Source organism: Hydra vulgaris, chromosome 08 (genome assembly GCF_038396675.1).
Source record: "Hydra vulgaris chromosome 08, alternate assembly HydraT2T_AEP".
Lineage (NCBI taxonomy): Eukaryota > Metazoa > Cnidaria > Hydrozoa > Anthoathecata > Hydridae > Hydra > Hydra vulgaris.
Window position 1 is genome coordinate 46,572,775 of NC_088927.1, and position 72,089 is coordinate 46,644,863.

General features: G+C 26.9%; 2 protein-coding genes and 1 long non-coding RNA gene across 7 annotated transcripts; 1 reads left to right on the plus strand and 2 right to left on the minus strand.

Annotated features, from left to right (window-relative positions):
- Window positions 1-9,737: 9,737 nt before the first annotated feature.
- Window positions 9,738-11,090, minus strand: LOC136084339 (uncharacterized). The gene is made up of 2 exons (XR_010640495.1): window positions 10,558-11,090; window positions 9,738-9,929 (listed from the first exon to the last, which is right to left on the minus strand). It is a non-coding gene; the product is annotated as an uncharacterized LOC136084339 (long non-coding RNA).
- Window positions 11,091-17,645: 6,555 nt separating this feature from the next.
- LOC136083901 (sugar phosphate exchanger 3-like) lies at window positions 17,646-46,843 on the plus strand. 5 transcript variants are annotated; one of them, XM_065803820.1, is made up of 4 exons: window positions 18,155-18,299; window positions 26,776-27,684; window positions 39,430-39,520; window positions 46,309-46,452. In XM_065803820.1, exons 2-4 carry the CDS (start codon window positions 26,778-26,780, stop codon window positions 46,316-46,318), a joined length of 1,008 nt encoding a protein of 335 aa, XP_065659892.1. In that variant the 5' UTR covers window positions 18,155-18,299; window positions 26,776-26,777; the 3' UTR covers window positions 46,319-46,452. The 5 variants fall into 5 exon arrangements, with proteins under 5 accessions (XP_065659890.1, XP_065659891.1, XP_065659893.1 ...); XM_065803818.1 differs by lacking the exons at window positions 18,155-18,299; window positions 39,430-39,520 and adding an exon at window positions 17,646-17,851 and having other exon boundaries at window positions 46,309-46,843; XM_065803819.1 differs by lacking the exon at window positions 39,430-39,520 and having other exon boundaries at window positions 17,651-18,299; window positions 46,309-46,843.
- Window positions 46,844-52,302: 5,459 nt separating this feature from the next.
- Window positions 52,303-52,974, minus strand: LOC136083360 (uncharacterized). The gene has a single exon (XM_065802756.1). The coding sequence runs from the start codon at window positions 52,972-52,974 to the stop codon at window positions 52,303-52,305; it is 672 nt and encodes a 223-aa protein (XP_065658828.1).
- Between the last annotated feature and the right edge of the window lie 19,115 nt (window positions 52,975-72,089).

Below are 72,089 nucleotides of genomic sequence, written 5' to 3' on the forward strand. Positions count from 1 at the left end.
TCTACTCCTAATAATTTTAATATAAATTTTATCTAAAATTTATAATAAAGTTATTAAGAAAAAAAAAACTTATTTTATCTTTCATCTATAATTAAGATTTACTTTTATTTAAATTTTTTAAATATTAGTAAATCTTAATTATAGATGAAATTTTCGGAATATTTTGCCGGTGTTTTTGGAAAACTAAGGCTATAAAAAAATATAACCTTTCTCATTTAGATAATATTAACTTAAAAAGCAAAAGAGGATTCAAATATGGGTCATGAAACCGAGACAAATATATTAGCTCCATCTATTTGATATTTCTTTAAGGAACTTTTCTGTAACAAACTCCTTTTAAATTAAAAGGATTTGTTTATAATACTAGCTGCTGTTTGGGACGATCATCGCCACAAAAACTGTACGTAATGAAATTATCTAGATCGTAATCATTAGGGTGACAAAAGTAAAAATGGTTTTCATTGATTTATAAAAATAAAACGAACATATAAAAAATCAAAAATGGCTAATTTACCCTTACAAAGTAACGATTTCAAAGAGAAATATAAAAATTAAAAAAAGTCATACAATTTTATGTGAAAAACAAAAAAACAACTTGAGGTTACAATAAAATATTTTATTAATTAACTATTTTAAGCTTTCTTATTAAGATTTAGTTAAAAAGCAAAAGAGGACACAGAAAACGAGTCACTGATCCTAGCTTTGTCAAATAAGTCAGCTTTATATGTGTGACATTTTTGTTATAAATTTTTCTATAAAGAATTCTTAACAAAAGTTTACAACTAAGCTGTTTTTTATATTGGTTATTGCATTTAAATTGATATTATAGCTGTTGTTTGTGCTGAATATTAAAACTTAACGCAAACGGAAACCATCTGGATTGTAATCACTAACGTTGAAAAAAGAATAAACGGTTTCCATTCACATAAAAAATTTTAACGGAAATAAAAAAACAAAACAAAAATGGACAATATATCCACAGAAAATGATAATTCCAAAAAGAAGAAATACAAAAATTTACAAGAAATACAAAAATTTATTTGATAAACAAAAAAACATTTTTCTTGCAATAAAAATTCTAAAGTCTTTTCGTAAAAAAAAAAAAATACAAAAAAATATGTTTAACAAAAAAAATGTATCAAAAGTAGGGGCTAGTTGGCCGCAGGGGTAAGTTGACGAACTGCGTTTATCTTAAGAGTCTTTCATCAGAAAGTGACAAAAGTTACTCAGAAACTTCCTTATTGACCATTTCATCATTCACTGTAGTATTGTCAGGATTCGCGCATGCGCATGGGAAATATTGAGATTTATGCGTTTTTTGGACAAAAACGTAACTTTTAGAACATCGCTTCCTTTTTACTTTACAATGAAAATATTTAGTCGTATGGAAAAAAAATTATTGCAAAAGTTCTAGTCACAATTGGTTTACTAAATCCAGTCAGACCTTTTTTTCAAAGCTGCCTTTTTTCAGGATCTATAGACTGTTTATTAAAAAAAAAGCTTTTGGGGTAAGTTGACAAATTTTTAACGGGGTAAGTTTGCTCATAGCATTTACTATGGGAAAAAAATATTTATTTTTATAAAATTATTTTTTTATTTTTAAAATTTTTAACAATATTGAAGCATAAAAATTAAAAAAAATATTTTTTTAGTTTTTTTTTTTAATTTTTATGTAAGAATAAATATTTTCAACAGATAAAAGGTGGACTACTGTTATGCTTTTATACGGACTAATATTTGGTACCAGCTAAATGTAATATTAAATTTTTGGATAAAAATTGTTGCAAAAATTAATTTAAAATTTTTTTTTATTAATTATGCACTTAATAGAGCATTAATGATTATTTTTATAGTTTGCGCCGACTTACCCCGTGGTGGGGTAAGTTGGCGCAAATTTTTTTTTTTTTTTTGAGGGTTCGGAAAGGCCCCAAGAATTTTTTTTTGTAAATGAATGCAAATTTTATAAGATACCCTAATCCATACTCTTTAAGACAACACTTTAATATTTTTAAAAAAATGTACTGTTAGGGCTACAGAGCTCATAGAGTAAAAACAGAGCCCCGGTCTCCCCTACTTATAAAAATTTTTGAATTAATTTAAACATTGTAAAACATTGTAAAACATTGTAAAACATTGTAAAACATTGTAAAACATTGTTTCATTTTTGAATTATAACATTGTTTCATTTTTGTGTAGCTTTTAGTAAATGGTTGAAAATTAAGGAAACTTTGTTAAAGCTGTCTAATTAAAAACGATTTACACTCAGAACATTTCTTAAATTCTGATATGTAGGAGCTCTCAAAAATCAGTTATATGAGAAGGAATTCGACCTAAAAATGCAACAAAATTGTTATTGAACTCACTTATTACAAATTAATTATACATTAATTTGTTATGCACTCTATTTATTTATTTGAAAACTCATACAATGTGTCTACATAGATAACAAATAAAAAAAATACCTTTAAAAATTTTGCTTATTTTTTTTTTTTTTTTTTTTTTTTTTTTCCGTAAGTTTTTGTTTACATTTGACGTAATATATATAAATTACATATTTTTTTTTTCAAATACAAACAAGGCTTCTAAAAGAAGATCAAATGATCTTATCGTCAGAAGCCTTTTACAAAACAGAGTACATAAAGTATTATAAAAACGCCTTTTTACAATAAGAGAACGTAAAAAATTAACATTAAAATATTAAAATAGTACTTAAATAAATAGAAACAAATTGTCAACAAGTATAAAACAAAGATTGAACATACATTTCAAAATTATTATATATCATAAGACAAATTAAAAATATTCTAAGATATTTCCAATAGAGAGAATGAGATCTTTTAATTTAATTTTAAAAACAGAATAAGTTAGGGGTAAGCCGAAGTTAGGCAAAATAATTTTGTTCCAAAGATGAGCTGTACGATAAGTGATACAGAATTAATTGAACTTTGTTCGACAGAGTGGTTTATTTAAATAGTTATTATTCCTCATGTTAAACTTGCTTAAAGGTTTCAAAATAAAAAGGTCTTTAAAAATTAAAGGAGATAAATCATACTTCCACATATAAACAAAAGATAAATTTTTATATACGTTTAGTTTATAAACATTGAGGATTTTCATTTGATTGAAAAATATTGAGGAATTTGAGAACCGATCCTCAAAATTAATTACACGGATCGCATGTTTCTGACGGCGATGGAGACATTGTAACTTGCTTTGATCAGTACTACCCCAGGCAATAATTCCATAACTTATATAACTATGAATAAAAGAATAATAAAGTTTAGTTAAATTATTTTTATCTAAATGAGTACGCGCCTTATATAGAATTCCAATACTTTTTGAAACTTTCTCTTTCAAAAAAGTTTAAGATATATTGCTGCAAGTTTGGATGATAAACTCTCTTTTAAAAAGCAACACATAAAATTAATTAAAATTTCATTAAGATAAACCATGATGTTTTTATTTGAAAACTGAATCCTTGGCTTTTAGTAAATGATTGTATGTAATTAATTTTAGTAATAAAACTTCCTAGTAATACCATTTTTAATATTAGGTAAGCGAATTCGTCTATAAATGCATGATTATTATACACCTCAAATCTTACGGACCAAAAATAAATATTGAAATTACATACCTGCATGGGGCAGAAATCTTTTTTCCAGATCTTTTATCTTTATTAAAGAAATCTTGAACACTTTAAACCATCAATGCATTTAATCCAAGCCTTGCAGTTGCCTATATATCTTTTCTTTAATGGCTTTCATAGCCATTTTTTATTTAAGAAATGTTTTAAAAATTTCTAATCAAAACATTTCAATCAAAGTTTTGCTAACAATTTTTTCATAAATTAATAAAAAAAAATAATTAAAAGGAGAAGTTTAAAAAGTTTTTCAAAAAGTAAGACGGTTGCAATGCGCTACACCACAGTGTGGTAACCTTTATCCACACTGCACTTATGACATTTTTTGTTGCTGAAAAAAGCCTCTTTTCGATAAAATAGAATGGCATTAAAAAACAAAGAATTATCAGGGAATTTCAATGTCTTTAAAATCTGCTAAATTTTAACCTAATCACTTAACAGCCAAATCGTATACATCTTAAAAAAGTAATGTTACCAACATAGAATTTTTAACATAGAAAACGTAAATTAATTAAGAAGGTATTTGATTTGAGATTTATTTGAAAAAAAAGGTTTGTTGCATATAATAATCCAAAAATTTCAATTACATTTTCATCAAAATATGTTTTAATTTGAAGTTTTAATTCCTCTACATCAAACTCTTCTATCAATGACATAGACTGGATGATATCTACTCTAACTCTTGTATCCCGTTCAATACTATCGATCAGAGATGCTAATAAATTTAAGATCCTGGTTTGGTTATATCTAATATTTTTATTTCAAACAAACATAATACTTTAGAGTCCAAAAAATGATTAAAGGATTAAAATGTTTACGCTTATAATTAATTTGATTATTGCCAGGTTTATCTATTTTTGCCGGTTGCAAATTATAAGGCCAGTTATTAAGTAAAAACACTATGATTACTTAAAATTTTCTTTAAAATTTAACTTACAGTATTTGAAACACAACAACTGAACAGGAATTGGAAACAAAAAATTGAAATAGAACTATATACGAAAAATCAAATTAAAAAAAAATTAGCCTACGCTTATTTGTTTACCAGCTTTTGCTAGCAGAGCATGGGAGAGGAGGGTCTATTGAAAAAATCTCTTTTCTAAGTACACTGGGTGAAGACGATGATGTAGTTTTGCTTTTGGTTAACATATAAAAAAAAGTCTACGAGTAATTTGGTTTTTTCTTTATCTTGTTTTAACTATCTATACCCTTCGGTATTTAAGAAACAGACTGTATATTTTAAACGTCCATAACGACGATAAGCGGATGTCTTATGGACGATTGTTTTCATGCATTTAAATTTTTATGGCGTGAAATTTATGGCGTATTGGTATTTTTATAAATGGTAAAGAGGCAACATTTAGTTCGAAATTTTTTTTTTTCAATGGTGTTAATATTTCATGAAAAATTAAAAGGCCTAAAAATGATAAAAGTTTTAATTAAAGAATTTACCATGGCTAATAATGGTATATCCCCATGGCTAATGGTAATAAAAGTTTTCTTGTTCATAAGACTTATGTTGCCTTTAAAAATGTTTTTCTAGATTTATACCTTTCGACTCCAGTAGCAAATTTTGACTCTTTTGAAGAATATCATTATGCAGAGGTTTTAAATATTGTTTTAAAATATAATTGTTTCTTTTAGACATAGTTGCTGGAACCTTATCAAATTTGATTGGGATGCAATCACCAGCGATTCTTACAATGCTTTTTTTATCCGTCTCTACAATATGTTTATTTTAAAATTTAGTTTAAAATAAACATATTTTAAAAATCCATTAAAAAAAAAGATTACAGCGCTGTCCCACCAGCGCTGTAATCTTTTTTTTTAATGGATTTTTGGTTGGAGGAATTTTTAATATTATTAGCAATGATATCCCAATTTATATCAACAAACATGATCAGATAACAAACAAAGTGCAGGCTGTAGCTACTGTTACAGGCATTATTGATGGTACTAGGCGCTAAGTAATAGCAATTGCTCGTTATGAGATCCTTATATTAAACAAAAATTTGACAATAAATGAAGCTTTTTACTTTTTAATAATTGTTTCTGGATCCAATTGCATCTTAAGTTTTTTTGTTTTATACAAAGATATACTACATAAAAAAAAAAAAAAACTACAATATGCTTATTGAACAATCTAGTTAACGGTCGCACCAGTATTGGAATCATTTTTTTAAATGGATTTTTAGCAAGATGTTAAAATTGCGCATCTCATCCCTTTACAGCGTGGCGTTATATATTGCCTGAAGAAATTTAAGAATGATAAATACACGTTATTACCGTTAAAAACGCATTAGTGAACTTTATTCTTCAAAGTCTATATATCGGAATAGTTTTTATCAGTTGTGAAAGTTTCTTTTGCTCATATCTGAAAATTAGATTATCTTATCGTTTTTCCATGGACCCTTCATTTATACTTTTTATATTTGTTTTCGTTTTCAATAGTTCTATTTTTAGAGTTTTTGTTTTTTTCTTCAACATTTTACTAGAGTTAGGTTCATCCAAGGGTTAGTGTTTTTGTTTTAAATATTTCGTAAGGAAACGTTTCTTTAAATATATTTAAAAATTTATTGAAAAAGGCATTGTATGCTTTGTTAGTATTTTGACATAAATAGACTTCTTTCCATTTCTCTTCGTATAGCGTTTGCGAGAAGTTATTGTTATTTCACGTAGATAGATTGCGTTTTTTTTAAATAATTGTTTTTGGACGAGTAGTCAAATTTATATCAAGGTTATTAGTTTTAATGTAAATAGGAAAGTGGTCACTTATGTCTGTTTTAAATATTCCTGTTTCAAATGACCTTTCTAAAAACTGATTTAAAAGGTTGTTGTCAACCGCAGTTGCTGAACTTTTAGTTACCCTAGTTGGTTTATTAATAAGTGGGTATATATAATATTTAAAAAACATATCAAAAAATGATTTTTGTATTTAGATTTTTTTGATAAGTTACTGAATTTAAATCTATATCCCGATAACGCAGAGTTTTTTATTATTATTATTATTAATTATTTTATTTCTTATCAATCTTCAAAGGTTTGACGGTACCACTCGGGAGACGGTATACGCATACAATGACAATGTTTTTAGCTTTTTCACTAATGATTTCTATTGTTAAACACTCATAATCATTTTTGGTTTGGAACAATTGCTTTTTAATCCTGCATTAGCTCCTCTAAATTGTAAAAAACAAAGTCCTCCGCCTTTTTTACTATTTCCTCGTTATTGACTAATAATGCGGTAATTTGGTAAGATGAAATAAGAATTAGATTCAACTAAAGTTTCTGAGTCATGCCAAGTTTCTGAAATAGCTATGATATCAAATATGTATTTTAAGATATTTAAAAACTCTTTAAGTTTATCAAAATTATGCTGCATGCTTCGTACATTGATGTGCAATATAGAACTGAATTAAAATCCATTTGATATATTTTGAAATTATAAGGATCAATATATGATATTGCAATACATTTAGTAAATTCATTTGAGTTTCATAAAGAATATTTAGATTTTCTTTAGAAAAACTATTTAACAAGTTGTTATGAAAAAGATCAGACATCCTTCTTTCAAAACCTTTGTCGTTTAAAGCATCCATTATAATTTCGATAAGTATTTCAAATAAAATAAAAAATTGATAAATAAGAAATAAATAAGTAATCGTTTTAAACAGTGAAATATTCAAACATAAAATGACATTAAAACTCTTACTTATCTCCGCGAATTGCTTTAACGTCTCCAGCATAATTGTTCTCATTTGTTTTCCAATCGCGAATGACCATAATATCATAATTATATAACATATAATTATATAATTATTATAAGTGATAAAAGTAAATTTACCAGATTGTCGGACAACTTTCATTTCTTCTCTTAAAGTTTTTCTTATTTAATTTGTTGCAGCAAAAAGTCCTCATTAATATACATATTTTTACCATTACACATAACAGATTTTCCCAAGATTTCAACTTTGTCTTTATAATCCAAAAGTTATAAAACTATTGTCCTAGGTTTTTTTTATCCTCAAATCCATTCCGGTGCGCTCGTTCAATTTTTATACTCTTTAAATCTAAACACTCTTCGAATATTTTGTTAACCTTTATTTTACTTACATTCCAGTTTTCATTTTCTCATTCCTTTATTCCATTTGCACGTAAACTGTTCCTTCTGGACATGTCTTCCATCTCTCTTAGCTTTTCTTTATATCCATATACTCATTGTTGCCTTTATTGATTCGGTTGCGAAAATTTTGTCTTTGCTATAAGAAAAAAAATTATGCTTTATTTTTTTATCAATAAGTTCTTCGTGAAAGTTCAAGCTTTCTTTCATTTCCGTTATCTCAAATTAAATCGATTTGATTTTTTGACTATTGTCAATTATAACTTATTGAACTCTATCCAGTCGCTGGTTTGTCATCTTTGCATTTGCACTTATTATGCTGGTGAAATTTATTTCCTGTTTTTTCATCATCGCCTCGGTTATTTTTTCAAATTCATCAAACATTTTCTTTACACGCTTTTTTATTTCCATTAATGTAACTGCCATATTTAGTAAATCTTGTTGCTTTTTATTAGAATTTTTTTTTATTAGAATTTTTTTTTTTTTTTTTTATCTCACCACGCTGCAAAAACTCGAAGAGTGTCCGTTTATTACAACAGCCACAATTCAAAAAACCTGATTATAAAATAACTGATACTGAACTGATATCTAAATCTGATAACTGAACTGATTATGGAATGATACCTGATCATCACTATTACAACTACACTTTCACTTTTTTTAAACTTTAAAATTAAATATAAAATAAAAAAGTACTATGGTATATTGTTTCATATTTAACTCCCCGAAATAAACTTTAATTCACGTCGTGAATATTAAAACTTAATAGTTTCCATTACTTTAACAGGACATTGTTTACATTCACATTATATTTATAATATAATTTCCAAAATATTAAATACACAGAGTTATATGTTAAAGAAAGTTATATACTATAAAAAGATAATTAGGTTGTTTAAGGTTTATAAACTTTCAATAAAATCTTTTTCAAATGGATATACCGCATTTAGCAAATTGTCTGTAAATGGATATCCAGTTGTTTGAAAGAAAATGCGGATATATAAACAAAAATTATATAAATTTATTTTGTTTACCAATTCAATTATTAACAATCTAATATAGGGTAAACAGTACAGTTATTGGACACTTAAGGTTTTACTCAACTTCGTGTGGGTCTTTAATGCATCATAAATAAACACGCTTTGAAAATCAATGACATATCTAATGATATTTCTTTATTAATTTAACAACTGTGGTTATTTTATAAACAATCTCACCGTTTTATGAACAATCTCACCGTTTTACAAAAAATTATTTTTAACGAAAAACATGCTGAAAAGTATAGTTATTGGACACACGAACGATTAGAACCATGGATTATGATTTTTTGAAATACATATTTTATAACTATGTTTTGGACATATCCCAGTAAAAATTGAACAGTTGGTTAGTAGTTGGCCCGATCCTTATAACCAACTATTATACAACTATTATAACAAACTATAGTTGGGCCAACAGTCCAACAGCTATTTAGTTGGTACCGTGAAAAAAACATAACGCTTTTAACAAAACTTAGCCAACTGTTTTATAAACTGTTGGTACCATTAACGATCCAACAGTAATAAAACAGTTGGCTAACAGTTGGTACCATTACTGGCCCAACTATATAATTTTTTTCCCCAATTTTTTTTAAATTCGCTTTTGCACTTTAATTGAAAGTGCAAATGATATAAATGCTTACAACTATCTTTACAACTTGACGTGATGGTGAAATATGAGTTGCACATTTGAAATCAAAATGAGAAATGCTATACAAAAAACAAATTGTTTGCTCGGCACCAAGAAAAAATTTTTTTTGTTGGTCTGTATAATAATATAGTAATAATCATTGTGATAATAGCAGTAGTAATAACAATGACAACTAAAATTATAATAATAACAGTAGAAATTTACAACAGCGACAAAAATAAAAAAACTAGCAGTAAGCAACCCCTAATACGGGTTATGAGTAATTAAATCATTAACAACAAAAACACATTAATAACTTGATATATATTCTAAAAAATTAAAAACAAATTCGTCGATAAATAATATTTTAACTTTAACTCCCTAGCAATGTTATTGCTTATAGTTATCGTCATAAAGATCGCATTAGCACCAGTTAAGTTCTTTTTAAAATCTGTCAAAACTCAGGTACCAGTAAAAAAGTCAAGAAAAGCCTGCAAATACCTAATAAAAGAAATGAAAAATAAATTTGTAAATAAAAAAGTATTGTTTGCATTTTATTGTTAGTAGAATTAGGATAAAAATATAACAGAAAATATAAAGAATAAAAAAATAGCTATAACAGCCAAGGTCTATCAACACAAAACACAGTAGCATTAGCGCATAGCATAAAATATTTGTAAGCACAATTACTGTGTCTCCAGAGTAATTAAAAAAGAAAAAATTATAAAAAGGCTAGACAACACAATGTAGTAACACTGGTGAATAACACCACGACTTAAAATATTTTAACAAATAAAATACTTAGACTAAAAAGATTTTATTTATTACAATTTTTGAACAATTGAGTAATAATTATAGTTAAATAATTTAAATCCATATCTTTTTATGTTTATATGCATAAGCTGTTTATCAAAAATATTTAAAAATATTTATTTACATCAATTGTTTTTAATTTAACAAAGAATCTAGATCACAATGCACAAAGTTATTTAAATAAGTAATCACTTTCGTGATAAGTTGATGACTTTCGTGTCAACAAATTACCGTCAGTTTTCTATGTTAAATACATAAATTATATATCTAATATAAAATGAATCGAATAACAAATAAAAAAAAATAGTAAACTTACTCAAATCAGTACCAGTTATACTGTGTGAAGTGACTAAAAAACACTTCAGTTCTCTCCAATTGCACTAAAAAAGAGCTTTAAGCTCTTTCCAATTGCGCTAAAAAATAAAAAAAAACTTGCTTAGTTAAGTTGCCAAGTTCTTAAGAACCTGAAAACAAATAAGTAAAAAACCTAGAACAAACAAACATTTATTTATTAAACCTACTATATTTAAACAAATTAAATTAAACAAAGAACAACATCAAATCTTCTTAAAGGCTAAGAAAAATTTTTCAGCTCAAATTTGCTTGCAGGTCTTGCTTGTAAAACGATGTGAATAAAAAACACATTTAGAAATGCCTAGAAAATACTTTAAAATGGGCAATATTGAAGTTTAGACGTTGACTGGATTAATTATTAGTAGACGTTATTAAAAAATTCATGCAAATTTACAATACTTTGTTCTTCTATATCGCATAAATCCATCATACGATAAATCTGAAATGAGAAAATGTAATGAATAAGTAAATACAGAGAAAAACATCATTTATAAATCGAAAATCAATGTATCGATAGATTATTGTCAATAAAAATGAGGCCATAGAAGTAGTCGTTTTTGGAAGTGTTAAATATAACACCATATAAAATACATCTACCTTTATAGATTCAGCCACTCTCAAGCAAAAACGCATACATATAAATTATTTTATTATAACATATATATATATATATATATATATATATATATATATATATATATATATATATTTACATATATATATATATATATATATATATATATATATATTTATATATATATATATGTATTTTTTTTTTTTTTTTGTTCTTTATTACTATTATTACTTACTATTTTTACTTTATTTTTACTTACTATTATAATATCTTTATTACTATTATTACTTTATTATTATTAATATATATATATATATATATATATATGTTTTTTTTTTTTTTTTTTTTTTTTTTTTTGTTCTTTATTACAATATTTATTACAATTGAAATAAATAAAACTTTGTTACAATAATAAAAGTTAACAAGTCAAAATATCGTTAAGAAAATAAATATTAAAAATAAATATAAAGAACGCTGATTACTCAAAGAAGACCATCAGGTCTTGTCACAGAGAAACCGCTAATTGCTTGTGGATAAAAAAAAAAAAAAAAAAGTAAATAAAAAAAGAATATACATTAAATATATACATATACTAATATAGATAAGGGATTTTCAAAAAATTTTAAAATTTAAAAGTAGATTAGTATATAATCAGTTGAAAAAATAAGTTTTTTTAAGATTTTGTTTAAAAGATTCAAAATTACATTCTTGAGAAAAGTCTTTAGAAGTATTTAGAACTATACTATTCCATAAAAATGGTCCGCGAAATGAAATAAAAAATTTTCTAAAATTGGTTTGAGAAAATGGTTGTTGAATTAAATTATCGTTGCTTAAAATATATTTATTTCTATCTCTTTGTAAATACAAGTTACGAAAAGAAACGGGTGATAGCTGGGTCTTGCATTTATACATAAAACAAAGAATAATAAAAACATTTAACTCATATATATTGAGTGCTTTCATATCATATAAAAGAGGCTTGGCGTGAGCAAAACGGTTTTTGAAATTTATAAGGCGTGCTACATGTTTCTGTTGCCAATAGAGAGGTTTAAGTTTACTTTTATAAGTGCTACTCCAAGCAATGTTTGCATAATTAATATGGCAATGAATTAACAAATAATATAACTGAATTAAGGTATGTTTATCTAGAAAGTTTCTTATTTTGTATAAATGCCTATACTCTTTGAAATTTTATTGCACAAGTTAGCAATGTGGTTTTTCCAACTAAGATTTTCATCAATATATACACCTAAAAATCTTGTCAATAGAACTCTTTTAATAATTACGTTATCAATAAAAAGAAAGGGTAAGTTGCTATGCACCTGGTGCTTTTTACCATAAGGATGAAAAAGAACCCATTTAGTTTTATCAGTATTTAATGATAGTTTGTTTAATCTAAACCATTCGGAAATTTTGGCTAGTTCAATGTTCGTGTTGCTAAAAAATGTAAAAATGTTTTTATGAGAAAGAAATAAGTTAGAATCATCAGCAAACATAATTTTCATTAGGTTAGAAGCTTTTGGTAGATCATTAATATATATTAGAAATAGGAGGTGTTCTAATATGGATTCTTGAGGAACTCCACATGAAATATTCAACAAATTAGATGATACGTTATCATCTGCACAAACAAATTGTTTCCGATTATTTAGGTAAGCCAAATTAATATATTTTCAGTAATTCCGTACCACTCCAACTTTTTAAAAAGAATTTTGTGATCAATAGTATCAAAAGCTTTTTCCAAGTCAATGAAAACACCTAAAGTAAATTGAGAATTTTCAAATGAGTCAAATATATTTCTTGTAAATTGTAAAATGGCATGTTCAGTGGAATTGTTTTTTTGGAATCCATATTGATTGCTGTATAATAAATTGTTTATAGTAAATTAAAAATTTTATTGTACAAAATTCTTTCTAAAACTTTAGAGAATACAGAAAGTTGTGAAATTGGACGATGGTAACTTATATTCTCAACGTCACCACCTTTTAATTTTGGTATGACTTTTGCTAATTCAGAAATAATTTAAGAGAGCTTGTGGAAAAATTCCCTGTTTAATTGATAGCGAAAAAATCTTAAAGAGTAGGGGATCATGGGGTAATATGACGAATGGGGCAAGATGTCGACCTACAGTTATCTCTTAAGCAAAACTAAATATAACAGTTGACTTTAGCTGAAAGGGAAGTATATTAATTTTAATAGATTTATCAATGGTTTCTTTTTAAATATTATTTTTGTGACGAAAGTTAAGTATTAAAAAGTTTTCCAACATTGAGAAAAAAACTTTTTATCCTCGTTTTACTTGATTTATAACATCGTTACATCACCAGCTAAAGGTAAGCGAGAAATTTTTATTTTATTTGATTTAACTGGAAGCCATATAAGAAGTATTAGGCTATGATAATTTGATTATGTACTGATTCTGATTCATTTTAAAGATTGTATTAGCCTGGGGCAAGATGACCGGGGCAAGATGGCTTGTCCGTAATCTATATTTAACGGAAGTTTACTTGTACTGTTTGCTATTCTTGTATTGTTCAGTCATTATTTTGTTACGAAATACAATATTTGTTTGACAATAGTTTTATTTTGTTGCGTTGGAGTTTGCTACAAACTGATTACTAAATTAATACTGTTTTTTTTTTGCATTGACCGATATAAATGTATAATTTATTAGTTTTAAAAGTTACACCTTTATTTGTATTACTTTTTTTAATAAAAAAGATATTGTTATGATGGCATTTATAGCTTCATAGAGTTTTCTTTTCTTATAGTTTTAAACTTTGTTAACTCAAATCGTCATCTTGCCCCGTATGCGGGGCAAGATGACGATTTGAGTTAACATCGTTTAATGAGTTTTTCTTAACTATTTTCTACTTTTAGAGTGGTGTTTTGATACATCAGCGACGCGGAATGATTTTTTATCACTTTTAAATCAAGTTTTAATTTTTGGGACAGATATTGACTATGATACAGGCGCTTTTCGAAACATTCGTCATCTTGCCCCATGTTCCCCTGTATCTTTTAAAACATCAAAAGAACTCCGTAATTTGTCTTTAATCATATAAAAATTCATTATTATGTTTAACCATGTTAGGCAAAGGGTGAGATGCACTTTTTTTGCTGCCGGTAATTTCTCTTATTATAAACCAAGTGCGCTTAAAATTTAATTTATATTTATCTAGTAAATTTAAATAATATTTTTTTTTTTTTTAAGGCTTCCAAAAAGTTTAGTGTAATTTTTATATACAATTTTATTTTCATTTGTTTAACATTATTTATTAACATTTGTTTAACATAATTTTTGTTTAATTTTTGAAGACTTACACAAACTCTTTGTAATCCAAGGCGATTTAATACTTTTAGCTTTAAGATTTAAATTAAATTCAGAGAAATTTGTGTCGTAAATATTATAGAAAGTTTTAAAAGAGGAGTTATAAACTAAGTTTGTATTATCAGAGGCGTTTATAAAGCTCCAATCAATTAAAGATAATTGTTCTTTAAAAGATTCAAGGTTTTTATTTGTAAAAATTCGCTTTTTGAAAACTCGTTTTTCATTAGAAAGTAAATTATTATTTATATTTATAGAAAAGAAAACAGGAAAATGATCAGATATGTCATTTTTAATTATGCCTTTTTTTTAAGGATACCTTAAAAACATCAGTGGTTAAAATTTAATCAATTAAAGAAACACTTGATTGAGTAATTCTTGTCGGTTTGCTAATCAAAGGAATCGCACCATTTTCGAGAATGCCATTATAAAACTTTTTAATGTTATTATTGACGTGGTATTGAAAAAAATCTAAATTCAGATCACCGAATAAGTAGATAAATTTGTTTTCGCGGTTACTTTTTTTAATAACGTCATTACATAAAAACGAATTAAAATTTTTAATTTCACTTGAAGGTGGGCGATAACAGCAACTTAGAATTTTATTTTTTAATTTGTTGGTTAAAATTTCAATCGTTAAAACCTCTTTATCAGCATCAGTGATGCTCATGTCATGCCGGGTAAAATATTGTAAATTATTTTTAACATAAATAAGAACGCCTCCGCCATTCTTATTTGTTTTTCGTGCCAATGAAATTACATTAAAACCCGGCAGTTCAAAATTGGTAAAAGAATTTACGTCATTGGAACTGCACCATGTTTCTGTTAAGCAGATTATATTAAAAAGATTACTAGTTTCTTCAATGAAATTACTAAAGATTTTAAAATTTTTTTTAAACTTCGAATAATAATGTGAATTGTGTTAATATTATTTTGATCAAGAAATCCTTTAATTTCATGGGTATAAAAGTAGTTGCATTTATTTTGCAAAACATCAGAATCAGTAAAATAATTAAGATCAGGATCAGATTCCTCGTCTAATAAGAAATCATAAGTTCGAAAAAAATCATAAAAACTAGACTCAAAATTTAAGGTTTTATTAGAATCCATTTAATTTTTGTTTTTTCATATTCGAATTAGATCAAAGAATTTCTTTTATAAATCCCGTATGATTAATTTATTACATACAACTTTAGCGTACTTACCCTTCGCCCTTAAATCTTTTGCCTCATTCAGGATCTTTTTCCGCAATTCCAGCGTATGTTTGCTATAATCTTCATTTATGTAAACCTTTTGAGTTCATAGTTTCATCGTCTTATATTTTCTTAATATCGTGGCTTTGTCTTTGTAGTTAAGAAATCTTAATATGATCGATGTATTTATTTTATTGTTTTCAGGTAATTTTTTGCCAAATCGATGCGTCCTTTCAATTTCAAAGTTTCCGTGTAGTGAAGTTTGTTATTTAAAAATTCCCTTACTTTATTTTCACTGTCTTCCCAACTTTTATTTTCAATTTCTTCAATCCCGCAGAATCTTAAGTTGTTGCGTCGACTTCTGTCTTCAAGTTCTGCCAATTTGTTAATCATTTTAGAATTTGCATCTTCATTTATCAATGATGTTTTTGATGTTTGATGATCAGCGACTATATTATCATAATTATTACTCACAAATTCAACAGCTTTATTAAGTTCGCGTAATTCCTTTTTTAGTTCCTTGTACTCGTCAATTACTGAGTTTAATTTGTTTTCAAGTTTTTCAATTCTATCATTAAACACCTTCATAATAATATTTTCATGAATTTCCAAAATATTTTTTAACTGTGCAGATGTAAAATTTATAGTAGCCATTTTGAATTTTTTTTTTTTTTAATAACCAGTAAGTAAAAAAGAACACGTCCGCTCGCGGTGAATGCTAATAGCTTATATCATAAACTTTCCCAAAATCTTTTTTGTATAAGACTTTTTCAAGCTTCTTATAGATTCCAGAATATTGCTGTAAAATGGATAAATTTTTGCACTTTTCTCTCTCCAGTCACGTGAAAATTAAAATTTTGCGAAAATATTCATGTCACCTGATTAGATTCTATAAGAAGTAGTAACGTAAATGAAAATCAACAAACCTTTTTTAAAACAGTGAACACCCGTTATACTTTAATAAGTTTTTGTATATAAGTAAGAATGGGGTCTAGTTATAAGTAAAAAGAGTCTTTTTCTTGCCTCGCAAATGTTTTTATTTATTTGCTTATACATTTTAAATTTTACGGTGAAACAAACAAGGAAAAAATTCAGAGACTTTAAATTTTTTTTTTTTTTTAATTTTCTGTTTAAAGTTTAAAATTATTAACTTTAAAGTTCTATATTTTTATATATATTAAAGTTATATATTTTAAAGTTTAAATTTATTTGTTTTTCATATTTGTAAGATACCATGTGAAAACACTTATTTTAAAAATTAATTAAAACAAAGAAAAGTTCGCTTTGTATAAAAACGTCTTTTAAACGTCTAAAGAGGTCGTCATAAATTTGTCCTATAAAGGCGTCTTTTTGGCGTTTTCATAAACCACCTGTCCCAAACATGTTCAAAATGTCTCAAAAACCTATATTTTTTCCAATTTTTCTAAAAAAAAATGTGTTTTCAGCTATATATGAACGTTCTCGTGTTCACTAGGATATTATGTAATAGTCAATGATATATTATATAACTAGATGTCTAACTTCGGTCCGATAAGTGAAGCGGCTTTTTGCCCGTTTTACAAATGGCGGATTAATTTTGTAAACAAATATTTTTAACTTTTCTTTTCTTAAATGAAGTAAATATATCTTAAATTTAAATATCATTTACGTAAAAGTGTTAAGCGGAAATTATAATATTTGTAAAATAATAATTTATGATTCCTTCGTTTATTTACGATTAAAATGGGATTAAAGTTTTGAATAGAAAAGTTAAAGGACAGACACTTTTGAAGCAATTTTATGAATTAAAACACTTTTTAATAAACATTGGCTCATAAAAAAACTTTTAAAAATATTTTATAATTATTAAAATTTGTTTTTGAATTATCTTTAATTTATTGGGAACTTTTGACTTGCATTATTAACTTTTATTCCGCGCATTGGCTTCAGCTTTTGCCCATTTTACAAATAGCCGACTATTGTTATAAACAAAAAAAACGGCTTTATTTTTTGTGCAATAAAATCTCGCAAGTTAATTATATAATATATCATTGGTGATAGTACAACTAATATGACTCAGATAACATCTGCATCAGAATTATAAGCGTCAAATGCAAAGAATTTTCTTGAAAAGCTAATCACAATTAAAAAAGCAACGTTGAGAGTTTAAAGATTTTATGAGGTTTTTTTTAACCGTTTTTAGAAATGTTGACTTATCTTAAATTTTTTCAGCAATTGTAGTGATAAAAAAGCTTTTTTATAGTTATTTTATGATAAAACTAATATAAAAAAACTATTGCAATAACGTTAACAAAAATCTTTTGACTTGACATTATTGATTTGGTGTAAAAATATTTGTTTGTTTTCATAATTTCATACTTAGTAAAAGAGTTTATTTGAATAATATAATATTTCTGCTATGCACTTTTGCTTATTTCGCAATGAAACCCGATGAAAGCTGATAAAAATTATGTATAAAACTTTTTTTTTTTTTTTTCACTTTTGTATGTTATTAATAAGTTAAATGCAAAGTAACTGATATACGTAATGGATGGCTAATGTATACCACTTATCGAAATTACAATAACAAAGCAGTTTCATTATCAAAAAACATTTTACCGTTTTTTAAGGTACGATATTGTTGCTTTTGATGATTCTTTTTTTTAAAAATGGGTTGAGGAGAAAAATAAAATTGCAAAAATATTGATATTAAAATAAATTAACTATAATAAAAGTATTATAATTGTAAATTTGATAATTTTTTTAATCAATTGATTTAAAATTATTTGCTTAAACTAATTTAACTAATGAGCTGTGAAATAATAATTGTGTAATACTAATAATAATTATATAATTTATTTACCATCAAGGTTCGAAAGCTTTCATGCCAGTCAGTCATTGTTAAATAGGTGCTAATGATATACTTCGAAAATATTTTTAATTATCTTGATTATAATTAAGATATTTTAGAAGTACATCATTATGATTCAAGTACATATTTAAGAAGTTAATTTTTCCTAGATGAAAAAATCAACTTCATATATATGTACTAGAATTATAAAAAAGGTTATACGCCTAATTGCATTAGGCGTATAACCTTTTTATTGGATTTTTAATAATATCTTTTAAAAATTTATAGGACGTATTAATATTAATGATTTTTTTATAAATACGTCACAAGTTTTTGCATTTCTGGAATAATATAGCTTCGACTCTTTCTTTTAATCAACTTTGACATGTAAACTGTTATTCCAGTTGCAGGATCAGCAAAAAATGTAGTCTGGTTTTATCTATAATGGTAACCTTAATTAATTGAACAGATTTTGCATATGATAATTAAGTTTTCCTTGAAGTAAGTTTAATAGACAATATTTGATAACTTTAAAATCGTTTAGCGCGAAAAGGGTTCTGGTATTGCCTGGGGAATTTAAAAATAATCATCAAATATTTATTCATTTAATGAGATTACTATCTATAGTTCTGCGGTTCATGTAAATTGCAGATTTGTTTAACACAATTATAAGATGGGTCGAAACGATTACTGTGCTATATATGGTTGCGTAAACAGTCGAAACAAATCCAAAAAGTAAGTGTTTCCTAACTTATTATTTATATCTTAAAGTATTGAGCTTTTTCATGTCACATGTATATATATATATATATATATATATATATATATATATATATATATATATATATATATATATATATATATATATATATATATATATATATATATATATATATATATATATATATATATACATGTAACATGAAAAAGCTTATATATGTATGTATTTATATATATACATTTATATATACATATATATATATATATATATATATATATATATATATATATATATATATATATATATATATATATATATATATATATATATATGTATATATATATATATATATATATATATATATATATATATATATATATATATATATATATATATATATATATATATATATATATACAGATAAGTAGATATATTCTGTAGATGCAGCAGTTTTTTATATATGCATAATTTTTTTTTTCTTACGCTTAATCCATGTTGTACCTTTAAAACTATACATACTATTATTATCATTAATAATATAACAAACTATATTATTATTGTTGTTGTTATTATTTTTAGAGATTTTTTTTTTTATTTAGGGTTTTGAAGAAAGACCATGTTGGGATTCTTCGATTGCATACTCCTTGAATATTTCAAGATATGATGGTATGGGAAAAATGTTAAACAGACAAGGTGGTTTTAAAATGATTATGAGTACAAAGGTTTGTACAAACCACTTTGCTGCAGGATATTGTTCAGATGTTTCTCCAATACCAACAATATTTCTTAAAGGGTATATTAGCAAAAAGCCTTTGAAGCGTAAAGTTACAAAAAATAGAAATAGTATTTTTGTGAATGTCCACAAAAAAGTAAAATTTGTTGATCGTGATGGGTTTGAGGTACTTGAAGAAGACACCATCTCCACTCCCTTCATAGGCAATCACAGTTATGATAATAGTATACCTACCAATAAATGTGCTAGTCGTGAACCTTTTAACAAGTGTAGTCGATGTAATTCTTTAGGAATATAATAATGGAACTAAAAATGATTATAGATGCACAAACAAGCAAATTTCAGAATTAAAGCATTCTCTTACCAAAGCAGAAACAAAAAAATTGTTTAATTTTGGTGATAATAGTCATAGTGATAAACATGTTCGTATCTATACTGGAATACAAAATGCAAAACTGTTTGAATGGCTTCATAAACGCATTGATGGCGAAGCTAAAAAGTTGAATTGTTATAATCAAAAAACAACTCAAAAACACAGAATTAATCGTAAAGTAGACACGAAATCTGCTATGATTTTAGTGCTTCTCAAATTAGGATTAGGACTTACGAATAATGACTTAGCATTTATATTTAAAATATCACTATCTCTAGTGTCAAATATTTTAAAAACTTGGATACCTTTTGTGTCTTTACTACTTAAAGATTTCATACATTGGCTAACCAAAGAAGAAAATAAAATTGCCTTTCAAAAATGCTTTGAGAAGTTTCCTAATGTAATTGGCATAATAGACTGTACTGAAGGAGCATTAGAGATCCCAAGTTTAGCCAAAGCTCAAGCCCAAACTTATTCAACATACAAATCCAAGAATACCTGGAAAGTTTTACTTTGTGTCACTCCAATTGGTACTGTATCCTTTATCTCAAAGGCACATGGAGGTAATGCATCAGATCAATTTATTACAGAGAGATGCGGAATTTTAGATAAAATTGTATCAGGAGGTTCTTCAATGGCTGACAAAGGATTTAATATTAGTGATTTGCTTGTTGGAAAAGGGTAACAGCTTGTTATTCCACCTTTTTTTAAAGATAAAAAAAAGTTCTCTAAAAAAACTTCAAATATTGCGAAGGCACGCATTTATGTTGAAAGACCGATTTCTCGTATAAAAAAATTTCATACATTGCAATCTGTTTTTCCTTTAAAAAGAAAAAACCAGCTTGACGATATTTTGACAATTTGTGCGGCCTTAACTAATTTAGCTCCTCCATCAGTACCATTAAAAACTACCATTTTATTAGTTTAAGTAACTTATGGGACAAGTTTGATTGTATTTTAATAAATTTATGTTTTTTCAAACATTTTATAAAAGTAAATATTTTGTGTATTTCTTGATTTTGGTTAGAAAAGTAAATATATTGTGTATTTCAAAATACTGATTGAGAAATCAAAAAAGTTGTGGAATTGGTACAAAACAAATTGTTAAAATTTTGATTCAGTTTACGCTAAAACAGATAATATTTTAATTTAATAAACTGATTTTTTATTTATTATAAAAAAGATATAATATATTATATTAAAATTATTATCTTTAAGAAAGCAATAGTTTTAAAAAAATGAATCGGTTCCGAAAATAATCAAAAAACATACAAATCGCGACGTTTTTTTAAAAAGAGGATATTAATCAAGATAATTCAAACGTCGCGAAATGTGTGCAACAGAATATTTATTTGAAATTTAAATACTACTAATCAAATTAAAAAGTACATGTAACTTACAAGTTACTCGTGGCTTAGTTCATTCTGTCACGTATACTTAAACACAAGAACAGAATTTTTGCAATGGCTCAATAAATTTTTTTACCATTAGACATTTCTGTACCCTCAATCGGCAAATGCCGATTTAGATTTTTGTATATTAGTTTGGTTTGAACATATTTTTATAGATAAATAATAACATTTCTGATAATAAACTTAGTTTAAATCTGACAAAACAAGAGTCATTTAATTTAATTAAGTCATTTAATTGCTAATTTTGAATATAAAAGTAGAATTAAAGTTATGTTTTCTCAAACGCATAAATATATAAAAGCCACATAAATAAAAGCCACACAAAAAAAAAAGAGAGGAAAACAAGCCTCAGCTTAACTTTAATAAACCCGCGTTAGGCGAGGTAGCGCAAGAATTTTTGATGCCTCTAAAGGATCGCCGCGCCGGTTTTAATCTGAAAAAGGAGGCGGTTTAAAACAAAAAGTCTTAAATTTGTTTATATTTTGTATTAAATAATATTGCCAAAAACAAGTGTCCTCCTTTAGCCACGATCGCTGACTATTTAATATTTTCTCTTAATTAGAATTTTAATTTATTTAAATTTAGAAATTTAATATCGCATGTATATATAAAAGGGCATAGGATTACAGTCACTATCCCCTATTTCAAATATATTTTGACCAATACATTACATAGATAAACCGGTTTATATAAAATTTACAAGCAAGTTCGTAAAGAAATCAAAAGTTATTGCAGAATGTGAGTGAACATTTATACCTTGTAACACACTCCCCTAACTTCTTCTAACATTACGTTTTTTATAGATAAGTTGCATTATGCATTTTTTTATAATGCACGACTATTACACTTAGTTCTCCCAAGTTTAGTGGAGTTATTTTATTAAAAAAGCATTAAAGATAGTTAAACTAAAAGTAAACAAAAGTTTTTGCTTCAGCATTTCAAGATATCTTTTGGATAAAAATCATTAAAAATACCTCAAAAATATAAAAATTTCAATATTAAAAAATGTATACAAGAGTAAATTAAAAATCAGTGTAACATAATTTTCAATTATAAAATCAGTTTCATGAATAATTCTTGCAATATTTTCATCGAGTGTTTCAACATTTTTATTGTATGGTTCGCATACCTTGTGAGACAAATTCATTTATAGTAAGTCCTCTATGTGTCCATGGACACTTTATTTCCAGTAATCCAGGTTCATGGCATTAACAAGAGACCAAACCATCAGGACTTGCTCCTAAAAAAGGCTACAATAAGCTTGTGTAAATGCCAGCCATTTTAACCTTAAATGTTTTATGAAGTTGTCTGTTAATTTTTATATATGTTTTTCGGGTTGTTGGCTCATTACTAACACCCCCATTTGTAGCTTTTGACTAAATTATTGGGCATTACCGACAAATTTTGCTTAGAAGTGATTTTGATTTGGCAGGATTAATAATAATATTATTTTCATTAACTTTATTGACAGCAGATTTAAAGTTTGAGGCAGTAATTCTAATCTTTTCTAAGTTGAAACCATAACTCACTTGAATTTTGATTGATTGTTTTTTCCATAAGTAAAGATTGCTGCTCTTTTGTTATTTTTAAGTTCTTCATTAATATATCGAAAGTTCATGGACCAACTGTTGTAATCACTTCTGCAATCGTTTTTGGAAAATCAATTAATAAAGACGTTGAAATTTCAACTTCTTCTTGCACATTGCAGATATTAAATTGCATACTTTTTTTACGCATTAGTGTATGAAATCACAAATGGTAACTCACAGTTACCATTTGTAATTTAGCAAGTGAATCTATATCACTTTCAGTACGAGAATTTTCAGTTGTCTTTTGCCTCTTGAATATATTACTTACGTTTTCTTCCTTTTTTTGCTTTTTTTAACTCTATTTCAACTAATGTGGCAGGGACATGCAGTCAACTTTGTTTTTTAGAGGGAACACTCCATTGCTGTTTCTTAGAACTTCTGCACAGGAAAAGTTATTATCTAAACTTATTTCCTTTTCAATCTACCATAACAGGGCGCCAACATGCTTGCATATACCTGATGTTCTGAAAGTATACACACATGCATTCATTTTTTTAAATCCTAAATGTTAATTTAAAATAAATTTTTGAAAATATTACACACCTAGCTGGACAGGAGCAATCTCCAGTTATAACATCACCTGAATCTTTGTGTATAACAACCCAAACATCATATGGTGTGTTGGTTAGTTTTTGCTCTGACAAACAAAGACCTCTTATAAAACAGTATCTGGATATACCATTTATTGCATGTGACATTACATTAGATAAATGACCTGAGTTAAAAAGACTTATTCCTCCTTTAAATGCTTTGCCTGCATTATTACTGTAAAGATAATCATTGATTTGTTGCAATAATGTTTCTGGAAAAATTGCAGGTGCTTCAGTCCAATCATTTTTTAAATTCATAAGATGAGATATTTGCACTTTTTCAATAACAAGTTTTTCTAAAACATCTTGTTGAATTTCATTAAGTTTGTCTGTAGCATCAGTAAAAGTGAAAAGAAGATTCATATCAAATACACCTAAGGCGTGGTTCACAAGAGTTTGCTTGTTACCACTCCTATTGATAGGAGTGGTAACAAGCAAACTTTTGCTTGACTCCTTAAATACTCTTGAAGCTTTAATAAAGTCCATTCTTCAAATTTTGGGGTTTTTTTAATGATGGTATGATTGGTACTTTTGGTGTTGGAAAATTACTATTACCTGTAAAATCAATATTTGAAGAGAGATTACAACTTGACACTATGCGATTCCAAACGTAAATAACTTTTTCTAATACTTTTTTTTATTTAAATTACTAAAACTATGATAGTTCTTCGATAATTTTAAAAAATATCGAAGGTCACTGAGCTTCCATTAAGAAAAGTACATTGTTATCATGTTTTAGACCTTTCGCAGAAAACTCATTCATTAAAACCTTTACTAAATTTCCGCAGTCATCTTCAAAACACTCTGTTTTTAAATCCATTAATAAATTTTAAAAGTTTAAATTAATAAAAACAAGATTAAACATAAGCTACTTATAATTGTAATGCGAAATTTGATTTTTATACTTTGTTATTCCCCAGGCGATCCCACAATGCATTGCGAAATGTTCTTGAAAAAGTTATCAAATATCGTATATTGCAAATAAATAGCCTTTTAATAGCATTCCTAATATTTTTTTTTAAACTTAAACGACTTATATACTTTCAAAACATGATCATTAAATAGAAGTGTTTCAGTATACAATTAGAGTAATAACAGAATGATATGCAAATCGTAAGTTATATAAACTAAAATATAAAAATACATTCAATAAAGAAAAATTTGCATAAGATACACTTACCAGAAAATACTTTTTATACGCCAAAATACAATTTCTGCTTTTCTTTTCAAATGTTTACAATTTCTTGAGAAAAAAGCTTGGTAGCCTCACACATTTAAGATAAACATGTAAATCTCATGTTCAAACAGTATTTAACTTTAGACACTAATGAAAGTATAAACATTTATTTATTGAGTTAAAAACAAAAAAACAAGTATACCTTTTAAAGACAAAAATCATAAAAAGTCTTTTATAATTGAAGGTTACCCTTGTACATATGACTTAACCATGACTCTACTTTTTTTTAACTATTAGGCAAAAACTTTAGGGTTTTTTTTCTTTTTTGCATTTTGCATTTTGTATTTTGCCACCTACGTACTTTAGTTAGAAACAGTCAGTGACATGTGAGTAATCTCACAGAAATATGTAATTTATTAATACTCAGAGTTAACATCATTTACGTCAATTAAAATTTACAGGATCAAGAATACTTAGGAGTAAGTTGAAAGTTTTTAACACATATAAAAGGTTGTTTTCGCTAGTTCATTTATTGATATAATAGGAATAGAGATGGAATAAAAACGCTATCATTTATAAATATAAACAATATTTTCTTAAAAAGTGCTTTGTATTTGTCTATTTTTTTTTCTAACTCAGAGCCATAATTCTCAGAGGTGGGATCTAACTCTACACTATTCGTGTTCAATTTTACTCGTAAAGAGCTGAATCCAGTCTTTATCAATGTTACTGACACATATTATACATTCAACTTTATTTTCAGAAATTTTAAAAAAACAAGTACCATACCTTTTTTTTCAATCTTTTATTATGTTTTATCAAATTTTTTAATTAATTTAACTATGGAAGTTTTGTATCCTCAAGATTAAGTTGCATATTACAAAGAGACAAGAAGTAAGAACTTTATTTCTTTGGGCTTTTCATAATCTAGAATTAATTCTAGATTAGAAATATTAGGTACTGGAAATAAAATATATAAAACATTAGTTACTAATGTTTAACATTAGTTAATGATACTTTTAAAATGTTTGCTGCAATATAAGTGTTGTAGTTTTTGAAAAGAAAAACAATGTAAAAAAATCAATATTGTTATATTTTTTTTGGCTCGAAGTTTAATTTGGATTCATTTTGCTAACGCTTCATTGAAAGTTGTCTTGAAGAGTTTTATCAAAAGTGTGTGTAGTGGTTTAAATCTGCTGGTATTGTGTGTAAAAATAATTTATAAGAATGTAGTTCTTTTTAGCATATATAAAAGCTAATAGTATTTTATGTGATGCTTGCCTATTCCTAATCACTAGAACTGTTGCTTTGAGATTCATGCTTGAACAAGTTTTTCAAAGTCTTGCAACTACTTGAGAAAAGTATTTCCTTTTATCTAGTCGTTGCTAGATGACACTGTTTTACTATTTGTTGGTGCCTTTATGATTAGATACACCTCTCTTTCTATAAATAGGAAATACAAATAGTGGTAGGTGTAAAATGTCTAGTTTTAATCGAAAGTTATAAATTAACGTAACGAACGAAAGGTTTAATCGATTGAATATTTATTAAATATATATACCCATGAATTTAATTTACATATTTAATGTAAAAGTCAAACGGCTTTTAACTAACTATTTTTTTTAATATTTATAACAAAATAATTAATTAATTATTTTAGAGATGAAATCGTTGCATGTTAAATTATTTGCAAAAAATCGTTGTTTGTCTTGGCATCATGTTTGTGTATTCGTTTTAACGTATTTTTCTTATGCAATTTTCCAAGGAAGCAGAAGAGCGTTTGACAACTGTAAAAATACATTGAACAAATCATTTGTTTTACAAAGCTCTAACAAATCCTCTGAAACTAATGAAGACCCAATATTCTTTTTTATAAGACTTGATATTTGTTTTGCGTTTGCCTACGCATTAGGATTATTTATTAGTGGCATAATGGGAGATAGACTAAATTTGCGTTATATGTTAACTCTTGGTATGTGTGGTTCCGCTATCACTACGTTAATTATTGGGTACTTAAGAAACATAACACACACTGTGACTAAATACCATTATTACGTGCTTTATTCTGTTAATGGCTTATTTCAATCAATAGGTTGGCCAGTTACAGTTGCAATAATGGGAAACTGGTTTTCTTCAGGAGACATTTTGTACGGGATATGGGGTGGAAATGGACCCCTTGGGTACATTATTTGTTCCTATATTATTAGCTATTCATTGAGTTATGATTATAAAATAGGATTATTATTAAATGGTTCTTTATTGTTTTGTTGTGGCGTAATTAATCTATTTTGTTTAATTACTCATCCAAAGGAAGTTGGTCTAAAGGAAAGCAACTTATTAAATGAACAAAACTTAGAAAACGAGGTTTTTATCAAAAAAGCTGTTGGATTTGGGGAAGCAATTGCGTTACCAGGAGTTCTGATTTATGCACTTTCTCAATCTTTTGTAATAATAACTAACGACGTATTTATCTTTTTATTATCAACTAAATTGGCTCTTGACCCTAAATGGAATGATATAAGATCCAATAGTTTGATATCTTACTACGACTATGGTTCAATAATTGGAGGTAATAATATATTTATTTTTTTACATTTAGAACTACTGTACTTTTATATTTTTAGCATCATGGAGGATTTTTCATTAACTTTAAAAAGAATCTCATAATTTAATTTGATAACTTAATTTTGTCATAGTTTTCAAGTTCTCAAACTTTAAAACTCAAAATAATCTTTTTCTCGAACTTTAAAACTCAAAACAATCTTTTTATTAAGAAAGCATCAAAGTTGCTGGTTAACAAAAAAAACGTAAATTTGATATTGAATACTGTTTTACAACAAACATTTTCTTTAAAGACAAACCTTCTAATTTAAATTTGGAGAAACAATATAGATTATTCAATTAAGAATATTTACAGTAGTCTCCATTCTGATCAAACATTGGAGTTATTATGTTGAGCAAAGCATTGCTAGGTATCTACTAAAGACAACAATTTTTACTAGCTTATTTACTTTTTAAGTTAATTACCAATTGCTAGTTTGATATAAAAGAAAATACGAAAGCAAACGACTGACATACTTAGAGTTTTCAGTTTATAGTATTTTTTAAATCTTGATTCCTTAAAATAAATTTCATTAGTTTTTTTTTATGTTTAAGAATTCACAACTTACTAATTCATATTTAATCATAATTCTTATTTAAAAATGAGTTATTACTCTTAAAGAACACACCAATAATTTCTCACGGTTTATTTTGTTTCTTATTTATTTCTCATGTTTGTCCGTGTCGGGATGATCATCAAACGAGTATGCGTGCATTGGGTGAATACCTCAGGTAATTAAAAATAAATTTTCTTCAAATTTAAGATTCCAATTTTAAAAATGTGCGTCTCGGAGTAGTGGTTATAGTTTCAGTTTCAGATTTGGATGTCTGTGGTTAAGACCGGCTCATTCCATTCCATTCTTTTTGATTCATGCATTTTTTGCCAAGACTATTTGCCAAGACTATTAACGTTTTGATTCAATGCATTTTTTGCCAAGACTATTTAAAGAATTTAAAGCATTCAAACTTTGCGATATTATCTCATATTTTGTAAAAAAAATATAATTAAGATTTTTTCTCATTTTAATCAAGAATTTTTTCCTCGTTTTAAAAAAGAAGTTATATTAGTCATGGGTACAACACGTATGACATGTTTTCTAATATATATAGTAATTTTAATAATTTTAGATAAGAGAAGAGAAAAAATATATTTCTATATCTTATACCGACTGGTGGTCTATATTCATTCAAAAATAACCACAATGCTTTTTAGAGGAAATATATTTTAATGATGACAACATAAAACACAATAATAAAAGAATATAATATTATAATTATTGCAAGCGTTTATATCAACATTAAACACATAATACTGACGTTGAGATAAACCGTACATGTTTGTGGAAGTTTCATAAGAATACCTTAAACCTCCACAATATTAATTGTGTCATCGTCTTCTATAAACTTATTACAAAAGTCTCCTGGTATCTTCTAATACTTAATTTTGTAAACTGTAGCAACAATTTTTATAACTTCTGCCTGATAAAGTCTGGAGTATTTCATTCAATTTGACACAGGCCAACTTGACAGCTAAAACATTTCCAGAAACAAATTGACTTTGATTATTAGGTAAATTTACTCAAAAATCATTTTCATTAGAACTTAAATCAATTAAACACTTGTCAGAATGACTAAAAATAATTTGTTCGACCATTTTTTTCTTTTTATTGAAGAGAATTTTTTACATTGATGGGTAATAGATTTTTAATAAAGAACGACTTTAATTTCAGGTGTATCAGTTAAAATACAAGATCTTTTACGCCTTTGTTTTACGTATAATTTCAGATGAAACAAAGAATGATATTAATGGTAAAGTCACAAAGGTCATTTCCCTTAAAACAATAGACAATGTTGATGGTAAACTAGCAGGATCAACACTATCACTATAAATGCAATAGAAATGCGTAGAAAGTTTCAGTATTCACTACTGGCCTATCAGTAATACTTGTAGTCAAAAAGTAAATATCAGTAAAAAAATCTCAATCATGCTTCCTATTTGTATTTTGCCATTTGAAGCAAGATATTTTGTTTCATCACAGACTTAAATGTTTCCCGAATGCAGAAAATCAACCAAGAATTGTTGGCAATGATTTAAATAGAGATAACTTAATATTATATCTTTTGGGAAAATACTTGCAGCCAATATTCAACAACAAATTCATTTTTCATCCATGAAATTTCAATTTTTTAATGATTTGCTAAAGCATACTCATATGCAAAACGGCATAATCTGCTTTAATGTAAGTTCGCAATCCCTTATTTCAGCATCTGCCAAGTGGTTTACCAAAACTATTTTTTCTTCTGTTGAAAATATTTTTTTGGTTTTGTGTGTGTATGGTTTTTTAGTTTTGTACGTGAGTATTTGCAAATTCCAGATTTTTTAAACTGCTTCAACTGATATATCAAAGTTGATTTTGTAGTGTTGCAATGTCTTGTAGCTTCACGCAAACTTATTTTTTGTTCAAGCACAAAACTCACTGCATTAAGCATGTTCGTTTCTAAAAAATCTTGCAAAAAATACTAACAAAATAAGATCAATCGTTGACATTTAAAAAAAAAATGTATTATAAGAAATGATTAAGTATTTTTATGCTTTTAATTTCCTATTGTTGTGCAGAAATTAGGAACACCTCCCGCTAATAGTGTTTATGTTATAAAAAAGTTTACACGCCCAAATTAACTTTTTCTAGCAAGGTATGATTATAGTGTACACAAAAAAGTTAACAATTTTACAAAATTTGTTTAAAGTTAAAAAAAAAAGTTATACAAAATTTGAAAAGCATGTCCCGTCAATTAACAGTGTTTTTTTTATTTTTAAATTTAATAATTAAGTAATTTTAAAATAAGTAAGCAGTTTTATTTTTGATTTATTTATATAAATATATATATAAATATATATATATATATATATATATATCGCTAAAAAAATGTAAAAAAAACTAAGTAAAGGTAAAAAACAGGAATCTTTTAAAAGTATTATTAAATTATAAACTATTTGTATAATTATAACTATACAAGAAACTTACGGTTACTTTTAGGTTGATTATTTCTTAAATTGATAGTACTTTATGATATAATAATATATATTATACAATTTAATCATATTACATAATATAAATAGATTTTAAAACATTGTATTATATAACAATGTTTATATAGTATAATATTTAAGCGTATTATGCAATACATAAAATTTATATATGTGTGATACATAATCATATATACTATATAATTAAATTTAATATAAATGCATTGTATAAGTATGCTTCTTAATCTACCTAAAGGTTAAATAAATACCATAAAGTATAATATATAACACCTAATTTTGCAGTAACACACCTTGATAATCGTCATAAATGCTGCTGTAAATGCTGTCGTAGAGCAGACTGAACACTCTCAGTAACACCTTTGATACTCATAAAACCATAGGTTTTACCGAACTAAAACAATGACAATCCATCCTTTGTGACTGGAATATCCCAGCTATCCCAATTTCTAAAAATGTTGCTACAACTTTCAATTAGGTTTGCGTAACACTCACTGCAAACGTTACATGAACCAGCTTTTGTGAGTTAAATTTTACAGCTCTTAAAAGTTCAGTACGAACGTTCGATAACAAACAGAGAACGTTTACTTAACGTTTAACCCAAACGTTATTTTGACAGCTCCTAAACGTTCAGACGAACGTTCGATAACAAACAGTGAACGCTTACTTAATGTTTACTTCAAACGTTATTTAACAGCTTTTAAACGTTCGCCTCAACCACGCAATAACGAACATTGAAATCAAAAAATTTTTTTCTTGTTCTCAATTCTAAAATTATAATTGTAAAGGTTAAAGTGGACTTTATTTATACCTATATATGCTAGTTTTCGTGTAATGTGATTTTTTGAACTTACATAACCTTTATTTATGTAACAAAGAATAAATAAGTAGTTAAGTAAAAACAAATTTGCACTTGAGTACAAATTTACCATGTTTTACAATTAAATTACACCATATTAAGTTTATTTAGGTGCCCACGATTTAAATATTACACTTCAACCATAAGGCACACTATTAGCTGAGTTGATAACAATTAACAAAAGTTCATACCAAAAAGTAATACCTCTTGCATTAAAATAGTTCATTTATTATTAAATAATGCTTTAAACAACAATTTACAACAAGTTACATTTGTGGTGAAATAACATTTTCCTCACAGAAACGAACTGACACCTCTTGTGAAGACTGCTTACTAGTATTACTTCGATATAAAGGTAGGGTACCAAGTTAAGTCATGGGCAATAGTTTCGGATAGTTTACATACATGCTGTAGCTCTTGTTCTATTACACTACGAGAACGGTTAAAAAATAAAAAAAGATCTTTGGCATTTCCTATTCCTATGGTATGGAATGAGCCTAAAAACAATACAGATGACTGCTATTTTTGCTTGACCCGACTCTTTAAGGCAGGTTTGTTGATGAAGAAATTAGGAGCAGTTAAATATTCGGATAGTCTACCAGTTTAGATAGTTAAACATTTCGGATAGTTAAACAGTTTCAACATTTCGGATAGTTTACAGTTCGGATAGTTAAACATTCGGATAGTCTACCAGTTCCTAGTCCACCACAAAAGTTGTGAGTTAGAAGCAGAAAATGAAGGCAGAAATAAAGTAGAAATAGGATAAAACACGCCTTCCACATTAAATGATCCTGATTTTGTGTTAACAGATGATGTGCCACACAGTTTATAAATTATTCTCATCTAAGCTAAACATGAAAGCTGTATTACTGCACAATGGAAGCCGTCTTCCTTATGTTCCTATTGGCCATGCAGTTCACATGAAAGAGACTTATAGAAACATAAAAGTTCTCCTCTACTCAATTAATTACTATTAACACAGATGGAAAATTTGTGGTGATCTAAAAGTCATTGCAATACTTTTAGAAATGCAATTAGGGTATACTAAATACTGCTGCTTTTTGTGTATTTGGGACAGTAGAGACAGAGTTCACATTATATAAAAGATTACTGACCTGCAAGAAATCTCAACACAGATGAACAATATGTTACTGCTGAACAACTCTTAGATCCAAAAGATGTTCTTCTTCCACCATTATATTTTAAGTAGGGTTTAATGAAATATTTTTCAAAGGTATAAACAAAGAAGGACAGGCTTTTAGGTATATAAGAAACAAATTTTCTAAAGTAAGCGATGCAACGGTTAAAGATGGTTAATTCAGGATTTATGAAGAATCCTGCATTTGACAATGTTTTTAAAGGGCAAAAAAAGGAAACTTGGGAAGCTCTTAAGGAAGTGATTTGTGGATTTTTAGGCAAAAAAAGAAATAACAACTACATTCAATTGGTAACAGTACTTCTACAAAAATACCATAACTAGCTCCAGAACTAATCAAAAGATCACAATCTCGTGACGATACCCCAAAACCATCTGTATACCTATTAGCTTAATGATCATGATTTCTTTGTTTAAAACTGTTAGAATATATCTGTAATAAAAAAACCAAATGTACTTTAAATATAATTAGAATATGTAACTTATATGTCACTTATATTATTGCTCTGTTGTAAATTAACTGAAAAATAATTTTTTGCTATTGTATATTTCAGAAACTAGAGCTAATAAAAAATTGTCGTTGTCGTATTCTTTTTTCTCTGCCTAAAATTAGTATTATTTGAATAAAATTGCTAAAGGTACAAAAAAAAATTTTCTGTTGTCCTTTGTAATTAATATTCTGGTATTATTAATAAAACGCCACATTGTACAGTTGAAACAGGAAACTGTTTCCTTTAACAAATACCCTATCTATATTCAGAACCATTTCAGAGACAAATAAATTGTCATATTTGTTGTCTTTAAGATGACCTAGTATTTGTAATAAATTTTTATTTATTCCAGGTCTTTCATGACTCAAAACACTTTTTCTGAGTTGTACTAACTTAAAAATAACTAGTGCTCGACATTTTTATTATTGTTAGTACCTCATAAAGTTGGTATTTTAAAACAAATTTCTTTATGTGTCGCTGTCGTTTTGTTTCGTCTCTTAGCTGCCATCCACTTTGGTCTGTATATCTGATAGTTCAATCAACCGTTGTAATAATGTTGGTTACACTAATATTGTTTTTGATCAGAATTACAACTTTGCAATAACGTTGGTTACACTAACGTTATTTTTCATTAAAGTTATAACATTGCTGTAAAATTGACTACACTAACATTATTTTTTATTGTTGCTCCAAGGATATCATTGCTTTACCTTATATATTTTTAATGAACAATCTACTTTATTTAATGAGAATTTTGTCTTCAATTCAGTAAAGTAAATATTTAAATGATTAAAAGATGTATACATACCGTCGCGTGGGGTAATTGAGCCCCCTTTTTGTAGCTTTTTTTAAAATAAAATAAAAAAGAAAAGAAAACTTCTGAAAATGTTTAAAAAAGTGAGATATGTTCTTTTAGTACTACATTAAATCTTTCTTAGAGGAACGTTGGATTTAAGAAAAAATAAAGAGAGAAAAGTTTATGTTACAAAATAATCGTGTGCTCATTTACCCCACGATTTGGGGTACAGGAGCACCTGATTATGTTTTTGATAAAACTGTCATATATATATATATATATATATATATATATATATATATATATATATATATATATATATATATATATATATATATATATATATATATATATATATATATATATGTATATATACATATATAAATATATGTATATATACTATATATATATATATATATATATATATATATATATATATATATATATATATATATATATATATATATATATATATATATATATATATATATATATATATATATATATATATAGAAACCCAGCGGGCACACAACGTTGTTTTAACGTTATATTTACGTTAGATTTTATGTATTTATTTTATTATGGCAAAATGGAAAGGTTTTGTAACGTAAAATTCTGACGTTAGTTTTACGTTAGATATAAACGTTATATTAACGTAAAATTCTAAAGTTTGATTAACATTACTCTAATGTAAATATAAGTTGGAAAAACATTGGCTTTTTATATTTACGTAAAATGCTGATTGGAATTGTGTATTATTTAATGTTAATATAGCTTCACAGTTCAAGGCCGTAGACAACATTTTTTGATGTTTGAGCTAAGCAACTTTAAAACATGAAGAAAAAGCCATATTAAGTATGTTCATATATATGAGGAATAAGGATGCTACGCAAAAAATTGCGGTTATTGGAGACTGGGAACAACAAAAAACCCAGAACGTTAGCCAACCCCCCTCCCCCAGCCCCAAATAGGAGGCCAATGAGTCAAACTTGTTTGATTTTTTTAAATTCTAAATTTTATATATATTCATCGAAAAATTTCAAATTTGGTTCAATAATCTCTTTTTGATCAGCTTTTAAGACTTTATAGAGTTTACCTCCTCCTCAAATTGAGGGGGGGGGGAGATAGCTAACGTTTTAGGGTTTTTGTTGTTCCCAGTCTCCAATCAACGCAATTTCGTGTCATGGTTATTATATGAATATAACCGTATAGTTATATTAACATTAAATGTTAAACTTCAAATATTTTTTTTAAATAAATAAAAAAAAAACATTAAATATTCAAAGGGTTTTAAACCACTTAAAAAGGGTTAGAAAAATAGTTTCGGAGAAATTCAAACTGAAAATACAAATGCTTTTAAAGACTATTTTTAAAGACGTTTTATATATTCTTTTAAAGATTTTTGTATATTCTTTTAAGATTTTTATATATATTATAAATTTGCAAAAAAAACTTATAAATACATTATAGTTTTACAATTACTTACTCCCTCGATTAATTTTTCTTGCAACCATTAACAAAATGAGAGGGCTTTAAAATGCTTCCAATTTGATCTTTTATTTGTGCTTCTGTCAAAGACTCGTGCATTAGCTGGATGACTTCTAAAATACAACATGGGATACTGTAAACAGGATGACATTTAAAAATATATTTTATTTATAACTGACTATTTGTTTGATTTTTAACGCATTGTTCAACGTTCAAGACTAATATATATCAAAGTATGTAAGGAAGAAGGTATAGATAGAAAAATATTGAGCAATTATTAGTTTACCAATTATTGCTTTACACAACTTTTTAACTTCGAATGACACATTCTTTATATCACCACGAACTTCGCCTTTCATATTCAATTTGGCATAATGTTCCATAATTCGATAAAAACTTAATAACAAATAATAAATGGAAAATATCTACTTTGTTATACTACATTAAGCGATCCAGCGAACTTATTTAAATAGTTGTCAACACATTAGAGTAATAATTCACAAAGTATAATTTCGAAAGGTTCTTTATTTTTTATAAATATTTTATATTCCAAGTTTAGACATCGAGTTAAAGCTGAAACCTGTAGGGGGAGAACCTAAATGAATGGGTCAGTTTTCGTAAAATACTTTTTAAAAGTTAATAAAGTTGTTTAACTTATACATTGAAAATTGTTTGATAACCATTAACTCTTGCACTATGATGTATTTCTCGCACCAAAACAAAAAGATTTGTTTCGACAGGACAAATGTGCTATTAATTCCTATTAATGCAACATTTCTAATTTTATGTTTCTACCATCAAGTTAAGACCATGATAGGAATAATGATTTGGTCTTTTGCATTGCTGTATTTAATATTTCTTACCACAGGAGTTTGGATATCTCACTAACCTTAGATGCTTGTATGCAAATTTGATTTTGTCCCGTTCAATAAGCATTCCATTCATGATGGTTCTCCCTAAACATTATTATTAAAATTGTTTTACTAAATTACTTTCCTTGGGCTAGATTTTTCTTTGAAATTTACTCACAATTTAAACGGTTTGATTAACCAGAGTTAAACAAAAAGGCATACCTGACCATAATATTTTTTTTATTTTCTTTAACATTTTTTCCACCCGCTTTCTTGAAGTGATAAAGCTAAAACATAAATGTCTAGTAAAAAGTTCATATTCGAATAAGACAGGATATGATTTAATTAGTTGTTTTTCACAGTTTTTCTAAATAAGCAACAAAATAATAAATTTTGCTCAACCAAATATACGACAAAATTATTTAACAAAAATTACAAGACTGTGAAAAACTCTACGAAATGTAAATGGCTATCGGATACCATGATAACTCTCAATTTATAAGTAGGAATTTACCTTTTACACTATATTCGTGTAATATGGGAGTGCAATTTAAATAGGTTCATCAAGAAAAATAATGAACTTAAATAGCATTCTATCAAACAGACAAACTTTAAAAGCAGAAATTATAAATATAAATTACCAATTTACTGTGCTCCCCATTGTCTTTTAATCTGGTTTGATGATAATACTGGTGTAAAATAGTTAACAGTTTGTCACATGCATTGCTAGTTATTCTGTGTTTTAAAATCAATTTGGCAATCTCTTTAACAAGTATTCAATTATTAAGATCTTCATTATCATCACTCATAGAAACCTCAGAGTCTTGATCAGAACTCTCAGTTTCAGAAGTATCTTTATGATCAAACACACAATAAAAGTCACTTTAGTTCTAAATTTCAATGTTCTTGAAATCAATGCAACTCTCGACTTTATTAATATAGGATTTGACATTCGATGAGTTGTCAATTTTTTCATTTACAAGTACATTGTTTAAGGCTCGATTACTTTGGTGCCATTACCTAAAGTGCTGATTTTTCTCTTGTTTATTCATTTTTAATATTCTGAAATAAACATAAATTTTAATAGTTTTAATAAAAGATAATAATGAAAACTGAACACAATGAAAAATAATAATAAGAAGAAGAAAATTGATTTTTTATTAATAAAAAAACAGGTAAAAACTTATTTGAAAGAGTTAATATTCTTATTCTTTCATCAAATTACGTTTGTTCAAAGTAAGTTTTTTTACTCTTTAGCTCCTTAATCTCATATAGTTAAATGTTTGCATCATAATTAAAATCCTAATGTTAAAAGTCTAATTAAATAGTAACAATTAAAAGTCATAATTGTGCCAGATAATACGCTGAAAATTATTTTTGGAAAACAGTAAAAACACTTGCTAGTGTTTATTAGCTATCGTTATTTGGCTGAAATAAAAACTAGCCTAAAATTAAATCTTAAAATGAAAATTTGGTATTACAGGTTTTTTCAACAACGAAGTGATAATGTCAAACTTTAGTTTGCAAAATAATGGCATTGTGCTTTTTTTTTCAGTTCATTAGTTTAACCTTAAATTACTAACTTGAATAGATTATGTTAACTAAGACATAACTTGATATACAAATAAATTCCAAAAATGTGAACATACAAGAAGATTACAGGCATAGTAAATACTATAAATATACAAGAAGAAACTAAATAATAATAACTATAACTGCCTAACAATTGCTTGCATTATTATTACATATTGTTTGGCATTTATTTACCAATAGAGAGGCTTTTTCATTATTTGCAATATGATCATTAAACTGAGCTTTTGTTGAAGACTCTATGCTTTCTATAAATAAAAATTTTAAAATACATTTTATTTTACATACTTTATAATTTGATTTTTTTTAACACTTAATGCCTTGCAGATGCTTGGTGAAGATAAATGAAAATTAATAATATACTTAGATTGTTTGTTGAAATATAAGCAAAGCGAGCAGTTTGTTGAAACTCATTTCCCGCAGTTAACTTGATTTTAAAAATTTATTCTATATTGATGAGAGTGAGTAACTAACAGATTCAAAGGGTCGTCATAGCAACTTTAATTCCATGAGCATTAGGCTCAAACCGATTTGATATTTATTTGTAATTTCCTTGCATCTTAAAAGAATATTGGACACATTACTCCTTCTTATTACTAAAAAAATTTAACTTAGCTATAAATTTTGATTCAAATAAAGTAATATAAAATGTTGACACAACTCTTTAAAACTAAAAAATGAGATCAAACAAAGAAAAATTATAATAGTGAATGCTAATACAAATGTTTTACTCCATCACTAGTAATAATATGAAATATATTTCTGTGTAATTATCTTAGCATTAATTATCATTGCATTTTAAAGCAATTACATCATTATTTGAACATTTCAATTAATTGGATACAATTTTGTATTGTCAAAATTTAAAAAACTAAAAATTGAACACATTTTAATGGTATCAACTTAGTATTTATGGTTAATATGAAAAGAACTGTATGTAAACACTGCTTTAATAATACAGGTTCAGAAATACAATACTTACTGTTAAGCATTAATTCAGGGAAAATTTAGAGGCTGACCAATATGTCTTTTTCTAAAATAAAAAGCATATTGAAATAAAGTCAATATAAAAAAACTCATTATAAATATATACAAAACTGTGTATTCACTTTTTACAAAAAAAAAAAAAAAATGAAAAAAAATTTTAGTATGAAGTATTTAACAAGCTTATTGCTTGCCAGCATTGCTCGCCAACAATTCAAGAACCGTTTCTATAATTTTCAGTGGATTTTTATTTTTGGAGGTTTAGAGTGTTTTAAGCTGAATAGTTTTTTTTTTCTTTTTACACCTGTTATATATGCTGTTTTAAAACCATATTATTGAATATTGTACTTTGACCTCAAAATAACTAAAAGTATATTTGTAAAAAAAAAAATTATGTTTAACTTAAAACAATCTTCTACTCTATATAAACACCATCTAAAAATTTCAACTAGGGTTGTTTGGTTCCCTGACGACAATATTGGCCGGCGTGAAACTTGTTATTGCTATGTTTTGGTATTTTTTTTATGGTTTTCATAGCAACAGGTTACCATTTTATTTTTTAAATATATTTTCCTTATTTTTTAAATATGAGCTGTTGATCTGACAAATTTTTTTCTAAATATTGATTTAAAAATTAGAGGGGGTTTCCCCCTTGAGTGGAAACAACAGGTTATAATATTCTCGTTAAAAGCAAGTTTAATCTTCGGTCAAATAGAAAAAAACTTTTGCACGTCAAAACGAATACATTTTTAAGCTTCTATACGAAGTATTTGTGCAACTGCATATTAAATTTGCCGTACAAGTTTGACTTTCAAATATAAATGGAGATATTAATATTCTAGAAAAAGTGAAAGAACCTTCTTGCTAATATTGATTTAACAACTTTGGAGTTTAGAAAGCAAAGAGGAGTTAAAAATATTTAAAATAATTAAATGAAGAGATAAAGTTGAGCTTATTAATTCACCGTTGTTTTTAAAGTTAAATATCTGAGGTCACGGGTTTAGATATAATTGAGAAATCATTAATATATAGAAGTAATAAATTGTCATTAAATATGAGAAAACTAAATGGATTCTTTTCTATCTAAGCAGTAAAAAACACCTGTGTATTTATATATGTACATATATAAATACATATATATATATATATATATATATATATATATATATATATATATATATTATATATATATATATATATGTATATATATATATATATATATATATATATATATATATATATATATATATATATATATATATATATATATATATATATATATATATATATATATATATACAAAAAAAAACAATGGAATGAGTTTTGACGTAAAATAATAATAATAGCAATAATAATAATAATAAAAATAATTATAATATGGAAAAACATCTTTTTAATCGCCAGTATCATATTGGGAAAGAAGTAAACTGTTTTTATGTCAACACTTAGAAACAATCTCATTCCTTTTATTCAATAAATTAGTATTTTAATAATATAGAATTTCATATTTTTCGGTGAGACATAGTTTGCAAGATTTGGATGTTGGATTATATGCTTTACATCACCTGAGAATTTTCCACTATAGGGACTAAATTAGCTTTTTTTAACTTCCATACATGCTTTGAGAACTCAGTATCATTTTTGTATTTAGAGATGTTAAATGATTTAACGTGATTAGCGTGTCTTAATTTAAAAGGAGTCTCACTTATCCCAATGTAGGATTTTTCACTAGAAGATGAATCAAGATTATCAGTTGTAACAGGTGCTTGATATACAATGTTGCTTGTTAAACATTTATTGAACAGCGGACAGAGATATTTATTATAGCAGTTACAGTTTTGTTGATTAGGGTTTGAATTGTTGCATAAAATGTATTTGTTGTGCGAATTTATAATAGATTTTACCCTTGGCATACAACTGTAGCTAACTTTGACTGTGTTCCTGGTAAAGATTTTATGCAGTTTGTTATTATTAGGAAAATGTTTGTCAATAAGATTCAAAAAACATTTTCCCACGTTGGTGCTAACGTTTTTACTATATGGAGGGTTAAACCAAATGATGTTGCGGGCTCTGTTCCGTTTTGGAGTTAATAATGTTATAGGATTATATGTTAGACTACGTTTATAACCAGACTTTAATAAAGCTTCATTATAAAGAGGAATGGTATTTTGAAATAATTCTTTGTTAGATAAATTTGTTGACAATCTAAGTTCAATCGAATATGGTATTTGTTATAGTATACTTGGCGCGTGGTTTGAATCAGCATGGATGTAATTTAATGTATTATCAGATTTGAAATAAGGTTTAAAAGTGCAGTCACTAATATTTAGAGTTACGTCAAGGTAGTTGATAACTTTCATGTTGCATTTTATAGAAATCCGTAAGCTATTTTAAGTTATTTTTTCCATTTGAGGCCCGCTTTTATTACTAAAAACTGCCAAACCATCGTCACGGTATAAACCAACCTCAAACTTGTTATAAACTTTTGAAATTTGAAAAAGAAGAAATATTTCTACCAGCTCACAAACCTCTGCGCTGCCGAACGCTCCCATGGAAAGATCAAATAAACCACTTGATTGCTTTATCTAAACTTGATAAAAAAATCATTATTAAAAAGCAAAGACTTTCTCGCATAAAAAATTAGTGTTATGTGCCCTTTTTTTAATGTTAGGTGTTGCATCGCAAAATTGATTATAACCACTTGTTAAAATATGCTATCACTTCAAACTACAAATTATCTAACTCAAGCATAATAAATAAAGAAAACTTAGAAGGTAAACGTCTTTTGAAAAATCCTGAAGTTTTCAATAAAATTGACATTAACACATCTTCCAATTGTTTTATCACCTTAAAAGATCATAAAGATAATTTTGAAAACAATCCGACTGTCCGTTTATTGAATCCTCCCAAAATTAATACGGGCCTAAGAAATATATTACAATTAAATCAATGGAAAAACACTCGAAATGTTATCAATTGGTTTAAGGCCATAAAAGATAAACACCTTTATAAATTTTTAGTTTTTGATATTATTGACTTCTTTCAGTAAAACACTTCTTAAAAACTCAATTTTGCAAAGCAACACCTATTATTAAATAAAGATTTATTAAGCATTATAAAGCAGCTATGCACAAAAGACTGTATAGCTTTTTTGATACCTTTAATTGCTTTCATAAATTACAATACGGATTTAGATGTTATCATTCTACTACACATGCGCTTATTAATTTTACAGAAACATTTTTAGAAACGCCCTTGATAAAAATAAGTTTGTTTGTGGTGATTTCCTTGACCTTCAAAAAGCATTCGACACAGTAAATCACGATGTTCTTCTTGCCAAATTGCAATACTATGGTGTACGTGGAATTCCACTTAAATGGTTTAAATCCTACTTAAATAACAGACTTCAATACGTTACAGTTAAGGAAACATCTTCAATAACCAAAACTATAATTTCGGGAGTCCCACAAGGGTCAATATTGGGTCCTCTGCTTTTCCATGTATACATCAACAAACTAAACACCTGCATTAATAATGTTTTAACATACCATTTTGCCGATGACACTAACCTATTAATTGTTGAAGATTCGCTTGAAAAAATGCAGTTAAAAACTAATGAGGCCATAGTTGTTTATTGGCTCAGAGCAAATAAAATTTCACTAAAAGCTACAAAAACTAAAATAGTTGTCTTTAAAACCAAAAACCAAAAAAACAAGGAACAATGCACTTTTAACATTAATGGAAAAATATTAACTTCGTCAAAAACTGTGAAGTACCTTAGAGTTTGGCCGGATGAGAGTCTTTCTTTTAAGTACCATCAAACTTACTTACAGACTAAGCTAAGCCGATCAGTTGGAATGTTAGCCAAGATCAGACATTTTGTAAATTTTGATACACTTATGAGTATTTATCATGCCATATTTGGATCGCATCTTAGATATGCGTATCAGATTTGGGGTTAAAAAAAGGTCCATTAAACCAGCTAATTTCACTTCAAAGCAATGCCCTTAAAATTATTCACTTTTTGAAAATTTTCTATTTGACAATGTTTCTCTACTGTATAAATTGTCTAAAATTCTTCGGCTTAACGACAATATTACTTATTTAAATTGTTTATTTTTATGGGATTATCTTCATGATAAACTTATAATTTCCTTCAAGAACCTTTTCCTTCAAATATGTAACAAACATTGTCACTTCCTAAGATCCTCTTCATGCAACAATATCTTTGTAGAACATACTCGGACAATAAAATTTGGCAGCGAATCAGTTAAACATCAGTGCACCAATGCTTGGAACAATCTCCCTCATTCTTTAAAATCTGAAAACTCAATTTCTCGATATAATTTTCTCAATAAATTAAAAAAACACTATTTGGATAGCTACTAGAATAATAACATCAATAAAAGCAATATATCACTGTTAATAGTCTTATTAAAAATACTTTCTCTTGTATATTTTATTTATTTTATCTTTTTTTGTTTTTTTGTTGTTGTTTTTTTTAAGAATCTTTACATTTTATGTACAGCTTTTTTGTCGCCCTGGTACAATGATTGAATGTGTATGTGCGTATACCTGTGTGGGTATATGTATGCGTATGTGGGTATATTTATGTGTGCAAATGTGTATATGTGTATGTATGTGTGCTGTGTGTTAACATGTGTGTGAATGTGTATGTATATTTATGTGTGTGCGTATGTAGATAAGTATAGACATATTTAAATATACCATTGTTATTATTATTATTACCTTTATTTTATTAACATCATTATTTTTATAAATACCATTATTTTTATTGTTATTAATACCATTTTTATTATTATAGTTATTATTAATGTTATTATTATTGTTAACGTTATGATTTTTAGAGTTGTTATTATTTTATTCTTATGTTATTATTCATTACTATTAGGTGTTTACGCATCATTAGTAATTATACTTTTTGTAAACATCCTTGAATTGTAAAATCATGTAATTCAGAATATATTGATTGATTATTATTATTATTGTTTATTATTATTATTATTTGATGTCAGAACTCATTCCATTGTTTGTTTTTTTTGAATTTTGTAACGGTTTTTTAATTGTATTTTTGAACGGATGTTTCTTGATTTAAATAAATGATGAGTGCCACAAACGGTATGAAACTTTGAGTATCGTAAAAAAGTGGTTTTTTTCATCTTACTTCATCATCTTACTTTTTTACTTATTTATGTATATATATATATATATATATATATATATATATATATATATATATATATATATATATATATATATATATATATATATATATATTTATATTTATATATATATATATGTATATATATATATATATTTTATATATATATATATATATATATATATATATATAAATATATATATATATATAAATATATATATATATATATAAATACATTGACTGACGTCAGCAACTAAATGGTTTCTTTCTTGATTACGTAAAAATGTAAAAAACGAAGTCCAAAATTTAGTTTTAACAAACTGCATGTTATCTAGATTAATTCCCCCATTTAAAAAGGAACATTAGTAACTCTGTAGTTCAAGAGCATATAGCACTTTTTGATCAAACTTTTTTGTTTCCACTTTTATTGTTTTTACGTGCTCTCACTTTATTTCATACAAACAAAACTTATTATGGTTGGCTATTGCATACTGGTAATGTTTCCCATTGCTTAGACTTTTTAGAAGTTGTTGAGTCCGTCTCTTAATTTGATGTTTAGTTTCGCCTTCGCATCTCTTTGAATATTTGCAGTTAATTGAGTAAGTTCCCTGATGACTATTATGTAGCAATTTAGATTTTTTTTATGTTAGTAATGTTCTTAAATTAGGATTTGATTTAAAGACTACTCTATAGCTAGTTTTCTGAAATATTTCCTTTAATTTTAGAGATAATGATTTTATCCACGGTATCCACGGTAACGATACATTAGGGAGGTTCAGAGAGTCTGATTGAATTTCGTTGATTTTTTTGGACTTCCAATTTGTACCCTTTTTTGAATTAGGAAAATAATCTCATTTTGTATAAATAAATTACTGAATATAGAATAATCCTTGTGTATGTAACCTTTAATTATAGCGTTTAGAATCTTGGGGTCATGGTTTGAGTGAGATTTAATTTGAACATTTGTAATGGTTTCCTTTCTGTAAACTTTAAACTCGTACTTACCTTTGGTGTTTATTTATTAAGGTTAAATCGAAGAAGTTAAGAGTTCGTTTTCAATTTCAATTGTATATTTTGTTGCAGGGTGTTATATTTTATTGCAGGGTGTTATATTTTATTGCAGCGTGTTATTTATTCAAGATAATCAGAAATTATTCTACTACTTGAGTGTTTGAAAATGTAGCGTTGCGTTGCTATCGTCGACATATCTTTGGTTTTAGGTCAAGAAGAGGATTTACTGCCATTGCAATTTTGAAAGCTTTTTCTTCGTGATGTTGTACAAAAGATTCTGCTAGTACAACCATGAATAAAAGACCTATAGAACTGGAATTGTTAAATTCATTCATTCCGTTTTTATTAAAACTTTTTATTCTGTTGTGTAAAGGCTGATTTACAATAGTAAAAGAATAATTTTCCAAAAAGTTGCTGGATATTAAAAAGTGAAGATTTTTTTATAGTTTTTTTTTTTTAAGAATATGCACAATCTTAAATAAAAACTAAACATTCTACTATGTATTCAATAAAATAATGGAATTAAATCGTAAAACAACAACTTAGTTTTTCTGATTACATTATTTTGAATATAAGTTATTTAAGTTATTTATCTAATAAATTTAGTTTTTCATGCATGTAGTAAATCTAATGTGTTAAAGCAAAAAAAAAACTATAGTATAATCTAGCCAACTTGCTAATACTAATCTTAAAGTAACTAAAAAGGACATTGAAATTTCGTTGGCTTGTGATGCGTAATGCTATAATTAGAATAACAAAGCAGATTTTTTGTATAAAAGTTTAGGAAAAGAAAAAGGCTTTAAGTTAACTTTCAGCTGTTAATAAATGTAGGTGGTAAACTATTTGCATGCATTCATTACAAATTGCCAAAAACTTACATACTTGACAATAGTTGGGGCATTAAAGAAAAACCTTAACTAAAATTTATGTACAGATTATTAAAAAATTAAATATATTTCTATTAAAGTTTGCATTTCATAAAAAGTTAAAAATCCTCAAAAATGATAACAATTTGCATTAAATAAACCAATAAATTTTTTTATTGATTTTTCTAGATTAGTATCATTTTGACTATTTTGGTAAATAACAGTTTGTTGACGTTTTAAAAAGAATTTTGAAAAAATCTTCTTTTTTTTAGGCGTTATTGATGGAATCTTATCAAAATTGATAGGGATGCGATCACCGGTGATTTCTACAATGCTTTTGTTTACCGTTGCTACAATATCCTTAAGTTTCAAACTTCCTAACGGTTTCACAAACGCCAAAATCATTTTTTTAAATGGATTTTTAGTTGGGGGAATTAATATTATTATTAGTACTGCAATTTCAGTTGAACTCAGTAACCATGATCAGATAAAAAACAAAGGTCAAGCTTTGGCTACTATTACCGGCATTATTGATGGCACTGGACATTTTGCATCAGCAGTTGCTCAATGTTTGGTTCTTATTAAATTCAATTGGAATATAGTTTTTTATTTTTTGATGTTTGTTACTGGATCAAGTTGCTTCTGGAGTTTTTTTATTTTATACAAAGATATTTTAAATAAGAACCAAAAAAATTATGTTAAACTTTAAATACTTAATATAAAAATAACTTTATTTTTAAGAGTATTTTATATTTAAAAACATTTTTTTGTCAGTTTATAATTCTTGCTAAATTATCTAACTTAAAATTACGCTGTTTTTGATTATATAAATAATAATAATAAAAACTGTATACACACACACACACATACATTATTCCCTACCTCGTCCCATTTGCGCCTTTCAAATGCTGCAATAGAATATTTACTTAAATACTAAAAATCAGAATTGATTAATAAAAATAAAAAATTGAAATATTCATTTAATTTAATAGTTTTTTTAGTAAATATTTAGTAAATACAACTAGGGTGGAACAAATGAGTCAACGCTTTCTTAAAAAATAAGTTTATTTAACCGTCTATATAGCATCTAAAAATATTTAGCTAGGGTGTTATTGGTTGTTTATTCCCGCGCTACGGCACTTAGTAAATAAACAATTATAACAAAATAAATAAAGCTGATGAGAGCAAAAACGTTGTTTTTATACTTGATTTAATTTCCTTATTTATCTGTTGTTTCATTTCACAATTATATTTTTTCTATTTGAAATAAAGTCGAAATAATCTTTTATGAACTTCATAAATCTTCCAATAGATGCAAAGGTCAGTGCAGTATTACAAGATCAGAGCAGTATTACAGAGCCTATTACAGCGAAAGACCTGCCACCTAAAAGAAAAGAACTTGAAACAAAATGTAGTATTTTTTTTGATGATACAGACAATTTTAGTAGTGAAATTTCTGAAGATAATAGTACAAATGATAAAAACACAATCCCATTAAAACGTCCAAAGATCGTCGGTAAAAAGTTAGCTAGATATCTGAAAATAAAGGGAATCCAATAAGTTATACAGCAAAGATAAAGCTGTACTCAGTGCAGTTGGTGAGACATCGATTTGCAGATCTGCAAACCAAAAAGCATCAAAACACTTGTGCATGAATTTGTGCTTGATTCGTTCTTATATCGACTCTTCTGAAGAAATAATGTGCTTTTATTGTCATGGTAAGAGCATAGACAAACAACATTATTATAGCATTTGCATTTCAAGCGAGTTTAAATCTTTGGTTATATCTTTGAAAAAATTAGAAAAACGCAATTCTGTTTCTATTTATAACATGTTACACAATAAACTTTATTAAATCTATTTACAACATGACACTCAATTTATTAAATAATGTTTCCGTTGTAACATGTGACACCATTGCAGTAAATACATGTTCTGAAAATAAAGTGGTTAAGCGTTTGATAAAAATTGTTCCAGGTTTAGTGCATCATTCTTGTTTACTTCATGTTCTCAACCTGATTTTTAAGCTTGATTTTTATGAACTTAAAGTTTGATTCTTTATAAACATTGCCTTATACTGATTACTGGTTCATTAAAGAGCTGATTAGTAACTACCATGATTTAATTGAAAAATATAATCCTGCTGGGTCAGTTATTAAAAGTAAAAAATATGGCAGGAATGATTATACGGAGCTGGATTTGTTATATAAAGGGTACAATTTTTATCGAGACACAATGAGTTAAACCGTTATTCATTTTTCTAAACCATGACCTATTTCAAATGCACAATGGAAATGAAAAGCTATCTATGCTTAAAATATAAGCTATTTTGCTTAAAATATAAGCTTTTGTCTCAGAAAAAAAATATCAATAATAGAGGCGTGCAGTTTTATTGTAGATCACTAGGTCAACTTATTGTTCTCTTTCAGAAGAAATGTTGACAATATATTGAAATTAAATTTGGCATTAACTTGTAATTGGCTTGAGTGTTTGAAAAAACACTGTCATATTTAGAATGATTATCCATTAGACATTGATTACACAAATGAAGTGTGAAAAATATTGCTTGCGAAAGTTAAATATTTTCTTCAAAGAAACGTCATCAACTTAGTGGCCGATTTTGCGAGACACTGTAACAAATTTTGATCCGCCACTGTGTGTTACTGTTATAAAATAATTTCGTGTTTGAACTATATTGGTTCTTTAAATCACATTAAATAGGTTTTTGCAACCGTCGCTTAAATATTTTTTAACCTTAATATTAAACCAAGCAAATAGCAAAAAGCTTTAGATTTTAAGTAGGTTTAGAAATAGATATTTAATATCGCATGATTCTGCATGCTAATGTTAGCCAACGAAAATGGTTTATAAGCCTAACTTCTAAAAATGAAAAATCATCAATTGTGTTCCCTGTTATTACACCCCAACAAGTGCGACAAGCATAGCATTGGTCAGTCGACAACACGTAAATAACTTTATGCCTAGTATGACAAATTTCGGACTTGGTATTGCCCTTAAACTAGCAGCACCCCGTTTGGAATCATTGCCATTCAGCTGTAAGCCAATGGCTACAGAAAATTTATTATGCACGTTTATGCCTTAAAGCTAACTCATTTAGACGCAAATTGCGAATATCCCACTGTTATTGAACTCCTATAAAAACTTCCAAACATTTTAAGGAACCACGTGAATGAACAACATTAACGTTGGTACTATCTGCTTTTACTATGTTAAGTCTTGTTTGAAGCTCTCTTACCTGTAGTGTTTTGAACATTATATGCACTACATATATTCCATTGGTGCTTTTTAGTGTGAGGTTATCAAGGTAAAAGCTATCTGAAACAGAAGTTTCTAATAACATAGATACAGAAATGTTTTGTAAATATAGGTAATTTAGTTTTCAAAATTTATAGATGCTTATTTGGCACATCAAATAACTAATTTGCCTCTTCTATTAATCCCGCTGCATCTGTTTCATATTTTTGTCTTTCTTTTTGCTAAGTTCACAAATTTATAAAAAAGTTTTTTCTGTCTGATGAGCTTTGCTTTAATTCTAATGGCAGATACTAGATAAACATTATAATTTACCCATATATTAAATAGTTCCACACTAACATCTCTATGAACATTGTCTTTACTATAGTTTTTAAAGTAAAGAAACCTTTTGAGCACTTGCTTTAAAGTTGGAAGTTATCAAAAAGTGTTTTAACAGTTTAAAGCATTCATTCAAAATGTATTTCTTTGATTTATTTGCTGTTTTTCTTGTTGACTTCTTTATGATATTAATTTGTCAGTTACTCGAAGAAAAGTAATTTTTATTTTTATGTTTTTATAATTTACTTTTTAAATTTAAATGTTTCAAGAAAATGTCATAAAATAAAAACTATTTAAATTATATTTCTGCGTCTTATAGTATAACGTTTATACACATTAAACAGATATTACGCATTTTATAAAGAATTTAAGGATTTTTACCTAAAGAAACTTGACGAGTTTTCAGGTCTTTTATATAGTATTAAACGGATCGGCTAAAACTGAAAACCACATAGTTTTTTTGTCATAAATCTTCTTGTTGGCAAAAGCGACGGCATTAGAGGGAACACCTTTTTATTTTCAGGTTTCAGCCCACCCTAATATATATATATATATATATATATATATATATATATATATATATATATATATATATATATATATATATATATATATATATATATATATATATATGTATATATATATATATATATATATATATATATATATATATATATATATATATATATATATATATATATATATATATATATATATGTATATATATATATATATATATATATATATATATATATATATATATATATATATATATATATATATATATATATATATATATATATATATATATATATATATATATATATATATATATATATATATATGTAATTAGGGTATCCTAAATATATAATGAAAAAAAAAGTTTATACATCGAATTTTTTGTTTATGCACTAATTAAAGACCACTAGTATTGATAAAAGGTTTATAAGAACACTTCAAGTGCTTACTTTAGAAATTAGAAAAGCAGATTTTATTAATGTTCTAAGCTTTTTTAACTTCGTTATTTCCGCAGCATCTAAATGTAAACTTACTCTTTCAACGATACTAATAGCTGTTGCTTTTTATAGTTTATAAGAAATCTGTAACCTATTTTAAAAACTACTGTTATCTTTGTAGTAGGATATGGTGATATCTGATCAACTAGTAGTCGGGTAGACCAGAGTCGAATGTATCAATTTAATTTTGAGCCGAAATTACCAAGAGACTATTCAACATACACAAAAAGCAACAGTGTATCTGTATAGCTAATATATTCAGCTATTAAATGAATGTAATATGACGGATTTTAACCGTCAGTTAAATTCATTAATTACTGAGAAATAGAACAAAACTCACAAAATGGGAAAGTGATACAACCGTCCTGGACCCCGGGGCGGTTGAATCATCTCAAGGGGTCAATTGTTTCACGGCAGGCTATTAAGTAATTACTGATCTTTCCATAGGTACATTCATTTAAAGACACATTTTCAACTAATCTTTTTTAATAATAGAACAATAAAGCAAACAAGGTTCAATATATTTTGTTTTTATACCCACAGCACAATAGAACAAATAAAAAAAGTCTATAAAATTCTAAAAAATATATAAATGTGAATTATTTCACTTAACAATTAACAAAAATATTTCGAAGTGTAAAAATATTATGAAGAAAATTAAAAAAACAGGACACGAAACCTATTTAAATATTTTTGTATCCAAAAAATAAACTGTGACGCTCTCTAATGACATTTACAGAAGAAAACAATATTTCAAAAAATATCAAAAAACTTAATAAAGAAAATATACAGTCAATCACAAAAACATAAAATGACATCGAAACCTATAATTTAAGAATAAAGAATAATATCCCGTAACATAAAAAATATTTAGGAACTTCTCATCAAAATTACATAAAGTAACAAACTTTTATTCAGATTTACAATTTTTACAAACATAATAATTGGTTTAAAGTGCACAATCCTCATGTGCCTAATTTTTGAAGTTCATGCACAAGACCCATTTTTCGTTAGGTTTACTTTTATAGAAAGGCGTCAAACAAATTAAGGATTTACATTCGTTGCTATTTTTCCTAACTTTTTTATTTTTAACTGCATGTTTTGTTTTGTTTTGTTCCATTTTCATGATCTTTTCACGGTTTTCCATTCTGATATTTTCCTTTATGGGTGTATCTGTGTATAGATACACCCCATAAGCACAACCGACTTTCTTTTCTTTTTTCCTCTTGTGCTTTCTTTTTTAGGTGGAGCTTTCAAGAATGGGCGAACGCATTCAGGAATAAAAACTGTTGACGTGGACGGTATTGAATCATCTGCAAAGTTTTGTAACCTGTTTTCTGACATTTGTCTATCGTTTATCAATGGACTGTCTTCTGTAACTGGTCTGTTTTCTAGAATTGGTATATCTTCTGGCATTGGTCTGTTCGTAACAAATGAGTACGCAAAATCTAAGTCTGTAAAAACTTGTCTATTATATTAATAAATAACGGTACACCTAAACCCAGCTTGAATATTAGTACACGTGAATGCTTTTGGTATAGCCGTTTGAACAATAGTCGGTATGTTATGTATGGTCATGGTTTTACCTGGATTATTTCGCATCCAAGCATCACTGGTGGAGTAAAGCTTTTTTGAATGGGCCATATACAGAACAGTTCAAATGCTGCAATTTGTATGAGCAATGAGGTGGAAAGATAAAACTACTATTCCATTTTCACTACAATAATCCAATGCCCGAATTAAAATATGTGACGAATGATTATCCAAAAGGAGGAGAATTTTTCTGTCTTTTGATGACGATGTGTACTTTTGAAAGTGCTTCAAAAATATCGGGAATTCATCTCCTTGCATCCAGCCACTGCCGTTGCCAGCGCCAATACTTCCCTCTTGACCGTCTCTGACGAAGTGATCCTGATATCTAATCCGAGGAAATACAAACATAGGGGGTATATATTTTCTTTTAGCATTTACTGCATATGCAACGGTAACCAGATATCCACGTTTAGCAGAAGTTAAGGCGCCAACCTGATGAGATCCACTTTTCGTCACAATTTTGCATTTTTTCTGAACCGTTGTGACACCGGTTTCATTTACGTTGTATATGTCTTTTGGTTCAAATTTGTGTTTGTCTAGAACCTTTTCGTAGTTTTCAAAGAATAATTTCACATTTGCTTCATTGAAGCTTGTAGCCCTTGCGAAGCTAGTGGGTTGGGCGCATTTTATTGACAATTCCGGATGTCGTTTCATGAAACCGTTGAACCAATCTTCCCCTGCACATTGTTTATTTTTCCATTGTAAATGCATATTGAGCTCATATATAGATGCCATTTCATATGCCAGTCTTCTTATTTCCCGCGGCGAAAACCCGTAATATATATCAGCTGCCTTCATAATATACTTCCTCATAGAAATTTCGTGGTCAGCAGTAAAAACTTTGTTCCATGCTTGGTAACCAACATTTACAGGTTCGTTTGATGTTTTTCTTTTTACTATATACCTTCTTTATGACGCATAGCACAAACCATGCTTTTGTGCAGCTTTTCTATTAGAAACTCCCTCTTTGACTGCATCATTGTTGGCAGATTCGTATAAAGATTGGGGTTGGCTACCCCTATCTGTTCTTTTTATGCGGTTTTGGGGCATCCTGAAGTAAAAAAAATCCATATTAGTTTATAACAATGAATTTAATATGTATTCAATAAGTTTTTTTTTGACATTTTCTGTGCTCTTGTCAACATTTACTAAATATTATATAAAAAAAACTTAAAATATGAAACCTGTATACTTCGTTACCTACAAGTAAAATACAGAGGTACGAACCACTACAAACATAAAAAATATTTATTTTGTCAGTTCGAAGTCAAATAAACCATAGCAAATATTAAAAATGATATTAAAATATTAAAAATGTCTTGATTTGGTTGTATCGGTTCAATTGACCCCGGGATTTTGTGTCGTTCATTGATACAACCTCCCCGGTAGGTTTATTTTCGTTTGACATTATATTTTTTTAATTTAACCGTGGCAAAGATAATCTAAGTTCACACTAAATTACGTAAAAATAAAAATATTTTGAAACTAGCAAAACATAATGTACTCACCTGACTCAGAAATTATATTATTGTCTTCCAAATACGGTGTAAATATGTTAGTTTTGCACAAATAAACACCATGCACCACAGAATACGCGAACGACTCGTGCGCCGGTAGCAAACAAACTAAAGCAACAGTGGACATCAATTGTAGGTAAAAATCATCAAACATGGCAGCGTCCTATCTATAGTATGTACAGAGATGTTCACACTGATGCAACCGACCCCTGTTACTTTCGACGCCAGTCTACCCTATATTAGCAAACTTTTCTTGGTAATTGTTCCAAACATTAGACAATTTTAAAAATAATATATATTGATGTATTTTAAAACGTCAACTTAGGTACTAATTAATTGTTGCTCTTATGTCTTTTAAACTTTATCTAATTTAAAATATAGACTTTTGATTATATCAACTTTAAAAGCGGCTATCTTTAATACGTTTTTAATTTTAGAAAACATAAACAGAATTAAGCTAATTTTTTTTTTCTGATAAAAAAACAACTAATCGTTAATAATAATTTAATAACTAAACAAATTGTACGTTTCAATGCAAAATACAAGTTATCTAATCTCGAACACAATTAACAAAAAAAACATGAGAATTAGTTTGTAGAATTCCTTGAGAATTGATTTGATATTTCTCAAAATAACATTAAAGAAAACAAAATCAGATAAACAAAAAAAATGTCAAGACCGAATGCTGCAGTGATAGAAAATTTGGATTTTCTATGAGATCAAAGAACATTATGTAGAGGTGACTAGTAAAAAGTATCACATTGATGTAAAACAAAAAGTTGAAAAGAGAATTAAAAAGTATAAAAGGATGAGATCTTTGGAAGAAAAATGTAGAGTTAGTTAAAGATTTAGATTGGATTAAAAAATTGATTTAGAAATAAATGAAGTGGTCTCTCATAACTCAGATGATTCTTTAGTTGCTAGTGATAGTGATTCGATTTTCCAGAAAGCAATTAAAACCATCTTTCAAGAAACATAAAAATAATGCGTCAAAAGCCCTCTTAGTCTGGTTGTTTAGAAACTGCAATAGAGTTTGACGGAGACAAGATTATATAAGCTACAACAACTGTTAGTGTTAGATGTCGTAGTGGTGTTGTGGTAGAGCGCTCGCCTCATAAGCGAGAAGTTCCGAGTTAAATCCCCACCATGTCTCAGGTAGTGCCGCGCTCATATTGTTTCTCTGCGCAGCGGTCTTGTTTGTCAAGGTTCGTGTTTTGGAGTTAAAGAGTTGAGAGAGGGTTGTAAGCACAACTAAAGTAGCCTCCATGACTGTAGTGGTATTTATAGCCTTGGGGAGTGAATTAAATTGAAAATAAAATTAAAAAAAAGGATGCGAAATGAGCATTCTCTCACAGTATGTTGAGAATAATATTATTGGAGTCTGTACTTATACTACATCAAGTAATACAGGTAGACTAAATGAAGCTGTAATAATATTTAGTAGAATTCTTATTAAACATTTATTTTAGTTTATGTGTTCTCATCACATAAATGAACTCCATATAACTCATTCTATACGCATTACAATATCACAAAAGTTAAATCTAAAGGTTCAAGCAAAACTATGCTTTCCATAGACTTTGCACTGTTAAAAAAATAGCGCGTTTTTTTACGGAAAAGTTTCGGCAGCTGCCGATGACCAAACTACCCGTTATTTTACGGAAAAATCCATCGCATGTAAGCGGAAGTTTCCGTTAACGAACGGATTTTTTCCGTTAAAATATAATTGGTTTTTTCCGTTAAACAACGGGAGGTTTGGTCATTGCAGCTGCCCGAACTTTTCCGTAAATAAATGGATACTTCCGTTTAAATTAAACAAGGTTTTCCCGTTAGTTTCCGTAAATAAAAGTAATGTTGCTGTTTATATTCCGTTCATATGAAAATTTAAACAAACTATTTCTAGCAAATATTATATATATAAAATCGATTGTATGTTTTTGAAAATATTTTCTGAAAATTAACTTTCTTTGATATACATAAAAAATATTAAATTTTCCGTGATTTAGGTTTCACTTCAACAGCACACGAATATATAATAAGTTAGTAAAGTAATGAACACTTTCAAAAAAATTATTAGCAATTTTAATAAAGTGTATACAAGCCCATAACAATATATAATTATATAACATATTCCTACATACATTTACAATATAGATATACTTAAAAACTTATCTTTAATAAAAAAAAGTTTTTGAGTAAGGAAAGAGATTAATTTTAAGAAAGTAATATATTATAAAAAAACGCTTATTATGTGTTATGATTACCTTAAAGTTGTTACTTAATATGAATGATTTAACTAAGGCCAAGCAACAACTTTGGATAAAGTTACAAACTCTTTTGAGCAATAAGTAAATACCTACAAGAAATAAAAACTTAAACTGAAGTACGATACAAATAGAAGTTTTGAAGTGCATTGTAACCAATCTCAGTTTGTTTGTCATTTTAATGGTGAAAACCTAAATTCCTGTTTATGCCATTGTTGGTGCCTTATGCCATTACTCCCAAATTTAAAGTTAGATTTTTTTATATTATTAAATAAATAAAAATCTTTACAACTTCTTTAAAATCAAATTGCAATAAAAAATTACTAAATTTACTTACAAAAGAAATCAATAATTTAACAATAAAAACCTTTTCTGTTCTTTAATGAATACTTAATTTATCAAATTGTTTTTTTATTTAATATAAAACCATTTCAAAAATTAAATTTAAAATTTATTAATAGAGATACATACTTAGGTCTAACCTTTAGCAAGCTAAAAAAAATTATAAAACATAACTACAACATAACAGAAAATTCATAACTTATAAATGAAATAATTTTTACCAATCTGGTCTATTGTCAACCCTAAAAAAATAAATATGAAATCAATGAAATACTTTTTATAATTTTTAAAAAAAGTCATTTTGTTTTGCTCATGCTTAAGTTAAAAATTGCTAAAAACCAAAGTACAATACCCATCTTGTATCCCTTTTTTTTTTTTTTTTGTTTTGGCAGAATATATACTTCGATAGTTGGTATTCTATCACGCGACGTCAAAATTCGCGGCCGCCATACAGTATGGAAAATAAATTAAACAAAGCGAGCTTTTATTAGCATAAGGTATTTAATTACAACTATTTAGATAAGATACCTTGAAGTAGATAGGTTTTTAAAGATTAATTTTGAATAAATTAATGTAGAATTTAATTATCTATTTCGCAACATAAGTAATTTATTTTTGCTCTATTAAATAAATTGTTTTCACAGGTGTATTATAATACAATAAATACAATAAGTTGTTTGCTCTATTAAATAAATTGTTTTCAAAGGTGTATTATAATACAGCCTTGAAAACAAGAACTTTGAATGCTTTAGAGTACTTTATATTCAGTTTAATTATTCGAACATTACTAATAATTTATTAGTAATGTGCGAATAAGTAAACTGTATATAAAGTACTCCAAAGCATTTAAAAATAGGCTTAATTATTTTTGTTTAATAAAATGATAAGTCTACAAATAATATGCTGAACTACTTATTAAATTGCTTTGGTATACTAAAAGTACTTAATAATAATTAATAAAAATAATAATTAGCAACAAGCGAAACCACAAACTTAGAAGAATGTGTCATTTTAAAAGCAATCAACACTCATGCAAAAGTCCTAAGCAAGCTGCAGAGGATTCAAATTATTGTAAGTGTATCTTTTTGCTGTCAAGAATGATTTTCATAAAACAGACTTTTTATTGACAACTTAGCTTATCAAATGGGTGCTGTTCATAAGTTAAACTTTAAATTTGAAAGCTTGCTTAAAAGCAGTGTTATTAATTAACTGTTCTTTGCATTAAAAACTGCTGCAAATAAAAGTATTCATAGTAGACGAAACTGATTGTAAGATCTGCATTAGCTTTAAGAGAAGTAGGAAGAGGACACGAATCAAATTCAAAATTGTTTTGAAATAAGTTGTAACAATTCAAGGACTTCTATAAATAATACTAGTAAATATGTAATAGATCTGTAAATATTAAACCAGGTTCAAGCAAGTGTTATGCTGTTAAGAAGATCTATTTCATTTCATTGATTAGTGTGCAATGAGTTTCTCAGAAGAGGTGACTCTTTATCATTTAAAGATGCTGTTAGTTGTGGGCATTATATACAATTCTATATATTACCACTGAAAGTAGAGTGTGTTGGACATGTGTAATTTTTTTCTAATTTCATTAAATTCAACGATGAATGTAAGCAACTGGAACTTAATAATGGATCTCAATAACGCAATCTTTTATTGAAACTATAAACTAACATGATTCTGAACGTTAAGTTATCTGGATTTTTAAGAGATCAATTTTCAATACACACGTTTCAAAAATATGCTCAAATTGACAAAAAAATGCTGAACTAGCACATTTAAAATAATGTAGATTACAAATTTTTTTAGAATTGCGTTCTATATAAAATACAACTTTTCTAATTCGAATTTAATAGGCAAAAATAAAAGTTTAAATGAAGAGGTTTTTTAATTATAAAATGTTGGTTTATTTATTTTCATTATACAATTTAAAAAAGATTTGAAACCTGTGTTTAAGTTTTGAAAGGTTTGTAAAAATATTGCTTTTTTTTACATAGAATCTATAATTTATTTTATTCTTGTCAGTAAAACTATGCCAAGTACTTGTTTTGTCAACGGTTGCTCAAGTCTACTTGAGACCCTGACGGTGACAAGATGTCTTTCCATAGCTTTTCATTCTATTATAACTTTATGTTTTAATAGAATGAAAAAAAGTTGATGTTGCAAGGAAAAGAACAATTGAAAAAAGAACTGTAGGTCGCCCAAACTTAGTGAGTCAACTTCAATTTATCACAAAGAAGGCATGACATCAAGAGTCACTATTTCGTTTTCAAACGGAGTAACAGTTATTTAAAAATAAAATTTTTAAACAATCATAAATGACATTTTTATCTTTATGGATTTCAATGATTTCATTTATTTTGAGGAAATAAAATTACAAAAATATGTTTGATTGGTTATGTAGTGCATGCAAATGCCAACTTGCATCTGCATGTACTTTCATCATTTTTTAATTAATTAAATTTAATTAATATTTAAAATTAAGCATCAAGATTATAAAACGCTTGAGTTGTCATCTAAGAGTGGATAGCAGCAGTTAATAGACAGAAAGAGCCAACCAAATCCTCGAAAGTATACTCTGCTAACTTTAATTCTAAAGGTGTCTCTTTTATTAAAATTATATATATATATATATATATATATATATTAAATGTTATATGTATCAGGATTTTTAAATACCTTTAGACAGCAACTTTTTCATACCTTTTTTTTTTTAGTTCAGTCTATAAGGAAAATTACAAGGAACAAAATAAATATTTCTATGATATTGATGTTCCTTATTAATTTTCTTGTATGCTTCAACAATACATATATTTAGGCTCATCCATAAATAAATTATTTGTAGGCGTACAATATCTGCTAAGCATATGTGCATACTTTACGGAAGTACTCCAATAAAGGAAGTGATTTATGATTTGTGTCCTATTTGTTAAATTTCAATTTATACGTTTTACAACTCTGTTCAATGATAAGTGGTCTTTTTTCCAATTTTTTTCTTTTCTTTAATCAGCACAAGCCATAAATAATATTGCAACAGCTTCATATGCTTTTAGAAGTGTTTATTTGAGTGCCGCAAGATCACTTGTTACATACCTTAAAACCAATGAAGACCTCTATATAAAACTTTCATCAAATACCTTTACTTTTCTTAACTGCAGGGTTCAATGTAAAGAGCAGCTACTTTTGAACACACAGCTTTTAACTTTAAAGACTAATTTATGAACATTAACCATGGAGGAGTTAAATTGTAAATAAAAAGTCTATGCTTTATGAAAAACATTCTGGAATTTCAGCTAAAGATAAAAACAAGTTTTCAACAATTTGAAGTTTATATTATTTTAGTTTATAGTAAAATTGTAATTATTTGGATCTTCTGCAACGTTTTTGTACGAGTGTTGATTGTCTTTAAAATCACGCATTGTTCTAAGTTTGTGGTTTTGCTTGTTTGTATTGTGTTATTGTTCAAATTATTTATAAATAACTTAGTAGCTAATGTTAATTACCTTGTTTGACAGTGTTTAGAAAATAAGTTATTTAATATTGAGTTTTAGTTTAAACAAATAAAAATTAATTATATTATGAAAAAGAGAACTAAATTCCACATAAATTTAATCAAAAAAATAAATTTAATCAAAATAACTTTTTAAATTTTTTTTTATAGGAATCACATAATCACATAAGTAATTAGTCTTGCGTTAAACTAATGCGCATTTGTTTAACCTACAAGATGGCGTCGGAGTAACAATGTTTACATTGTGACATCAATAGAACACCATCTATAGACTATAAAAAAATATATTTAAAAAGTATATAACAGTTTTATAATTTTGAAAAACCAATATTTTTTTTTTCTTCTTGTTCTAAATATAAATAATGAACTTAATGATGAATTAAAATACTTATAACTAACTTTTTAACTCTTACAGCTATGAGTGCTTTCTTATCTAAATATAAACAAATGTGAACACAAAAATGATATAAATATTTTATAATAGACATTTATAATAATAATAATATATATATGTATATATATATATATATGTATATATATATATATATATATATATATATATATATATATATATATATATATATATATATATATATATATATATATATATATATATATATATATATATATATATATATATATATATATATATATATATATATATATATATATATATATATATATATATATACAGTCATTTGACATTGAAATGGAAACATGTTTTTTTTTATTCTTAATTTTTTCTCTTAAGGGTTTAATTTGATGATCTTTGTTATCATAGATAAGTTTACTATATTTAGGCCTGGGCATCAATGTTTAATTTATAAGTTCTTGAGGGATGTTCCTCCGTATATCTTTTATATTATTGAATAAACCCTGTAACCCATACCATGATGGATTTTTGAAAAAAAAAAAATTTATAATAGGGTACTCTCGGTGTTTTTTGATATTTATTTATGTAAATATGTTTGGATTTTTGATCACAATTAGTAAGGTAGAATAGTTTTACATCAGTTGTAACGATTCTTGTCCAGTTTTTCTTAATAAATCCGTAAAGTTTTTTTGATTTTGCAAACCTTCTGGGTGATAAATAATAAAAATTATAATTTTAAACACCATTTAAGTATACATTTAATATTATAAGTGTACAATAATATATATATATATATATACATATATATATATATATATATATATATATATATATATATATATATATATGTGTGTGTGTGTGTGTATATATATATATATATAAATGTATATATATATATATATATATATATATATATATATATATATATATATATATATATATATATATATATATATATATATATATATAAATATATATATATATATATATATATATATATATATATATATATATATATATATATATATATTAGGGATATGACTTTTTAATTTTTTTTCAAATAAAATGTTTCCTGTATCATAAATCGATGAACTTTTACCTAAAATCATGAAAAAAGGCCCAAATAGCTTTCTGCAACAAAAAAAGGTCACCCCAAAATAAAAATTTGATTTACCATTTTTATACATTCATTTTTGACCGATGTTTTAATCTTAAGCTTAATTCTCAGCTTAATTCTATTTATTTCATTATTTTGTTTTGAATTTATAAATATAACGCCACACGTTACCATGGCAACGAAACGGCCGTGTGCCGGCAAATACTTGGAATTGTTATGTGATGACGTCATTGTGTTACCACGGTGATATAGACGACTGTAACAGACTGTAGAAGATTATAGAACTTAGTAGAACATTCTGGAAGCTCTAAATAATTATATAAGCGAGCTGCTGTCAGAGATCAGTGTTGATAATGTGAATAGTTTTATGAAGTACTCTGCGTGTAACTGAGCTAATAAGGAACTACTGTAGCGAACTAAAGACGCTGTAAGTGTACGAAGTATAAGTAGTTGTAGCATTATCGTTAGGATACGGACTGGATTATCGAACTGTTATCAACATTGACTGGATTATCGAACTATAATTGGATTACTATACAGTTAAAGTATTTTATTAATTAAACGGCTTTATTAAACGGATATTTACGCTCAGCTATCCGTAAAGTCGTAACAATATTATATGATGTCTCACAAGAAAAGTCATACCACAGTAACAAAGAACAAGAAGACTTGGACTAAAAATTTGGTGAGATTTCAAGAGTCACACAGAAGAAGAGGAAGCGTGGCTGTAGAAGAACATTCACTCGATGAAAAATCCAGATAACCACTTCAATTGCAGATCGTAGGAAGATACCAGTTTCTCGGAGCATATGTTAAAGGAAGAAAAGAACGAATAGACCAAATTTCTAAGGAAATTACAAAATTGTGGGACAATAAACTGAATTTTCCACGTGTGTCTGATCAAGTGATAAGAGCAAAGCTTATGAAGGTGCTGAAGGTCTATGATGAATGTGTCAAGCGTGGAAAATATGATGTTCTCAATGTATTATTTGACATCACGAAAGTGAATGGCCAGTGGTTATCCTCGGAAGATAAACGTCTATACCACCTACAAAAAGAAAGTAAAGGACAGGTGGGGTACTCAACAGGACAAGTGGCAAGTAAAGAAACCATTCCCCCTTCCAAGAGAAGGAAAGTCCAGTCTGGAACAGCAATACCTTCCACATCACAAGTCCTGTCTACCACAGACAGTGGTACTGAATCTGAAAACTGCAAAAGTAAGAGTGAAGATGATGAAGACGACGACGGTGATAAAGACGATGATGAGGACACTCAGAAAAAAACTAGAAAGCACTACAAAAGTAAATTTGCTGTAAGTATGGTTACATCAAGTGGAGTTTCCACAAAGAAAGCTGCTAAAATATGCAATGTATTATCACAACAAGGTATTGATATTCCAACTCCAAGTCAATCAGCAATTTACAAGTCCATATTCAAAGAGGCAGGTAAATTAAAAAAAGAAATGATACAACAACTTAAAATGGAACAGTGGTCCTTACACTTTGACGGCAAACGAATAGATGATAAGGAATATCAGGTAGTTGTACTTCAGAATGAAAGAACTGACGTGAAACTTGATGCACTGCGTTTAAAAGATGGCAAAGCTGAAACTGTTGCTGAAAAAATTGCCAAACTTATTGATGAATACAATTTGTGGAATTCAATTAAGATGATCATTACTGATACAACAAACGTCAATACTGGGAAGAGAAATGGAGTTGTTGTGAAGTTGCAACGTATGTTTAAATTAAAGGGTGTCACAATACCACAATTTATCGGTTGTCAGCATCACGTACTAGACAGGATTCTCCGTCTGGTGATGGACGAAGAACTTGGGGGTGATACCAAATCTCCAAACATTGAATGCCCATTTGTGTCTGAACTGTTGAATAAGTATGATGAACTGAAGGATAAGTTTGTGAATGGAACTGTAGAAATTCTTGATAAATCAGGGTGGAGAGACGATATGAAGTTTTTGTACCATTTAACAAGAGTGTTTAGGTTCTATGAAGAACAAAGAAACTTCCCTCTGATTCACTTTCAGAACATTCCTAATATGAGCAATGCCAGATGGAACTCAAGAGCCATTCTCGCCATTCTGGCGTTCATTCTTATGCCTGAAGCGAGAAAGAATTTGGAGAAGGTTTGCAGGTTCATTTCATATGAGTGGGCAGAACATTGGTTTAGTAATCAAAAGTACAATGACAATGACTTCAAGAATTTATCTGATGTATTGAAGCCTTACAAAAAGGCATTGCAGTCATTCAAAAATCACTGGAAGAAAGAGCCATCCGTCATCGACATACCACGAAGTAATCAGATAGCTGAACGTGCAATCAAGGTGATGCAAGACCTGTATGCTTCCTGCAGAAAGAAAGACAAACTGCAACTTCGATTCATTCTAAGTAATAAGCGCTAGACTCTTTATGAGACGTGAGCATCATGTGACCCATGTACTAAACACAGTAGGCCTATAGACACAGACAGTTATGTATATTGTTGTACTAGACGCTTTGATACTGTTAATTTTGTAATACTTGTATAATTATATATCACATAATGTTTTTTGTTATATCACAGTACATGTTGCATAAATAAATAAAATAACAACAGGAGTATGACTCTTACAACATCTTCAGCCTTTAATATTGATTTACTGTACAAAAGTGTACCTATTGAAAATTCGATTTTTTGGTTTTGGGGTGACCTTTTTTCAAAATATGTCAAAATGAAACATCTATTCGTTCTTTTTACATAAAAGTTCATTGAATTACGATACAGGCCTAGTAGGTTGCAAAAAAGTCATATCCCTAATATATATATATATATATATATATATATATATATATATATATATATATATATATATATATATATATATATATATATATATATAAAATTTCTTTTAAGTACCAAAAAAGTAAATATTTTCATAAACAAGACAAATTTTCTAATTTTTAAAACTAATTTTTCAATAAAAAACAGTACATCTTTCGACTAACATTAGTCATCTTTAATTAAAAGTAAATATTTAAAATTTGTTAAAATACCTATAAAGGTGTTAAAAAAAACAATACAAAAGATAATTATTTTTGTACAAACTAATAATAATATAATTATAAATGTATAATAAAATCAATTAAAAAGTCATACAAAAGAAAGTTATCATTTCATACGAAAGAAATATGAAATAGCAAAAGAGTAGGTTAAAAAGATACGCAATATGTATAAAAATAGCAGCTAAACAGAAAGTGTCATCTTACTCATACCAGGGTTTAGCCATTCTATAAACATACTTTATTTAAGTTTTAGCTCAAATTTGTTAGATGCCAAATTTAACACAGAAAAACACTTATCATTTATTTGCATGAAACAATTTACACTTTACAAAACTAGTTCTTCAGTTATCACTACCATTTTTTATAAAAAAATCTATTCTGATCTTCACACTAATTTTTATAGTTTCACTCCATTTTCGTACTGAGTTACTCTGTTCGAAAATGGAGTTTTATTTCCTTTGCGTACAAAAGTTCATTGCAGTAAAAGCGGATATATTGATCAAGAGATGTTTATTGACTTTTTACATCATTTTAATGAGTTTCTTACAAAAGTGGATGGGGAAAAAGTATTGTTATTTTTGGATGATTGGTTTTTGAAGCATTTGAATTAGCAATAAAGATGGATACTGAAATAATATGCATTCCACCTTATAGCACACATTGCCTTCAACCACTTGACACACATGTTAATAAAGTAGTTAAACATATGTGGGCCTTGTCTAATTGCTTAGCTGAAATTGCTTAGTGAGGCCTTGTCTAATTGCTTAGCTGAAAATGATAATATTGCTATGCCTTGTTGAAACTTTCACATTATTTTTAACAAAATATTGCAACTTTCACAATATTTTTATCAAACTATGGCCTAACATACTTACAAAATAAGGATTGATTTTTAATGCGTTTAACCATTGCGGTTTGCATTCCCTATGAAATTCAGTGAAAGATAGTTAACAAAACAACAATTTATCTGTTTTAAGCACTATTTCACTCAAAACGCCATATTGCTCTTCCTACATTACCAGATAATGTAAAGTTTATAAAAGAGCCTCCTGCTAAAAAGGCTTCAATAAAAAACGTGGTCAGTGTTAAACAGAAGTCAAAAAATAAAGATATATCAGTCAAGAACAAAACAAAGAAGACTTATTTTTCAGCTGATTCTGATCACCCAAGTTCTTCTAGTGGTTTTATTATAAAAAATAAAACTGATAAAGACTTTTGTTTATCAGTATTAATTTTTGTTGGCTGTTTAGGGAAAAGCAAACGAAGATTGGCTTAAATGTTTAAGTTGCAGTCAGTGGACATGTGAACGATGTTTTGGAGTTGATACATATGTAAATTGTGCGCAAAGGACATATATACGTCCAGTAAGTTCTTAAATAGTCATAGTGATATAAATTTTGTTATTGCTTTAGCGTGTTATTTTGTGTGCTAGCGCGGTTAGACGGTTTTTATTTATGCCAAAATCATTATTTGATATTTTTCAATTAGTTTAGTTGTACTGACGAATTCGACCCGTAAATGACAAATTCGCCCCTCATGGCTTGATGATAACAAGTAAAGTTTTACGCAACAGTTAACTTTAGAAATTATTTTGATTCAAAACATTAACAAAGTAGAGACTCTAATTTATAAAAAAAAGCTTTTAAACTAGAAAAGTTTACTTATTTATATACAAACTCTTTTTGTTAAAGTAAAACATCACGAACTCCCGTTCTGCGCCCCGCCTTTCCCTATATATATATATATATATATATATATATATATATATATATATATATATATATATATATATATATATATATATATATATATATATATATATATATATATATATATATATATATATATATATATATATATATATATATATATATATATATATATATACACTAGAATTGGTAATATTTAATAAACACGCTAGCTAAAAAATCTAAAATTGCTTTTAATGTGACATGTTTTTATCCTAAAATTTTACTTTGGTTTTCATAATAAAAGCTTTTTCAAAATTTATTTTAAAAGTAGGAAAATTTTTTGTTTAATTTTGTTAAATGGGTACTCTCCCTGCAAATCACGGAAAATTTTATATGAATCTGTAAACTCGACAACTCTAAAACTAAAAACAATTTAAATGGAACAAGCTTGAAATAGGTAGAAAACTTTACATTTTGGTGCTGGAAGTCAAAGATTATGCACAGTATTCATTAGATAACTAAATTTTTCCGAGAAATGGTTATAATCACATTGTAAAATATTTGGCTTTTTATCGTGGTGTCGACTCTGATAAAGAATTTAAAATTCATTAAACTGGAGCTTGTCACAAAACAATATTTATGGATGGTGCTTTGTATATTCTTTTACTAGAAATGACATCAACTACAATAATCTTTTTACCTGATAAAAATAAAAAGGAAATAGAAGCATATGTCTTTATTGTTGTTTGCTTGTATTGCTACGTGGTAGCTTAAGTCTAAAAGCGCTCAACACGCTGCATTTAATGATTTTAATGCTTTTAATGCGTCAAATGTTCTCAAAGATGTTTAAAAAAATTTAAAAAAATTGCTTTGAAAAAAATTTGATTTACAAAAAAATTGCTTCTAAAAAAATTGCTTTTAAAAAAAATTTTAAAAAATTGGTTTTAAAAAAATTGCTTCTTGAAAAAAAATTGCTTCTTGCCATAAAAATTAAAAAAATTTTTTTTTTAGTCAGTTTTAATGATAAGCTTAACAGAGATTAGTTGTGTAAAAACGGTTTGTTGATTTTACAAAAAAAAAGAGTTAAAAATGAGATCGAAACAAAGAAACAAAAGGGAACATAAGAAAGAAATCGAATCATTATTACAGAAATGCATGCGACATACAGAGAAAAGTGTACCAGAACAGAATTTAAAGGTCCAAGTTACGACAAAAAATGGGGAAAATACCAACCAGGAAAAAAACTCAATGTAGACCAAACCCCACTTTCCTTTGTTGTTCATGGTAAGAAAACTTACGAGTATGTACCCAAGGGTAAAGGTACAACATATAACGCATGGATCTCACAACCGGGCTCAGGATTGGAAAAAGATAATTTTCCTTTTAAATTGTGTTTTGGTCAGAAAAAGAGCAACCAAGGCTAGCCATTATTTTTAAAAGTCAATGAAAGCGAATTTCAAAAAAAGAAAAGTTAGCATGGCACAAAGATATTCACGTTTACTTTCAACAATATGCCTGGTTAGACCAAAACGTTTGTAAACACTGGTGTGATAAAGCTCTCCTTCCATTTGTCAATTTACGAAAGCTTGATAAATTTGTTCTTTTGCTGGATAATTTGAAGGAACAGATGCAGCAAGATAAAAGATTTCTCTGGTACGGTCTACCAAGTACCACTGTACCACTGACCTTTGGCAAACAGTTGACGCAGAATATAGTGCCACTCTGAAAAAACTGATTGCCATTGAACATCAAAAATGGCTTGGGAGAGATCATCATTTTGATATATGGTTCATTAATGAAATGCCCTACACTGTATTTTTTAAATAATCATAGTTTAGTGCACCACAGTTTTTCAAACTTCCTTAGTAACCACCATAGCAACGAATTTGTTTATTTATTTTTTATCTTTATAGTCAAGTTTTTAGAGAAAAATTAGCTCAAAAATATCCTGTTAGCTTAATATTTTGCCAGTGCTCAAAATAATTTAATATAAGTTTCACAGCTTAAAGTTTGCTAAAAATGCAACATTTTTTGGTTATATTTGCTTGCTTGCATAAAAACTTTTCTCATTAGAAGTTTGTTTGCATCTTTTAAATAAAAGATAACTTGTTGCGCAATTAGAAAACGTAAATACAATATCAAAAACAGTTATTACATTTAAAAAAAAAAGAAAAAGAAAATTATAGCCTCATTACCGGTTGCAAGTTTTTTAAATGTTAAGAAGTTTTTTTTGAAAATGAATATAAGACAAAAAAGACTTACAGAGCAGGTATCAACTAAAGAATTTATTCTGCTAATACCTTATACCAACTAAAATTAGTAAAAGTAATAAAAACAAGTTTGTTGACAAAATATATAAAGAAGAGGCATCATATTTTGCTAGTCACTTTTAAAATAACTGCAGTTTGAGACTTTTTTTATTACGCAATCTTTATAAACGTTTTTATAGCGTTTTATTTTTTATATACTTTGCAACACATATAACACGCTTTCTCAACTTCTAATAAAGATTTTGATTTAAAGTTTTTATGAAATGTTCCTTGTTGTATTGTCTGAGGTTTGAATCACAATTTTTATTTTAAGTATGCTTTTTTATCTATTTAGGTACTTTATTTTACTTCTTTTTGAAAAAAATTAATAACTTAAAAAATAATTATTATATAAAATCCCCAGTTAATAGTACTCTAAATATACACTGAAAATTTAGAGTTTCATTTGTAAAACTTTTACAATCATGTTTGATAAATTTTCAAAATGACAGCTTAAATGTGTAACTAGTCCTAAATGACTTTTTTTTTTTTAAATTTCATAAATAAAAAAAAGAAATTTAGATAATTTAAAATAAAATTTAATTGCAATTAATGTTCCATAACAAAAATTCAAGCAACTTTATTTTAAGGGGATCTGCTACCTAAAAAGGCAACAGTATATTGGTGGCGTTTCTTACCAGCTAATTTGTTAGACTCTTTACTTTTTTTCGTTGCACTAACAACTTTGTTGACTATGTTATTGAGCACATCTTTCACTGCTAGAGTGATAAGTTCTTCGTTACTTTGAAGAACTTGTGATTGTGAATGTTTACAATCTTGTTTGCTAATTCCGTGAATAACTTTAACATGAAAGGCTAGTCCGAGTTGGCTTTTAAATAATTTTTTGCGATGTTCGCATTCAACACTAGTTTCAACAGCTTCTAACGGCAATCGGATTGCACTCATTTCTCCTTTGTGCATAACATTTTTTGTGAGACCAAACGCTGCAATGTTGGCTGCTTTCTCTTTGACATTATTATTACTATTTTTAACAGTATGTGAAAATAAGACTTAGAAATAAAATAAACATTTTGAATATGGTATTAAGTAAACTACTCATTAAGAGCGAGAGAGAAAAGGAGAGTGAGAAATAAAACACTTCAGAGCAACTCGTAAACTTTATGTTTTTTTGTTCAACTTTTGAGGTTTAGGTTTTGCAACACAATTACTTCATTACATCATAAATTCGTTGCATTGCAAACCATAAACTTTGATTTTTGTTGTTTTTGTTGGTTTAAATTTAGAAATATATATATTTAAAATATTTAATTAAATAAAATTTAAATTTTTTAAATGGTTTATCGAGGCTCAGGAATCTGCTTACATATGCTTATTTTTTTTCTAAATCTGAGCATATGGAGGCTCAGATTTAGAAAAAAAATAAGCATATGCTTATAAGCATATGGAGTTTATAAGCATATGGAGCTTATAAGCATATGGAGCTTATAAGCATATGGAGCTTATAAGCATATGGAGCTTATATGCTATGGGCTTATATGCTTAAAAGCGTATGGAAGCATTTCAATATGAGCCATAAAAAAGTTAAATTTAACTGCTAGTTTTATATTTTATAGGTAACACATACTTTAATTTTAATATGTTTTAAAACTCTTATGATTTCTCCCCAACACTTTTTAGATAAAAAATGTAATTTTTACCTTGTTAGGTAGAAAAATATAACTCTTAATTTTAAAATAGACATTTCTTTAAACGTATTTAAAATGTACATGAAATAAATAAGCACATGCTTGTGATTCATATAATAAATTGATATTCCTTTAGTTACTGATTAATAAATAAAAAAAATTATTAAATAAATATAATTCTATCTTTACATTGTATATAATATAATATATATATATACATATATATATATATATATATATATATATATATATATATATATATATATATATATATATATATATATATAAATATATATATATATATATATATATATATATATATATATATATATATATATTTAGCGGAAAATAGGCGTTTTCTCGCGAAAAAATAATACAATCCATTGAATGAAGATTTTGAGATCACAAAAATAGATAACGAATGGCTCTAAAATGAAGATAAAGATTGTATTATCTTTTGATTCGAGCGTGTTTAACACAGAACTCTTTGCCGCCATTGCTACCAAAGTTGGGGTCGAGAAAGTACCGCATCATCTTTTTTATTAAGAAATTGTAAACAAAAGTATATGCAAATATTTTATTTATAATTCAAATTTTGTAATGTTAAAACATATATAAAGTTTTACAGTTTTACTTTTACTTAAAAATATTTCCTTCATTTTTTTAAAGAATTTATTTGTCTTTCATAAAGTTTTTTGTTCATAACTAGTGTTAAATTATTGAAAATAACAACTTTTGTCATACAACACGCCTTAGTGGCCAAAATGGTTATTTTGCAGCGTTTCTAAAGTGCATTGCCGCGATTCAAGTCTACCTATTGGCGTCGTTTTTTTGTTTTTAAAAAAAAGTATTTTTCGATTTTTTAAAATACAAAATAAAACACTTGTAGTTTTATATATATTGTATACATAACATTTATAAAGATATTATATACTATAACAAACAAAAATGAGAGAATTTAAAAAAAAACTTATTTGTTGTTTTATAAAGTCTTTAGTTTATGAAATAGTGTGTTAAAATATGTATGAAAACTTCATTTCAAAAAGAATAAACTTCTGAAGTGCACTGCCGTCGTTCGAATCCTTTCGCTTGCACATTTTTTTTAAATAAATTATTTTGATTTTTTAAAATACACCACAAAAGTATTATGTTTATTTTGTGACTATAACAAACGAGAGGGACAGAATTTTTGAAAAAGCTTGAAACTTCAAAAAACATCAACACACCTTGAGAAATTTGTTGCACATATGTCATGGTTGTAATAAGTAAATAGTCCTACTAATCTGCAGATAGTCTGAAAAATATCATTTGTTGAAACTTAATTAGGAAAAAAATTTCCAAGCTTGTTCTGCTAACCCAGAAGGTGTTGCTGTGGAGGCAAAAAAAAAATGCTAATTTCTAGCAAAAACTTTACAACTCTATTTTAACAATTAAAAGTTTTTTTTGCTATATTTCTTTTTTTGCTATAAATACATATGGCCAGATTTTATAAATTGAAATTGATTTGCTTTATGGGGCGGATTTGAACCCACGCAAAACAACACCGATGAAAGCGCATTAAACCACTGAAATATCGAAGTTACGCATGTCAAAGAAAAATAATTTCATAAATCTTTTTAACAAGAAAAAAATATGTATATATATATATATATTTTGTTACTTCAGATACCGCAAATACGCCTGAGTTTGGTCACTTAGGGTGGAATGCAAGAATCGAAATTGAGTGAACTTTAACTTAACCTTTGTTGCCTGACTTTGTCAAGTTTGATTTCAAAAAAAAAACTTGAGCAAATGCGTAAACGAAACTTTGCAACCAATAACGGCAGACTATTTGAATAGGGAAAACCATTGAAATAAAGCAAATTAACTATATATTTCTAAATATTATTTCTTTGTTTTCTACTTTGAACTTTACACTTTTTTAAGTTTAGTGTATTAACTTACAAAACTAAAAGGTGTTGCAAAAATAATAAATTTAACTTTGTATTTTATTTTTATTAAAGTTTGGTAATTTA

What these genes read in the sequence shown, in the direction of transcription:
- LOC136083901 (XM_065803818.1), top strand. Translation starts at nt 26,778, where the DNA reads ATGAAATCGTTGCATGTTAAATTATTTGCAAAAAATCGTTGTTTGTCT. An exon ending in CTATGGTTCAATAATTGGAG is followed by an intron (nt 27,685 to 46,308) that starts GTAATAATATAT and finishes TCTTTTTTTTAG; the next exon opens with GCGTTATTGATGGAATCTTA.
- LOC136083360 (XM_065802756.1), bottom strand. Translation starts at nt 52,974, where the DNA reads ATGGCATCTATATATGAGCTCAATATGCATTTACAATGGAAAAATAAA.